General features: G+C 36.2%; 2 protein-coding genes across 2 annotated transcripts; one reads left to right on the top strand and one right to left on the bottom strand.

The window, feature by feature from the left end:
* The first annotated feature begins 13,933 nt into the window (after positions 1-13,933).
* Positions 13,934-40,738, top strand: LOC104590087 (receptor homology region, transmembrane domain- and RING domain-containing protein 2-like). Its single transcript, XM_019196440.2, has 5 exons — positions 13,934-14,229; positions 14,340-14,602; positions 14,850-15,080; positions 38,614-39,018; positions 39,801-40,738. Exons 2-5 carry the CDS (start codon positions 14,437-14,439, stop codon positions 40,259-40,261), a joined length of 1,263 nt encoding a protein of 420 aa, XP_019051985.1. The 5' UTR covers positions 13,934-14,229; positions 14,340-14,436; the 3' UTR covers positions 40,262-40,738.
* Positions 40,739-51,942: 11,204 nt separating this feature from the next.
* On the bottom strand, positions 51,943-70,826 carry LOC104590088 (transmembrane 9 superfamily member 1). Its single transcript, XM_010248617.3, has 12 exons — positions 70,534-70,826; positions 55,931-56,123; positions 55,738-55,842; positions 55,534-55,551; positions 55,349-55,446; positions 55,111-55,263; positions 54,725-54,859; positions 54,421-54,587; positions 54,132-54,226; positions 53,594-53,967; positions 52,516-52,789; positions 51,943-52,333 (listed from the first exon to the last, which is right to left on the bottom strand). The coding sequence occupies exons 1-12, from the start codon at positions 70,627-70,629 to the stop codon at positions 52,266-52,268; spliced, it is 1,776 nt and encodes a 591-aa protein (XP_010246919.1). The 5' UTR covers positions 70,630-70,826; the 3' UTR covers positions 51,943-52,265.
* Between the last annotated feature and the right edge of the window lie 1,263 nt (positions 70,827-72,089).

Here is a 72,089-nt window from a genome sequence, read left to right as displayed (position 1 = left end):
TTGTTGTTTTCTCTTCATGGGTCACTTCCCATGATACGTAATGGCAAATCGTTGCTCAATTATGGTTTGGAGACTTGTTTTTCTTCTTTTTTAATTTCGCAACTATAAACTATTATTGTTTATAAATAAATGAAGATAATGAAATGGCGTTTACATGTTAAGCCTGGAAGACAGTGTTACACTGTTATTTAGTAAATGGTCATTTACTAAAATATTCCTTATATTTCATAAATTTACTAAAACCTACCTTATTGTTTATGTTTTACTAAACCATAGTATATAATTTGTAATCAATTTACTTAATTGACATTCTATTTGATGAAAGTGGAAAAACACAGTTTTAACCTAGCATCCATTCAAATAAATTTGATTAAAGGAAATTAAAAACAAAATTGCCATTTTTACCCCTAGTAAAATATGGACAACCACTATTTTTTTTCTATTTGGTCAATTTTGTTTTCTATATAAAAGAAGTGTTAGGAGTACTTTTGGAATAAACAACCATTGATCCATACCCTTAAACATTTCCCACTTATCAGTTTAAGGGTACTTTTGGAATAAACAATTATGAGTCCATGCCCTTAAACATTTTCCACTTAGTTTAAGTGATCATGTTACTATTTTCAAATGGCAAAACAAATAATTTTCAATGAAAGGTCGATTAAGTAAATAAGTTACAAACTATAAGGAGTGTTTTAATAAAATAAAAACTATAGGGTAGGTTTAAGTAAATCTGTGAAATTATAGGGGGTGTTCTAGTAAATGACCATTTAGCAAATAAATAGCATTATTTGACCAAACAAGGCCTTGGAGAAACTAGTCTTGAGAAACTCGGGCTTACCTGAGTGAGAAAACACTTTATATGCTGCATATATGGGAAGCACATCTCTTGATCCTAACATGGTGAGACCCCATCATCTGTTATAGAGTAATGATTCTCATTGTAAGATGATTCATGTCTTGATCTATTCAATTAATGGGCTCCACAAATACAAATATATAGAATGCAAAACCCTGCATTTTCTATTATTTTGTATGTATTTGTACCTACGTATTTGCATTTGTATTCTTTCTAAGGCTCAATTTGAAAGGAATACTAATACAAATATATAGAGCTGCATTATTTCGTATTGTACACATTTGAATTTGTCCTCTTTCCAAATTGAGCCTAAATTTTGGCCAATTTGCTACTGTTCCCCGTTGTATCACTTTTGTATTTATCAATAAAAATTCAGATTCTTCACAAAAAAAATTAAATAAATAATTCAGATTCCTTGCATCCGTACAATGGTATAAAGAAAAAAGTAAGGTTCTAAATGACTAATAATACCCTGTATAATTAATTATCTATTACTATGTTACCTACAATTATTGAGAGTGCTTTGGTCATTTGACCTTGAAGTATGTCCAAGATGAGCATTGGACAAAGAATCTTGTTAAATTAAGCAGAGAATAAAATACAAAAATGACAGCCATGCTTAGACAAAACTGGCTTTAGATCTTGTTCTTACATGGTTTCGTCGCATCTCTCTCTTGCTAGTGCATGTAAAAACTAGTCTTGTTTATATACCATGGAATGGATCTTGCTTGATGCATGGTTGATTGGTTAGGTGAGCTTTAACTCGCCAAAGGTCCTTAGAAGCCATAAGGCATAAGGCAGTGTTATTCTTTTCTTAACTCATTTCCATAGAATTTAAATGACAAATATTCCCCCTAAGAATTTTGAATCTACGAAAATTACAGATTTAAATGTCTAGCTAGAAAGTTAAAACTAACACAGTGGCTTCTAAGATTGTAATCAATGAATCCACATGGTGGAATTGGCAAAATTGTGGGCTCCAACCATCTTGCTATGGTCCAAATACAACCCTTCACATGAATAATCAATTTTCTTTCTTAGGTTATTTACTTAGGAGGCTTTTGGCAAGTCTTTTTAGGAAGGCTTCCAACGATTTTGCTATGTTCTCAACAAGTTTGAATGCATACCAAGAATGGAAGTAGCTGTTACGCCATCTAATGGTCGATCGATTTCTTGATGTAGTTGATTAGATAGAATGAGTTAGTAGATGACTATAACTTGGAAGGGAAGAATTTTTTTCTCCTCTGGTTGACTGCTTCCTCTTGGTAGTCATCAACTGGCTCATGTCCAATGTCTCGGCCAAAAAGAGTAGTGAATTATAGCAAAATAGGTACTTAACTACTGAATAATGTTTGGGCATTTATATGCCTCGGCTATTAAGGGTAGTCGACTATAGGTTTATACTACCCTTCGCTGCCAACCGTAGCTCACTATAGGAAAATTAGTAGTACTACTAACAGTTCCAACACTTTGAAACTTTAGAAATTTTAGTCCAACGGTTTGGAAAACTTTCCCTTCACTTTCAAATGTGATTTTTAACATTAATTTTAGTTAAAATCTATGAAAAGCATGGGAACCAAACATAATCTAAACATTGGTCTCTAAGGTAAGCTTAACCGAAATCCCAACCATTCTCCCATCTTTTCTTCTTCTTCTTTGTGATGAACAGTGGGTCAACAAACTAGGATCGCCGATTGTCTAACAGAAATGAAGAAGAAAAAAATATAATAAAATAAAAGGAGGGAAGTGACAGTCAAGTATACACTTCACTGTTGCACATCCACAACCTCCACTGTTCTAGCAAACCTATCTTGTCCGACACCACCAAGTGATAGTCCAGCGAACGACGAATTTGCAACTCAAGTATATAGGTTGTAAAGGTAATTTTTTTCTTTCTTTTCCTTTTTTCCCTTTTTATTCTTCAATTCTTCCCTTGTATTTTTTTCTTACCCACCAGATTATCCGAGTGAGAATGTGAGATAGTAAAAGTGTGAAACCGAACGGTGATTACCACTTGTAATTTTTTTTCTTCCCCTCTATGTTTTCCGTACCTACCGGATTATCTAAGTAAGAATGTTGTCTCATGTCTGATGATGTTTGTACAATGTTCTGATTTCAGTTTTAACTGAAACAACCGAAATAACCAAGAAAAATTTTGGTTCGGTTCCCCAAATTGAAAAATCGGTTTTGAAAAATTTGGTTTAATCAGTTTGGTTTTAAACCGAATAAACCCAATACTCACACCTAGTTAGTATTCTCATTGGTACTCCAAACATGTATATGATGTTCTGCCTTATGAAGTTGGTCACTTGCTTATTCTTATTTTCTTGAGTAGTATTACTTTTACCCATTTGGTGAAATAATCTATGGCTACTAAGATCCAACAATATCCTTTGGAGGGTGATATTATTTTTCCAATTAAATCCATTTCCCAATTATGAAAGGACCATGTGTTGTTTCTGAGTTCAGTGGTTGGCTGGTTGATATATGAGAGGTGCATGGATTTGGCATTTGTGGCAGGTTCTTGCATGTTTGGTTGTATCTTTTAAGCATTGTTGGCCAATAGAATTCTAGGTGAAGAAGGTGTTGGTAGAGTTCATATCTTCCTTGGTGGGCTGCAGGTTCTTGGTCATGTATTTGCTGTAATAAGCTTGGATTTCATTACCTGTGAGGCATCTCAAGGGTCTCCCACCAAATGACTTTCTAAAAAGTAATCCTTTTATCATCATAAATCTCCTTGTTTTCTTTTTGATCTTTTCATCTACTTATGTGTCATAAGGTAGTGTTCCATCTACGAGGTAGGCTATGTAAGGTTGTCTCTAGTCTTCTTCAAAGATTATTAGACACTCGTGTATCTGTTTATGGTAGGAAATTGGTGCAACTTTCTTATATCTCTCTAGCATATTTTTTATCTGTGGCCAGTAATATCCTAACCTCTATAATTTTCTATATAGGATTGTCATTTGGTTTCCACAACACTTTTTGTGGTCTTTTGTTAGGGCATTTCATGCTTCTTTTTCTCCTAGGCATTGTGCTCTCACTCCTTCCGGTGATTGGTAATACAAGATTTCACCAACTAGTTGATATTTTTTATACAATAGTTTCCCTTTCTCTATAAAACTATTAGGCTATGTTTGGTTTGAAGGAAAAGGTAGGGAAACATATACAAAGTTTGTAAAGGTTTTCCTACCTTTCCTTTCCTTTCCCTACTTTTTACCTCAAACCAAACGTAGCTTTAGTTTCTTTCAGCTTTTCTATTATTTTTGCTCTCCAGTCTCTTTCTGCAATTGTTTCTGAATTTTCTACCAACTTTGCTAGCTCCTCAACAATTGGTGCTTATTTTTTGTGGATAACTACTGCGACCTCGTCGCCTTTAAAAGTTGTACGCAAACCTTATGTGGCTAGTGAGCCTGAAAACTTGTTCTTTTCTCTACTCAAGTAGTTTAAAGTGGCATTGATGTCTTGGCACAACTTTTGGATTAATGTTCTATAAGGTAGGAAGACTAGTTCTTTAATAGCCATGTCTCCTTTCATTTGTTGTATCACTAGTTGAAAATCTCCATTTGCCACCAAATTTTTAACTCCTAGTTCCTTTGTAAGGTAGAGTCCTATGGTCAAGGCCTCATATTCAGCTACATTATGGGATCTTGGGAACTGAAGTTTATATGATTGTGATATCTTATACCCATGAAGGGGTTGTGGGACTGTGCCTATGCCACCTCCATATTTTGATGTGAATGCTCCGTTGAAGTATAGTTGCCATGCTGCCTTATTAACTACTTTAACCATGGGGATTTCTCTTGGGATTTCTTCGGTGATTATGAGATTGTCTTTGGATGGGAAAACTGCTAGTAGGTCTGCTACTACTTGGCATTTGATTACTTTGAGGTACTGGCACGTTATAGAGTATTCATTAATTGTATCAACCCTTGGTTAATCTTCTTGAGAGGGGAGGTTTGTCTATGAAATACTTGATAGGGTCATTTTTTATCATCAAGATTCTATGAGAAAGAATGAAAGTGGAAACTTTAAATATGACTTAATGAGAGAAAATTGAATGAGGTAAAAAATAGTGGTTCAAATTATATTCTTGCCCTTACAATTAGGGAGAGACTAAATTTAAAAGATAAGGATATTTTAGTCAAAAGAAGATTAAATGAAAGATAATAAGAGTTAATACCTCGAATATAAGATTTAAGATTTAACCAATGGGAATTAAATGAGATTAATAGAAATAATTCAAATTACATTTCTTGCATTCACAACTAAAGAATAGTCAAATTAAATAAATAAAGGTATTTTTCGTGAAATGGTATAGGATATAAATAATTAAAATTATGCACTCATAATTAAAGAATGGTTAAATTAAAAATGTAGAGGTATTTTTTGTGAACTAATCTATATCGTTCTATATATATAAAGCAAGGTTTTCCATGTCACCATGCCTCTCCTTGCTCCAAAGCCCCTTCCTAATTTCTTTGTTTTTTGAACTTTATTTTTAATTCCACATACCCATTAAACCAATAAGGAAACAACGTATGCTAAATTATTTTTAACAACCAATAGATATAAAAAGAGGGATTTGCTTTTCTAATGTCTAGCCAAGTGGTACCACTATCCCCCACTTTCTCCTAAATTGTCTCTAATTTCTATTAATCTCCTAAATTATCTCCAATTCCTATTCATCTCCTAAATTATCTCTAATTTAGCAGACAGTTATTCTCCTAAATTATCTCTAATTCCTATTTATTGTCTTCCCCACTTTTTGACAATTAACTAATTAAATAGAATTTGAATATGAGACAAATAGATGGAATTTGGATGAGTAAAATTCTATCTAATGGAAGATGCCTATAGAAATATAGTAAAGCAGGTTAATAATGGAAGGGTGGGACCTATGTTTTAGAACTCTCTAAGAAAATTGCTTCTAGTTTACTAGATTAACGAGGAGAGGAGAGAGAATAAAATAAAAAAGGAAAAAAAAAAAGAAAAATCTATATATACAACTATTAAAAGTGTGAATGAGATCTAGATTCTAAATTTTTTTTACTAAGATACCCTTATTCTTTAAACTTGGTCTTCCTATATTTATAATAGCCAAAAACATAATTTGAACTACTACTTTTATTAAATTCATTATATTCCTCATCATTCAATTTAGTCATATATTTAAGGTACTAGCGGGGACCCGTGCGATGCACGGGTATGGGCTCCGAGAAGCTCATGACTAGCTCAAAAAGATGGAGTCACCACCCATTTTTTAAAGGAAATGAGCCCTCATTTTTAGATTCAAAAAATTTGATTTAAGTCTTTGATAGTAACTTCATTCTCCATAGAAAATGCACACAACTGAGAGATTTCAGATCTCAAGGATTGAGAGAGGGAAGGTATTAGGCATCTCTCTCTCCAAACTACTGTAGCAGCCCACTATGGGAGTTATTCGGGCAATTTCTTTTGGAGAAAAACAGAAATGATTATAGGAATTTCTTAAATCTTGAGGAACATGCTTTCAACTTATCCTAAGACCAATTTTTAGGTGATGTTATTGTGTCTTAGGTACTGATTTCCCGAGGCCAGCTCAACCATCACCCAAACAACCCTGGTGACCGGATCAACGTATTTGGGCGCACCTCAGGGGGCCTTCCCAATGGGGATGAAGGAAGAACAAATTTGATCTGTTCTGTTTTATTTTGAAATTTTGAGGAATAATAGAGGGTAAAGTTGACATTTCATTTATTTTCGTAAGCACTTAGATGTTAATTTTCAGAAACATTAGGGATACTTTAAGACAATATGTAAGCAATAAGGGTAGAGTTAGTCAATTAGCTAAACCATAAGGGTAGTTTAAGAAATTTGCCCAAAAATAAAAAATTTCAAAAAAACAGAAAATTAAGAAGGGGACTTTGGAGCAATGAGAGGCATGGTGATGTGGACAACCTTGCTAATGGCCCCCCATCGATGCATGGAATTGGACTTAAAACTTATTGTTCTATGGAGCTACACAACCTGGGGGTAGGGATGGCAATTTCTCCATCCCTGCCAAGTATCCTGCCTCCCTAATCAAGCAGGGATGAGATGGAGGTTGCTTTAGCGTGGATAGGGTGGGGATGGAATTAATAGGAAAACCTGATTGGGGACGGGAAGTGAAGTCCACACCCTGCCCCAACCCTGATTATATATTAAATATGTGTGTGTGTGTGTGTGTGTGTGTATATATATGTATATATATATATATATATATATATATTCAATATATAAATATTATTTATGTTATTTATAATATTATATAAATATTATACTAATGGTAGGCTTGCGATGGTTTTGTGTTCATCGCATATCCCTAGTGACTTTGGGAATGTCGTTGTTATCACAACTTCAAGCCTATTCTTGAGATCATCGCAAGCTCATATAGGCTTTAAGCTCATCGCAATTCTATGCAGGCTCGAAGCTCATCGCAGATTTGTGCCAAGTTGTGAACTCATCATGGGTGTCTCTGTAGTATCGATTTAGCACCTTCTATGCTATTACGGTTGTGGTGATCAACATGTACCTACAATTAGCCCCCCGCTTATTGGTAAGTGGGAGTTTACCGATAAGCATTTGTGTCATTGGGTTTGCTTTGGAGCTCTATAACAGGGTGAAGGATTTGTTTTTGTTAATTGGTGTGGGGAACCGTGGGTACTGTGGCATCTTGTTTTTGTGATTCCTCGTGGTTTCTAGTAACTGGGTTTCCTGGCTTGGGGTGTATGGTCGCTTAGTTGGGCCTAGTAATTGTTCATGTTCGTAGGTAAGGTGCATGGTGGATTGTATGCATGGAAAATTTTTAATTTGGGTAGGTTATTAGCCCCCCATTCTTATTGGTAAGTGTGAGCTTATCAATAAGCATTTTTGTTTTTGATATATCTTGGTGCTATTTGTGTGACATGTAGGGGCGTTTGCTTTGAGTTCGTCTTCCGCCTGGCTATTGATTTTTCTTAGAAATTTGGCATTGATTATGGTCATCAGGGTTAATTGTTTCGATGTATTCATCCCCCCTATCTTTTGACGGTGCACTTTCTATCAAGAAGCATTTCAGCATTCTAACTGTTTGGGGAAGTTCTCAACCCCCAGCTTCTCGATAGCAAGTGGTTTGTCAAAAGACAATTCCTCTCTGATGATTTGTTTTCCAGCCCCCTTGTTCTCGACGGGAGGTCCTTTGTCAGGAGAGATTGTGGTTGTAATTTGATTTTTGGCCCCCTTGTTTTTCGATAGGAAATGCTTTGCTAAAGATAATTGTGGTTGTGGTTTGATTTCTAGCTTCTTGTCTTTGATAGAGTATTTTCTATGAAATACGTTGGTAGGTTTGATTGTTTGGGCGAGGCATTCAGCCCCTCTTTGTGTTGCTGAGCATGCCCATTACCATCTCTGGTGTCTATAGGGCTTCGTTATTGAGTGGCATGTCTCTTCTTCTCCTTATGTTATGTGATGGCGATGCGGTCGACCATTATATGTGTGACATGATCTTCATCATGCCTCACGTATAACTTTCGATTCGCATTTATGGGCTAAGGGTCGCATGTGGTTTGGGATTGGAGGTTATGTGATTGAATTGGCGGCCTGACGATGTGGCAGTGATTTAAATTGGCCTGTCGAGTGTCCCACCCTTTTTAAGGGTAATAACGTAATAGTGACAGTCCAATTTTTTCGGTTGAGCGATGGCAGGTGACTATTAATCATTTTGTTCAGTCTTCCACGATGTCGTTTGGACTACCAAGCTCGTGTGAAGCTTTTATAAAAGAACATCGTTCGGTCCTTTGTTACGCTTTACCCTATTTTCTTCTTCAAGTTCTACTAGTGCTTTTGTGTGTGTTCCACGATGGCAAGTGACTATTAATCATTCTTTTTCGCAAGTCTGCTAGTATGGTTGACGACGGGAAAGGTTTTTGGCCTCCCATGCTGGTGTCAAGGGGCAAAAATGGCAAGTATGATGATGTGGAGGGGAAGGAGTTGATGTGTCTATATGGTCATGTGGAGCATTTTGTATCCTTCCGGTGCCATGAACTAAAGACGGACGATTCCAAGTCACCGGTGAACTGTTCAGCCTGGGCGCATTATATTATTGGAGAACCTAATGTTCTGTTAGTTGCTCCGCAGTGCTGGACTTCTCCATTTCGTGGAGAGTGTTAAAGGTCATGTTAGCAGCCCTCCATTCTCCCATTCCCCTTCTCTCATCTCTCTCATCTCTCTCCTTTCTCCCTTACCCCTTCCCAGCTCTCTCATTCACTCTCTCTCATTCCTCCTTTTCCCCTTCTTAGCCCTCTCATATAACCACGTCAGCATCCCTTTCTTTCCACCTAACTAATCACTCTCCTTAGATTATAGGTGCCAATCACTCTCTTCTACTTTTACAAGCTTCTTCACATGTATTGTTCCTTGCCACCCAATCCAAAACCACCATATATTTTTTTTACAATGGAACTCAATATAATTGTTGGAAGAGAGAATTTGTTGAAACCAGAGAAGTTTGGGCAGCCAGGAAAGCTATATTACAGTTTTGGGAAGACCAAGTCCTCTCATCGGGGATAGAAGTTTGACAACAACCAAGGTTCAAAATATCGATACGTATTGGCCAATACGTATCGTATCGGGGGCTTCCTAATACGCCCCTATAGGGGGTGTTTCGGGGTCCCGACTGGTTCAAAGGGTGGACAGACCTTAAATCGGCCCCTCTGGACCAGGTCCAAAAAAAATAAAAAAAGGCTACTGATACTACTCGATATGCCACTACCGACGTATCGGGCATATCGATATTTTGAACCTTGACAACAACTGAAGCCAAAACAGGAAGAAGAGGAAGAAAGAGATGACACCAGGCAACAAGCCTGGTGGTGGGGCAAAGAAAGACACATCCAATATCACAATCGATGGCAATGAACTTATTGAGAGTGGCAGAGAAGGTAAAAAGGCATATAGCTAGTTTCTACAACCAGGTTTCACCTCCACCATGGTTGTTGCATCTTCTCACCCAAATAAGATGACAATGTGTGGTTGATTTGGCTGAACAAACAACATAACGAGAATAGTCATGATGGTGTACTTGCAACGGCAAGTAAGGGTGTCAGTGGAAAAATGAATTTGGATAGATTGGATGGACCAATAAGGCATATTGGATTGGATCAATCCAGTCCAAAATATTAATTATATTTATATTGGATTAAGTTGGATCGAGCCAATATGTGGTCCATTTATATAAGATAAGAATATAGGTATCAATGGATCGGGTTTGGGTTGAAATCAATCTAAACTAAAAGCAATTTGAACATATTGGACAGTCAATAGATTGAATTGGACCAATTCAAAATATTCATTGGATTGGATCGGACCTGGTCCATTTGTAATGGACTCAGATTTGACTGGATTGGATTGGACGAAATCCAATCTAATTAACACCACAAACGATCTTATATTAAACCAAAAATTAGACTTTTTTAAAGCATATCAAAGCATCCATTAATTAATTAAGAAGGAAGGTCACATGTACATGAATAAATGCTTTGAATGGAGAACTTTCGTCTTGGCAACCTTATTAAAGGGGGTATCCAACGAGTGACAGTTTCTTGACTTTGAGGATGAGCAGGGGGATTCAACCAAATGTATGAGAATTCACTGTGAGAATGACATCCCAGGGGGATTTAACTTCAAATATCTGAGGGATGCAACCATTTTAGACTTTTATTCTTAAGAAGGGAAGTCAAGTTGCATTTTATTTTTGTTTTTAGGGTAAAAGACTTAAACCTCCCTTAACATTTGTGGTAAATACTAAATTTCCCCTATCCTCCCTAGTAATATGATATCATGAGACAAAGACCTCCCCTCTGGTCAACAATCTCTTAGACCATGTTTGGTTTGAAGGAAAGAGGTAGGGAAAAGAAAGGAAAGACAGAGAAATCAATACAAGTTTGTAAATATTTCCTTACCTTTTCCTTCAAACCAAATATAGCATTAATATCCGTTTAATTGTAACATTATGTGCAAATGAAATTTTCCAAAAACCCAATTTTACCCTTTTATACAGAAAATCAGAGGTTCCAATCATTGATGCATCTCTAATCCACTGAGTGTTGGGCCCACTCAAGGGGACGCCCACCATGCTAAAACGAAGGATTGCTCTGTTCATCACGGCTGGAGAAGTTTGGCTTAGACTGGTGGAAGGTGGTGGTGCGCCATTCATTGAAAAGATAAATGCTTTCAGCTGCACAAACCAATACAGCCTAGCAGTAATGGTCAGTAATATTTCCATAGAGAATGGAAACATTGGTGCAGATAGATGCAACATTAATAGCGATTCTAGTTTCTTTGGTATTGCCAATCTTACAAATAGAAGCCACCAAAACCCACTGTGTCTGGAATACAATCTTGCAAATATATGCAACACTCATAATTTACCTCTCTCACAATAGATGACCTTATTCCACTCCCGGTATGCTTTCTCCATAAAAACAGCAATGCTTTAGACAATGCCAATCCATAGAAAATATTGATATCAGATTTTTGGTTCTAACATTAGGATCATTATTTAAGTCCCCATAATAATCCTCTGAACAAGCCTTGCAAGGGATAGTATCACATATGCAGTCACTGATAAAATCCGAAGCCAATGGAATAACTTCCCATGTTTGGTGACAGAAAAACTTTTCTATTGAAGCTGATGTTTGATGAATCTTGACATATCAACACTCTCTTTCACATGTTAATCATGGCTGCATTGTGGCGAATTTTAGTTACTAGTTAGAAAATTGTTTTTATGATTTGAAAATTGGAACAATGAAGTGGAAGTTGGATTCTCGGCACCGTGAGGTCCTAGGGGTGTCAACTGGACTGGATTTGGTCCAATTGGATCCAATCCAATGGGAGTCCTGTAAATGGATCAGGTTCAATCCAATCTAATGAATGTTTTGGATCAATTTGGACCGGTCCAATTTAATGTCTGGGCCATCCAATCTGTTCAAACTCATTTTCATTTAAATTGGTTTCAACCTAAACCCGGTCCATTGACACATATATTCTTATCTTATATCAATAGGCCAGATCGATATTGGTTTAATCCAACTAATTCAATATAAATTTGTTATAGACAGACCAGGTTCAATCCAATCTAATAAATATTTTAGATCAGATTGATCCAATCCAATATATCTTATTGGTCCGTCCAATCCGTCCAAATTGATTTTAGACTGGACGGGGTCCAATCCAAAACCGGTCCATTGACACTCTTACCATGAACCTATACATATTAGCTTATTCAATCTGCCACGTAGAGTACCGGAGTTGCCATTTGAGCTCAGGCTCCGATTCAAACCTCCAGTTTCTTCAACCAAGAGTAATGGCAACGAACTAGAAATTGGTGGTATCTGATTTGATGGCAAAGCCGCTCAGAAGAACAATAGACACAAATTCAATAGTTTTCCTTGAAATTTTGAATGAAAATTAAGGATAAAATAGTCTTTATCACTTTTTTCAAAATCGGACCGGAAAAACCGGGAACCGATTCCATTTTCCTCCAAAACTATTGATTTTTGTCAGCAAATCGCTGAACCAGCCGGTTAACCATTCGAACGGTTTTGACCGTTTTCCAATTTTTAAAATTTCTTAATTTTTTTGTCAAAACGGGCCGACCATTCGGATCAAACGATTGGACCATTCGAACCGGTAACCGAACCCCTAACCGGTTTGTTTTTAAAAACCATGGTCTTTTTCATAAATTCTATCAATTATAACAACATGACGAAAAGGTACAAGTCCTGTTAAAAAAAAAGAGGGGAGGTTTAAGTATTTATGAGAAAAATTAGGGGAGGTTTAAGTATTTATGAGAAAATTTAGGGGAGGTTTAAGTCTTTTACCCTTGTTTTTATTATGCTTTTAAAATCTTAATTCCTACACTTGGATTAATGTTCCTATTATAATACTGGCTTGGCGTGAGGGGAAAAAACTAATCTAATCTATACTCTATCTATACTTAATTTAAGTAAAATTTATTTACCAAAAATTAACAATTTGTTTTGGTAATTTTGCAATTTTAATTTTCGTAATATTTGATTATTAATTTTGGTAATTTTGTTAATTAAGTATGGTACATTATTTTTTTTTGTAAAATTTTTCATTAATTTTGAAATTGTTGTAATTTATTTTTATTTAATTAATTATTGATAATTACTAGAATTTATCGATAAATTATCTTAAAAATTAACAAAAATTACTCTAATGTACTATTATTAGAAATTAGTGCAATTTATGGTTATTTAATTAATATATATTGCTAATTTGCTATCTACTTTGGTTTTTTCAATTAACATAAATTATTGTTATTTGCATTTACTGTAATTATTAATTTAATTTTGTTAAATTATCTATTTATCAAAAGTTAATAATTTACCAAAAATTAGTTCAAGTAATTTGTTTGCCAAAAAATAATAATTTGTTTCAATATTTTTTTTTTCAAAAGTATTGTTGGTATTATTGGTAATTAATTTCGGTAGTTTGATCATCAATTGTGGTAAGCTCTTTTTGGTAAATTTCACGAACTTTTAATTTAAAAATTAGTTAAAATGTCAGAAATTATCACTAAATTATTATTATTTGATTTTCAAAATTAATTAAAACATATATTTGGGGTTTGGAAAATTATAAATTTAATAGAAATTATTAATTCAATAGAAATGATAATTAACCATTTTTTGTAATTTATTTATTCAAAAATATTAATTTAGTGAAAATTAAACCAATAAATAAATATGTAAATTAAATTGTTTGCCAAAAATTAATAATTTGTTTTGATAATTTTGCAAAATTAATTTTGATAACTTATTTTTGCTAAATTTTGTAATTAATTTTGAAGCTATTGTAATTTATTATCATTTAATTAAATATTGAAAAATATCAAAAACTATCAATAAATTATTTTTATTTAAGTTTTGAAGATTAAGAAAAATTACTATATTTATTATTATTCTTTATCGCATAACAAAACCCGTGCATTGCACGGGACCCACCAGTAGTAAATAAATACATATATGTATGGATATGCCCATCCATACGTTTTAAAAGTGGCTTTTACATGTGCTTTGTGTTTTTCGTTACTTCTAGCTGCGGATATCGATATAGCTCCGGAGTCCGGACTATTCGTGCCGACCCACGAAGCTCCTCTTCCTCCCCTCCTAGAATCATACCTTTTTCGCCCGCTGAAAATTGAAGAAATATTGATCAGAAGGAGAAGAAGCAACATGGAAGCTGATGTTTTGATTGACAAAGGAATACATAACAGAAGCTCTTTTTGGTATTAGTAATCTTAATAATCTCATACCTCCAAGGTTTCAACTCGTGGGCTTGATCAGGTAGGTTTCCATTTATTTCTGATTCCATAATTGGTTTTAGATTTATGTGGAATTTAATTTGGTGGTGTTTTGAGATTTGTTCTGATTCAATTGTCTGGAATTCTGTGCAGGGATTGGAGAGTTTTGAGAGTTGAATTGAGTTGATTGTGAAGTTTTACTATTTTGGGTGTTTTTTGGTCTTTGTTTGCGTCTGATATTTTGGTCGAGATGGGTCTGGTAGGTTTTACGAAGGGAGATTCTATAGGGGAACTGGGATTTTCCCTTGTGGTGTCATACATTTCTCTTTGTTTAATGGTGTCGACGGTGACGGCGAATGTGGTGTTGATTGCGAACAATGTAACTATGTCGTTTGCTGACACTGAAGCTAACTTTGGTAAGTTTAATTGTCTTTGTCTGTGCAAGTTGATGTTGTTTTTCGATTGGGAATCCTTGAATTTGCTTTTAAATTGACTGTTAATTTTATATGTTTGGTTATGAGAAATGAGTATGAAGTTCTGAGATCGTTTGTTTAGGAGGGTGGATTGTTACAGCTTTATTGTTTTCGATGCGATTGAGATTCAAACACACTTCTTCTCCTCATTATTATTATCATTATTTATTTTTAATTTTTAACATTTCAGCTCCGACGGTCAAGGGATCAGGTGAGTGTGGGAACATACATGTGGCGGAACCTATTGATGCATGTCTACCGTTGACGAATGAGGTTGATACAGAAGAAGCTACAAGGTCTCCATTCGTACTTATCATAAGAGGTGGATGTACCTTCGAGGAGAAAGTCAGAAGAGCGCAAAGTGCAGGGTTTAAGGCAGCCATTGTTTATGACAATGAAGATACTGGAGTCTTGGTTGCAAGTAATGTTCTCCTTGAGCAACTTTACATGAGCATTGTTTTGAGATGTTCAAGTAAATTTGGGTCGACATAAACTTTTGTTCTCTGTTAAAAAGCATCAGTATGATAAATATGGTTGAATTTGGTTTGGAATATGAGTTGCACCAAGTCTGATTAATTTTTGTTGCTATCACCTCTATTTTATTTTCTGCTTAAATTATTTAACTAAACATTTGTTTGATTTTATTTGCGAATCAATTTACTGGTGAAGTTGGCTAGGGTGTTTATTTTTATTGTATTCTTTTAACATCATTATTTTGGAAAAGGTGCTAAGAACTGATTTCATCTGCATAGAGGCTATCGCGTATGGACCTAATATTGGAATCCTTTTGCTGAGAAACATGCTTTTCTTATGAAATGATTGTCACCACTTTTTGTATGGAGAAGAAAGTCTATTGCTAAGTTAGGTCTAGAGTGTGATATTGGTCGATGTCTTTTTTTTTTTTTTTTTTTGATAAATGGTTGATGTAGGCCAGCTCAGTTCTAGTCCTTAGAGAATGTTGAATTTTCTTTGATCAGAATTTTATGGCTATTGATGGCTGTAATGGCTTCTTGAAGGAGTAAGAGAGAAAATAGGGAGAGAAAGAAGAGAGAAAATGCCTGGAATCACTCACAGGGTGCCTAGAATCACTCTGGGCATGGGAATCACTCACCATAGTTAGCATAAGCTGAAGAAAACTCAATATACTTCATTGCCCTTTTTGTAAAACGTCCATACATATGTATCGATACGCCCTACCGGCATATTGGTACTTTTTTTTATTCAAATCCGATTCAGGGGGGCTGGTTTAAGGTTCCTCCACCCCCTAAACCGGTCAAAACCCCGGTACAAAATGCATAAAATCTCATAAAATTCCAATTTTGACTCTTTAGTCCTACATCATTATCCCCTGGTGCAAAAAACTTCGTCCTCGAGTTTTGAAGAACTTGAGGATGAAAAGTTGATATGTCCCAATTACAAAAGGAGTAGGACTTCCCACAGCTACATGCTTGGACTGTAGAGTAGAGGCCACACATAAAACTAGAAAAGGATCTTGAAAAAATGTGTTTTTGAAACACTGGCCTCCATAACCATCTTTGTTAAATCATCAATAACATTAGTTTCTTGAAAACTTAATTCATTAACCAGCCATTGCGATGAATCTTCCCATCGCTTATCCAAACTCTCAACTACAACATTTGGAACTTTTCCTTCAACCTCTAGCTTAGAAATCACCATCTCTATGTGTTCTGCTATCCTTGGTTCTTCAACAAACTCTAGGACTCCTTCTGTTGTTGATGTTGTTGGAACTGTGCTATGTCAAATTGTAATTCTTGAATTGGTTCTAGTTGAACTTGAAAGGGAAAGTCACTTACTTCCTTACTAGGATCTACTGCAATCAGCACATTTGTATCTTGCACATGAATTTCTTTAACTTGCTCCACTTCTATTTCTTCTTGATCATTAACCTCAAGCTATCATGGGTGTTAGAAACTCCAGCGATTTCTATTTTTTCTTGGCCTGCACCCTCTTGATTTTTAATATCTACAACTTCTATAGCTTCATCCTCAACATCATCTCTAGGATAGACATCAACATGAAAGGAATCATCTGCTTTCTTTTCAACTTTGTACCTTCTTCCCATTGACTTCAAGTTTTTTGTTGTAACCTGGTGCTTCTTCTTTTGCTTGAAATTAATCAACTCCATATATAAATCACCATGGAAGTTTAGTGGGATATACTTTTCTCGCAAACACCTCTTCATCTCTGACCATGTACTAATTGCATCATCACCTCTATTTTCTAGTCATTGCTCAAGAGTTCTCCACCATACTTTAGCATGACCCATCGGCTTCATACACACAAATCTAATCCTTCGTTTGTCAGACATATCATGTCAATCTAAATATTCTTCTAGTTCAGCAACCCAATCAAAGAATGCTTGTGGATCATCATCTCCTTTGAAATCTGGTATTTCCCTTTCTCTTCTAGCATGTTTGAAAACCTTACTCTCGTAGTTAACATTATTAGATCTGTTTTCTTGCGTCTTCTTCTCAAATAAGTCAACCAAAGACCCTTCATATGGTTCAACAACCTAGTCATTATTGATTCTAGACCTGTAAGATTATTTAGAAGGTACCCTAGGCCTATAGAATCAACCCCTTTGTGAGAACATAGTGTGAATAAACCATTAGCTCTGATACCACACTGATGTAAGACCAACTCAGTTCTAGTCCTTAGAGAATGTTGAATTGTCTTCTTTGATCAGAATTTTATGGCTGTTGATGGCTGTAATGGCTGTAATGGCTTCTTGAAGGAGTAAGAGAGAAAATAGGGAGAGAATGAAGAGAGAAAAATACCTAGAATCACTCACAAGGTGCCTAAAATCACTCTGGGCATGGGAATCACTCACCATAGTTAGCATAAGCTGAAGAAAACTCAATATACTTCATTGCCCTTTGTGTAAAACATCCATACATATTTATAGACTCTAAACTCATAATAATCATAGGAGTCAAACTGTTAGACTCATAATAATCATAGGAGTCAAACTGTTAGACTCATAATAGTCCTAGGAGCCAAACTGATAGACTCAATAATCCTAGTAGGACTCAAACTAAGTTGCCATATCCTATTTCAATTCAAAGAATACTCAATAACTTTAATCCTACTTATGCAATGACTTTGAAATTTAAAACATAAACAAACTATAACTAAACAAATTAACCCCCACCGTTAGACCCCACAGAAAAATGCAAAATGACAAAAATACCCCTACTGTCCAAAAATACAGAAATACAAAAAGAAATTCCAATTTTGACTCTTTAGCTCCTGCACTAATGGTGTATATATTAATTTGTATTACAAAAAGATATAGTATGCAATTGTGCAGCCTCACGAAAACAGAAAGCACAAATAAGATATCATTCAACATCAAAACTATCATAAAAAATATTTCTCCCACTAATTCCTGAAATGCTTCTACAAAAATCTAATGAATTCTTTCAAGATACAGGTCCAGCTGATCACAAGCCTCTCCACCTCAGCTATAGTAGATTCTTTGGGTTTGGCGATCACATTATACTGTTTGGACCAAATAGACCAACAGATGGCAAAAGGAATCAATTTCCACAGAATCCTTCCTCTAAACTCCAAGGACTGACTAGATGCAATTACTTCTGATAGATTTTTGGAAATTGCCCCTCTTCTCCTGAATAATTAGAAATGAGTCCAAATGCCATATGCATAGTTGCAATGCAGCATGAAATGATTAGATGATTCCACCTCTTTATAGCATAAGCTGTAGCTGTTCTCAAGATTCATCCCTTTCTGTAATTACCTGTTGATTGTGAGAATTCTATCCTGGATAGCTGTCTACATTTGATGGAACATGGGCTCTCACTTCCATGGAACCATCTCCCCCCTTTGCTCTGTTATCACCTCATAAAAGGAATTGATCATAAAGCTCCCTGACTTTGTAGCACTCCATAGTTTACTGTTAGGATTTCCTGGCCCCTTTGCTCCATTATCACCTCATAAAAGGAATTGATCATAAAGCACCCTGACTTTGTAGCACTCCACAGTTTACTGTTAGGATTTCCTGGGATGGTCTGAACCTAATTGATTTCTTCAAGCACAGCCATCATATTTTCTGCTTCTGAATTGAAGATATTCCATCCAGTGATTTAAAAGGCGTGCCTAGGCACACAGGCAAGGTGCCTCGTCTAGGTCCTAGGTGCAACCCTTTCAAAAGCCTTTTTAAAATTTTACACGCCTCAGCCCAAGCGTGCGCCTGAAGCTCTGAGAACCCCCTATTTGCTAATGTTGTTCATTCATTCATTTATTCTAATAAAATATTTTCTTAGAAGGCAATTAAAATTATAAAATCATTATTTTTTTATGTGAGAAATAAGAATTTAAGACCCTAACATGGACTTGTTTGGGCTTGCCTCAAGGGGCTTGGTACAAAGGCGGCTCATAGAATCAGGAGCGCAATATGTTTTACATCACATTAACTACTTGAGGTAATGCAATTGAGAAAAAAAAAGAGATTGTGGGTTTTATATGCTTGAATATGCTTTATATGTTTGATTTTATTTTTAAATTTTCATTTGAATACACTTTACCTTGTTATGTTTATGTGTTTTAATTTTAGATAATAGGTTTTTTAAAACATTTATTTTAAAATTTAAGTTTATATTTTTTATTAATATTGTGTTTAATATATATATTTTTTTATTTTTTTTGAATTCTCTGACATTTTTTTTTTGTATTTTTGCGCCTTGCTTCAAAAAAGCACGCGCCTCACCTTGTGCCTTGTGCTTTGGGCCCAAATTGCCCCTTGCGCTTTTAAAACACTGATTCCATCTCAAGATAGGCATCTATGCCACCTATCTTGAGCTATAATTTCATAACAGTCCTTATTAGTAGCATCTTTATTAGATGCCAAGTTAAACAAAGATGGGTAAGTTTCACACAATGGATTTGACCAACACCACATGGGTTTCCAGAAATATGGATAGGCATCCATGCCTTTCCATATGCTAGTTATGTATGAACTTCTAACTTGGGCTGTTTCCTAGTGAAGATCTACATTTCCATACTTTTCGTGGTTAACTTTCTTCCCAGCCTGTCTCTATCATCGATTTTTATCTGTTTTTTTCCCAGTAAATTGTTTGATCAAACTATATAGTATATACCCTCCAAAAAAGAGAACAACTTGGTGCCTATCCCCAAATTGGTGTGTTCTTTGTAAGGCTAATGGTGAAAATTTCTACCACTTGCTAATATCTTGTCCCTTTGTTATCTATATTTGGGTATGGTTTCTCTTTTTGTTTGGGTGCAGGTGCCTACGACTAATGTGTCTAGCCTCTTTTCTACAACAACCTTTTCTTGGCCAAAGAAAAGGGTAGGCTCGTTTTGATGTGTGTAGGGGCAGCAATTCCTTGGACAATTTGGGAACAAAGGAACTCAAGAATCTTCTTAGGAAAGGAGAGAAGTAGGAGGCTTTAATGGAGACTATTTTGATTAGAGTGGCTCATTGGCTGAAATCCTTGAAAACATTCTCATCCATCACAATAGAAGATATAATAGTTTTTTAACATTTATTTTAAAATTTAAGTTTATATTTTTTATTAATATTATGTTTAATAATTTTTTTTGCACTTTTGAATTTTTTGGCAATTATTTTTTTTTGTATTTTTGCACCTTGCTTCAAAAAAGGCGTGCGCCTCGGGTGCAAATTGCCCCTTGCGCTTTTTTCTTGCCTTGCACTTTTAAAACACTAGATCAATTTCACTAGAATCTAGTCATTATGTCATGATATGTCATTTATGTTTTGGTCATGTGTCTTTTCTTTTATTTTTGAATTATTTTAAGGAATAAGTTTGTCTAGTCTACATTGTGAGTTGTGAGGCTTGCAAATTCTCTAAACATTGTAGAAATATGTATCCATTGAGTAATAAAAGATCAACTTTTCTTTTCAATATTATTCACTCTAATGTGTGGAGGCCCTATCATTTACCTTCAATAGGTGGCTATTGATATTTTGTCTTAGTCATTGATGATTGTTCTTGATATACTAGAATATGTTTGATGTGTTCTCATGATGAAGTTCCAAAATCGTGAAATAATTCCATGAATTGATTCTTACCCAATTTGATATTTGTTTCAAAATATTTCGATCTGATAATGCTAAGGAATATTTTGTGAAGGGTCTCTCCTCTTATTTAGAAGTTTTGTGGTTGCATATCAGAGTTCTTACACAAAATTGTCATATTGTTGAAGTGGTCAGGAGTTTCTTGTTTGCTTTCCATGTTCCTGTAAAGTTCCGGGGGGATGCTATTGTTATAGATACTTATCTCAGTAATCGTATGGCATCCAATGTCTTGGGTTTTAAATCTCCTTTTAGTCTTCTCTTTCCTAACACTGATGTGTTTACACTTCCTCTTTGTGTCTTTGGTCGTACTTGCTATGTTCGTATTCTTGGTTCGCAATGACACAAGTTTGAACCTAAGACCAAGAAATGTGTCTTTGCTGGTTATGCCACCACAAAAAAGAGCTATTGTTGCTATGATCGAGTTAGTAGCACCTGCTTTATTTCTATGGATGTCACCTTTACAGAGTCTATTCCCTTCTATAGTCTTTTGTTGTTGAAGTGTTTAACGTTCCTTTTCCTGTCCCTACCCTTGGTGAGTCCAATGAGGCTTCTACTATTCTTGTTGGCTTACCTTCACCCAATTTCTCTATCCCTATTCCTTCGCCTCCTCTTGCTTACCCTCTTACTTTTATTACTCTTGCAATCATTCAAAGGTGATACCAATGGCAAAAGTGTAGGGTGAGCATGTTGTTCCGACTCCTATAATTGAGCCTCATATACTTCTAACTCTTTAAGAGACGGTAGGCTTATTATTCCATTTAGCCTCTTTTTCTTTCCAGCCTATCCCAAAATCTGTTTCAGAAGCATTAGCCAAACCAAAGTAGAGGGATGCTATGAAAACTAAAATAGAAGCATTACATAAAAAAGAAAAACTAACCAACAATTAATTCTTCTCTTTAATTGTAAAATACAACAACGAAAAAGGTATGAGAGCAAGCGAGTAAGAGAAGAGAAGAGAAGAAAGGAGAAAAAAAGAAGGAGAAGAGTCAATCATACTCTCTCTAGCCCCCAAAAACTTTTATTTAAGTTCAAATCAATGTAATTACATAAACACCCTTAATGGGTGGCTGCTCCTGAATTAAAGAAAGAGAGTTAACAAGCCCATGAAACTAAAGGCCCATTAACAAAAAAATCAGTAAACATAAGCTGAACTAACTATTGCTCCATCTAACCAGTGACCACTCCCCCTCGAGATGAGCATAGATGTCAATCACACCTAGTTTGCTTACATATTGCTACAATTTAGCTTTAGGAACTCCCTTGGTAAGTACATTGGCCAGTTGCTCTTCAAATGCAATGAAAGGTAGGCAAACTTCTCCATATGCACTCTCTCTCTAATGAAGTGTCTGCCCATGTCAATATGCTTCATCTGATCATGTTGGATAGGATTATGTGCTATGTTAATAGTTGCCTAATTGTCAGAATACATCATCAGGGGCTTGTCATATTCAACACCCATCTCCACCATCAGAGACCATAACCATAAAATCTCAGATACACCATGTGCCATGGCTCTATATTCTACCTCAGTTGAAGACCTAGCCAATACTAATTGTTTCTTTCTCCTCCAAGAAACCAAATTTCTAGCAATCATGGTACAATACCCAGGTGTAGACCTATCATCAATACATCCTGCCCCAGTCTGCATCAATATATGCTTCTAGTTTCTTGTGACCATGCTTTCCAAAGAGGATACCTTTCCTTGGCGTACCCTTCACTATGTGCATCTCTAGGGGCATACATAAACTAGCTAATAACACTAACAACATAAAAAACGTTAGGGTGAGTCATGCATAGGTACAATAACTTCACAAGCAACCTTTGGAACACTCCCCTGTCCTCAAGTAACTCTCCATTAGAAGCAAAGAGCTTATGATTCAAATCAATAGGTGTGGCAATAGGTTTGACCTCAAGTTTGCTTGGTCCAATGAGCAAGACAAGCACATACTTACGTTGGGAGATGAATATGTCATCTTTGGACTTATCAACTTCGACCCCCAAGAAGTATCTTAATTCTCCAAATCTTTAATTTCAAATTCAGCATTAAGAAAGTGTTTGAGGCTATCAATTTCTTGCATATCGTCACCAGTAACTACAATGTCATCCACATAGACAATTATGAAGGTAACCAGAGAACCAGAGCACTTCTCTTCACAAAGGGTATGGTCTGACTATGTCTGTGGATCTAAAGTGAACAAGGGCTGCCCTAAACCTCTCAAACTAAGCCCTTAATGTTTTCTTAGAGTGGCTTCTTCAATTTACAAACCTTACCCTGCATTTCTTTCCCATATATCCCGGGAGGAAGAGACATATACACTTCTTCATGCAACTCCCCATTCAAAAAGGCATTCTTTACTTTAAATTGATAGAGTGGCCAATCAAAATTAGTTACCAAAGATAACAAGACTCTTATAGATGTCATCTTAGCAACAGGGGCAAATGTTTCCAAGTAGTCTATCCTATATGTCTGTGTATACCCCTTAGCAACCAAACGAACCTTGTACCGTTTAGTAGATCTATGTACATGGTATTTTATAGTATAAACCCATTTGCACCCAACAGTCTCCTTGCCCTCAGGTAAATCAACCACATCCCAAGTATCATTCTTATGCAATGCCTCTATCTCAATTTTTAGTATCCCTCCATTATGGAAACAGGTAAATCAACCACATCCCAAGTATCATTCTTATGCAATGCCTCTATCTCAATTTTTAGTATCCCTCCATTATGGTTTTGAAAGTTTTTTTGATACAAATTTAGGATAGGCTAAGAAGGAACAATATGATGGGGAGAGCAAACCATAAGAGAGATCCTTCGAGATACAATGTGCAATGCACTTTCTCTTACGCTTTCTTATGGCAATGGGGATATCAAGGTCAGGGAAAGGGGGCTGCAAATGTATGGGCTCAACACTTGTCCCTTCAACAACTTGCAAAAGTGGAAACAACCTGTTCATTCATGAACCTTTTTTTTTATAAGTAAAAGATCATGAAATTTCATTGAAAACCATAATGATTGGCATCGTTACAAGCATCCCATAGGGAGGCGCAGGATGCAACCTCATTGTTAGAAAAAAGCTAGTAAATTGCAATTGTGCCCAATACAACCGATCCCTAATTACCCCTTGCTTAGCTAATGAATCAGCCAATGCATTAGCCTCCCTCCCCACCCACTATATACTTAGATTCACCTGCTGTGTTAACCACCGGAACTTCTTCATTTCATTTCTATAACACCAAATCACTGAGTCCGGATCTCTTAGCCAACCTACCACCACCTTGAAGTCCCTTTCAATTACCAGGTTCTCCAAGTTCAAGTCTTTTGAAATCTGAACACCTTGTAATACTGCAAACTGTTCAGCCTTTAAAGTCTCCAATCCCCACTGGTCCTGAATAAAGTGCTAGTATGATTTCTTCTTTATTTCTTATGACTCCAATTCCTGAAGGACTTAAATTGCCTTGGCTGCTCCCATCAAAGTTTAATTTTAGAAAACCTTCAAAAGGAGGTGTCCACACGATGGTTTGATCTTCTGCACTGAACTAGATGCCACTAAAAACCAATTCCTCCAAATATCATCAAAGGAGAACTGTCTAAATAAATCTAGAGTTAGTAGCCAATGTATAACCCTAGACATTACACAGTCCAAAATCTGTTGTTTGCTTCTCTCCTTCTCTTGAAAGATTTTAATCTCCCTTGGTATGTTCCACATGCACCCAAACAGAGAGGAAAACCAATCCCAATTGTTTGCATCAAAGGAAAAGGAAATTAGTAAATGATAGCAAGATTCACCATCAAATTTGCAAAGAGTGCACCAGTTGGGGGAAATACACAAGAAAGGCCTTTTCTTTCGTAGGTAGCCCAGAGTGTTAATCTTCCCATAAGCCACTTCCCAACAAAAGCCTTAATTTTGGGGGGGACCGGCTGACACCAAACTTTCTTAACGGGAAAAGAAAGAGGAGTAGGGGACTGACAAAGAGCAAGAAAAAAAGAGGCACAAGAAAATAAACCTTTAGAACTTGGACACCAAACTCCACTATCTGGTTTAGAAGGCTCTAGCTGGTAGACTTTAGCAAGAATAAGTAAAAGCTCTGACAAGCAAGTGATCTCTTCATCCCTCAAACCCCTTCAAAACCCAAAATCCCATTTATGAACCAAACGCAAAATAGGAGGTATTAAAAACTTCAAGATTATCTCATTTTTATACAAGGAAAGGGAATACGAAGAAGGAAATAAGTCCCTTAAAGGCCAGTCACCGACCTACAAGTCTTCCCAAAACCAGATTTGAGTCCTTGAACAAGCATCATACCTGACAAACCTGAGGAACTGATGGCGAAAGCTATGGAATATGGATTGCTTTCCAAGGTGCTGCCAAAGTATTCTGACGTGATACACCCGTATCCCATCCATTCTCCAACCTTCCATGAATGCTGCCACCACCTTGTGCCACAAACTCTCCCTCTCTAAAGGCCATCTCCGTAACCACTTCCCTAAAAGAGCCATATTCTTCTTTCTCACATTCCCAATACTTAAACCACCTTCTTTCTTCTACATACAATCTCCCATTTGATTAGGTGGTCTCTTCTAGCCTCACCCAGTTCCCAAAGGAAGTCCCTCATGCTTTTCTCTAATTTCTTTTCTTCCCTTGGTGGAATTCTAAAGATAGAGAGGAAGTAAATTAGTAGGTTAGCCAAGACTAATCTTATTAGAGTAATCCTACCTCCTAAGGAAATATAGTTTCTCTTCCAAGCAACCAGTCTCCTTTCACACCTCTCTAAAATTGGGTTCCACAACTGCTCTCCTTAGGGTTGGCTCCTAAATGAAGGCCCAAGTAGGTCAAAGGCTAAGGGGTGATAGGGCACTCTAAGCACTCCGCTACTGCACTTAAGTCATTCCCCTCCAAATGAATCCTTGCTAGGCAACTCTTGTCTAAATTTATTTTCAAATTTGAGATCCTTTCAAACTTCTTGATTAGTCCTTTTAAATTCCTCAGTTACTAGTATCTCCCCCCTTCACAAAAAATTATGATATCATCTGCAAACTGAAAGTGAGTAATTGGAATATTGTTTCTCCCCACTCTCCAACCCCTAATCTCATCTTCCCTATCATCTTTAGAGAGGTCTACTAAAACCATCCACCACTAAGGCAAAAAGAAAAGGTGAGAGAGGATCACCTTGCCTTAACCACTCCATTAACAAGAATAGAATAGTGACAAGACCGAATACAACCAAACACCCTTTTTTTTTTGAAAAAAATGAACCAAACACCCAATTGCACAATCTCTCCCCAAATCGACGCTTTTGCATCACCTCTATTAAGAAGTTCCAATTCACCAGATCATAAGCCTTTTCCAAGTCCAATTTGCAAACAAATCCTTCTCTCCTAGGTCTCTTCATTTCCTCTACATATTCATTGACTATTAGGATTTGATCAATTATTTGTCTCCTTTGAACAAAAGCTCCTTGAAACTAGCTGATGAGGGACGGAAGTATTGCTTTAATGCTCAATGACAAAACTTTAGCAATTATTTCTAGATACTAGTCACCAAATTAATGAGTCGGAAATCCTTGGGTTGTCTAGCATCAGATTTTTTTTTGGAATTAGAGCCAAGAAAGTTGCATTAACTCCAAGGCTAACAATGTGTGTGTTTGAGAATTCCTTAAAGACTTCCAATTGCTCATCTTTCACTACTTCCCAATGATCCTGATAGAAAGCCATTGTAAATCCATCCGAACCCAATGCTTTAGATCTATCCATTGAAAAGACTGCCTTTTTTATCTCCTCTTCCTCAAAATCCCTTTCTAGCCATCTTGTTGCCTCCTCTTCTAATAAGGGCCACTCTAACCCTTCTACATTCAACCTTTCACCCAAAGGTCTTTTGTAAAATGATTTGAAGTGATTTACAAATATCCTGGATATCTCATCCTGATTAGAAGTCACTTCCCCATTTATCTCCAACCTGGCCACAAAGTTCTTACGCCTTCTACCATTGGCAATTACATGAAAGAGTTTTGTATTCCCATCTTCTTCCTTGATCCATTTGTGTCTTGATTTTTGTCTCCAACAAATTTCATCCCTATTAATAACTTCCTCCAATTCCCTTTTCAACTTCCATCTCAAATCCCTTTCTTCCACATTAAGGTTTCTTTCGATCTCTACCTCATCTAGTTCTTCATTCTAAGAGATTAAGGTTATCTTCATTTCTTCTATCCTTCCAAAATGTTCCCTATTCCACTCCTTTATATTATCTCTCAAATGTTGCAATTTCTTATGGAACTTGATTCCCTCCCACCTTACCCCCCCCCACCCCCCCCCCCACCCCCTAACATCCTCCTGCCACCATTCCTCTACTTTACGAACAAAATTTGGATGTGTCAACCACATTTTCAAATCTAAAGTGTATGGGGCCCTGCAAAAATGATTCTGATCCTAATCTAGTAAGGTGATGATCCGAAGTGACTCTAGGCAACGCTCTAGACACCAAACCTTCCCAATGATTCTCCCATCCTATATTAAGCAGAAACCTATCCAGCTTCGAACACAATGGGTTTTCTCAAAAGTTGGACCAAGTGAATCTAGTTTGCAAGAGAGGAATCTCCTTCAAATTACACATGTCTATGAACTCATTAAATTTCCTCATGTTAGTTGTGATTAGCTGATGGGGGCTAGAAGTTTCATTGGAAAACCTTATTACATTAAAATCCCCACACAGGCACCATGCACCCTCCCACAAACCCCAAATTGCATATAGCTCCTCCCACATTTCATTCCTCTCTCTATAATTATTTGGTCCATAAACATTACTTAACACCCAAGCGAATCCATCCTCTGCATTCTTAAATTTTACTGGTAACGAATATCTAGCAATCAGCTACTCCATAGACTCCAAGACTTCATCCTTCATTCCTTCCACAGTGTCACTATACCCCTTGAAGCCCCCCAAGATGGAGCCTCAATCCATCTTATTCCCCTTGATCTCCACAAGCTCCTCACCCATCTTCTATCCAATTCTGTTAATTTAATCTCTTGCAGAAACACCACATCAGTATTTCTCTTTTTGATGAATCTTTAATTACCCTCCTATTCTGTGCACTCCCCAGTCCTCAAACATTCCAGATAATTATTCTCATTCTTTCACCTTTGAATCAAGACCCTTCTCCTTTTCACAAAACCCTACTTGGGTTGTCTTCTATCCCCCCCCCCCACTAAACTCAATATCATCCTTCACATATGAAATTATCCTCTCTACTTCTGACTTTTTCTTCTTCCTCTTTCTTTTTTTCCTCACTCTTCCTCATGTACATTTTCACCTTTTGGTTCCCTTCACTTTTGTGATCCTTCTGATTTTGTGTGCCCTTCCCTGCAGCTGAGTTGACCTTACCTTTATCCTTCTCCTTCTTTTCTAACTCTCCTTCCCTCTTTTCTTCCCTACCAAACACCTGAAACTCTTCTCCTTTTCTTCATTTCCCTTAACATCTTCTCCTTCCATCCCCTTTCTTTCTTCTATTTCCTTCTCACCTAATCTTACTACTGCATGTTCATCCTCCCCTCTCAGTCCTCCGGGCTAGGTGGCAGGTGTACCTGTCTCAGGCAATGCACACACATCAGTAGCCAAAACTAAATGGACACACGTACCTGTACCTGGAGACGATGATGGTAACAAGTTCAAAGGGATTAGAAGGCTCCTATATGGAAGCTACCTGCCCCCCGAACTACGCATCTGTAATGTGGGAATGGGAATGCTAATGACTTTGTCTGCATAGAGGCGTTTTCCAGTACACCCTTCCCTGTTATCTTAATGCAAATCTTCCTAGCAACCTCTTGTCCAACTTCCTTAGCTCCCTGTACTCGTTGAGAGTTTGGAGGTAGATTCCCCATGATAGGTGAGGATGCAACCTGATCAATTTCGACTAAGCACATTGCTTGCCCAACTTCCTTTTCTACATTTTCTTATGCCAGATCCCCTCCTCCTAGAAACAACTCCCTCATGTTAAAGCTCTCTGCTTCATTCAAATCTAACCTTATAGTTTGGTCGATACTACCCAAACTTGAATAATCAGAGAAGTCTAAATCATTGTCGCTGCTACTTCCATCGATTTCTGAGTCGTCAATCTGAGATCGCTTGTCTCCTTTGCTACGACATCTGTTGAATCTCAGGTTACATTTTTCAAGGAAAATCGTTGCCTTCCCGTTACTGGGTACCCACCGTAACAATGCTTGCTGCCCTTTTTTTTTCAATTCGCTCCCCAAGGATTCCTGGCTTGCTCGAGGAAGACAATGGTAGACAAACCATTTTGTCTGAGGTCGGGCCTTCTTTAGTAGTCACGTGCCCTTTTAAGAGGTCATGTGTTGGGCTCTCTTGAGGCCCAAAAGTTGGGCTCAACTTCAAAACCGATTGTCAGATGCCAATGGGCCTTAATTAGATAAACCCCAACCCATTCTTGAGTCTCACGTGGTCACTTAAAGTGCCACGTGATTTGGCTTAAGTACTTGACCCAACCACTTCAGTCCGATTCAAGGTCGAACCTCGCAGAGGCTCTTCCAGGTTTTTCTTTAAAATTTGAGCTTGTATTGTGCAAGTCGAGATCCACTAGTCAGTGCCTTAGCTTAAGTCCCGCCACGCACCAAATCCCCTCCTTTCCTTGGACCATACGTTTTCTCTTCTAATCCCTTGCCTTTTTCTCTTCCCAGAGTTGGTTCAGCCAAATTAGTGTAACTTTCTATCTCTTTTGTTGCATCCATTTGATTTTTTCCACGTAGGTAGTCTTCTTCAAACCTTTTGTTTTCTTCCCTTCTAGAAACTCTCCACATTGCAGCTTCAATGGTGGTTGTCAACCAAACTGAGTACACCATTTGGTTGTCTACAACTAAAGTTTTCCTTGGGATTTCTTTAGGTCTCACCCCACTCAAGCAGATGGCTACCTAATGAAGCTTTGCTCACCCCATTCATGAATCTTTGCTATTGGTACCACCTTTGAAGGACAAGAGGAGGTGTAAATGAAGGAGGACATGGATCCAATGCTGGAGGAATTGGAATGGAAGAACTAGGAGATGACTCAATAGGTAGAGCAGACACAACCCAACAAGAAGCTCACCATTGAACTCAATAGGAGTAGGGAGAGGAACATCAAAAAACTTAGATGAACTCTCTCCCTTAGGAAAATGACCATAAAAGGGAATGGACTCTGCAAAAGTGACATCCATGGAGACAAAGTGAGTGACACTAGCTGGATCAAAACAATTGTAACCCTTCTGCGTGGAGGCATAACCAAGGAATATACATTTGCGGCCTTTGGTTGAAATTTGTGTTTTTGTGAATTAGAAATATGAACATAGCAAATGCAACCAATGACACAAAGGGGAAGAGAAAAAATTTATTTGTTTGGAAACAATAGGCTAAAGGGAGACTTGAAACCCCAAGACTCTAGATGGCATGTGATTGATAAGTTATTGTAATAACAACATCTCCCCAAATAAAATGCTTGTGGCTACTTCAACAATATGACTTTTTTTCTATTCAACAACTCCATTTTGTTGTGGAGTGCATACACAAAACCATTAGTGAATAACTGCAGAAGTATCAAGACAAGAAACAAGACTCTTCTCAAAATACTCCTTTGCATTATCTAATTGGAATATCTTGATATGAGTATCAAATTTGGTTAGAATAAATTCATGAAATTGTTTCACAATCTTTGGGACTTTATCACATGAATGCAAATTTGACAAACCATCAGAATGCACAATACGAAAAGGAAAAGTAGATATTTTATTACTTGAAGGATAAGTGTTTCTACAATGCTTTGAAAACTAACATGACTCGCAATGCAAATTTGATAAACCTACTCCTTTAAACAATTTTGGAAATAATTGACTCAAAGCAGAAAAAGACAAATGAACTATTTGAACATGGCATAACATAACATGACTGATGGACTCTGAATAGGAAGATCCAAAAGCAACTTTCAGGGGTTGTCTTTGGCTCAGGAACATTAAGTAGGTATTCCGTTCGCCTCATGGCCACTCCCAATCACCTTTCGAAACTACAAATCCTAAAAATGCAATAAGAAGGGCAAATGGTTATACAATAGTTTAATGATTTCGTCAGGCTACTTATAGAGAAGGTTGATGTGGAGTTTAGGGACATGAAGGTCAGAGGTGAGGGTGATAATAGTCTTGATGTCTCCCTTGCTAAAAATATGACCAAGAGAGCCATTGACTTGGGTTATTTTGTCACAACTAGAAAGCAAGTTATAGGATTTAAATAAGGTAAAAACACTAGTCATATGATTAAAAGCTCCAGTATCTATAATCCAATGGATTCTATGATTATCTAAGGTTGTTGCATGGTTAGCAGTAGCATGTATACCTGAATATGCAAAAGCAGTGGAAGTTGAATTTCCTGAAGTATTAGAAGCGTTGCAACTATGCTCTCAAGGTGATTAATCGTCCTCCCACTAGACCTGTTCATGGGCCGGGCCGGGCTCGAGCCGGGCTTTTACTCTTCATTAACGGAAAAATGTTGGGCCCGAGCCCGGCCCTGATAAAAAGCCCGAAGCCCGAGCCCGAGCCCGAAGCCCAACCTAATAAAAGAAATTAGAATTTTTCCCTACATTATCTATTTTAATTCAGATGTTTTTTTTCCTATTTAAATGAACAATGGGCCTACAAGATGGTTTTTTCCCTTTCTTTTACATTTTAAAACACAGTTTTACATTCTTAAATCAAAAAAATTATTCAAATGGACATCACATAACCCATTTTAATTTCATTCTTTTTTTCTTACAATCAAGTGAATCAACAACCTTCTTTAAGGTTATTTAATATATTCCCTGTTGTTTGGTTGTTTCTATACAACCAAGGCAAATCTGAAATAAAACACATAAGAGCAAATCATATAGGTTCATATTCCTACAAATAGCATCACACACTAAAACTAAATTCATATAACTTCAAGTTCATGTTCCTCCAAAGTCATAAAAAAAATAATCTGAATAAGACAAACAAAATCCGTAAAACATGTTCTCCATCCATTCTTGAATTCACCAACAAGATGGAATATTCCAACTCAAGTTCCAAGCCATTCTAAAAAATAAAATAAAAGACTTCATTGCTCATATGACCATATCAAACAAAACATGTTCTAGACTTCTAGCCATTTCCATTCATTCTTGAATTCACCAACAAGATTGAACATTCAACTTCTAAGTTCCAAGCCATCTTACAAAAGAAAATAAGAGATAAATTCAGTACCCATGTCACATATGTAATTTGTTATCATGTCAAATGGCAAATAAATAATGGAAATATATGTTATATAATACCTAAAACATATCATCAAGTTCAACATTTTCATCATCATCATCATCACTACTATTTGATTCTCCATCCTCTTCTAACAAATCCTGAAGAAGCCCCTAACAAGCTTGATCCCCTTGCATACAATTGGAAAATCTATTAGAAAAAATTCAATGAATCATATATTTTAATAAACAATAAATAAAAAAATTACCTAATACAAGGCCTTGTGCACGAAGCCAATCTTCAAGACAAACCAAAGCTTGAATTATCTTGGACTTAAGTGAACTTCTCCAAGGATTGATCACCTTCTTTCCAATGCTAAATGCAGATTCGGATGCAACTGTGAAAATAGGAATAGCCAAAATATCTCGAGTCATTGATGCCAATTCAGGATACCTAAGTGAACTCTTATTTCAATACTCCAAAACATCAATATCTGCTTTGATATCAAGGTTTTGTTCCTCCAAGTAAAGGTTTAACCGAGTTTTTTCATTTTGAATCTTTCTTTTTGAATTCAAAAATTGTTCATAATCCTCAAACCCATCACCATCATCATTTCTCTCACTTATGTCAAATTGACTAGAAGATCCAACAAAGGAGGTGGAGGAAAAATTTTCTTTGTATTCATTAAACAAATCATGGAGAGTTTTAGTTATAGCATTAACATCCTCCTCAGCTTCATTCCCATAAAGTTTATCAAAACAATACTCCATTAACCTAATCTTGCAACGAGGATCCAACACAACAGCACAAGACAAAATCATACTATATTCAGCCCAATATTTATCAAATTTCTCTTTCATTTTTCTAACCATGTCAGTCATAAAATTCTGAGGTTCCACTCACTAACATCAAATGTCTATGAATCATCCACACTCCCTTGAAGTAAATGTTTGAAGTAGGGTACTTAGTGGCAGAAAACATGCAAGTAACATCATAAAAAACCTTTAAGAACTTGTGAAGCTTATCCACCTTTTCCCATTCTTCTTCCGAAAGCATAAACATTTTAAAAATATTATCCCTTTTCCCCCAATGTTGTAAGACTTGCTTATAATAAATGACATGTTCAAGCATCAAATAAGTTGAATTCCATCTCACACATATCTAACCTCAATCTTCTAGTTGTGTTTAAGTGAACTTTTTTCAGCAAGTTCATAAAATCTATGCTTCCAGGCAGCTGATTTCTTTATATTTTTCACACCATCCCGAGTCTTAGAAACATCATCAACAATATTCAAACCAGCTTACACAATAAGACTCAAAATATGGCTACAACAACGAACTTTGAAAAAATCACCACCACACACCAAAGATTTATGTATTGAAGATCTCAATTTCAAAGAGTTGGCCATCACATCATTGTAACTAGCATTATCTAATGTGATGCTAAAAATTTTCTGATCAATATTCCATTCGCTTAAGCACATGGCCACCTCATCTGCTAAAGATAGTCCATCAAAAGGAGGTGCCAAAGCTTTAAAATGAATAATTCTTTTCTGTAACTTCCAATTGTTGTCAATCCAATGAGCAGTTATACATATGAATTCATTATCGGTGTGCTCAGATCTCTAATTATCGGAAGTTAAACAAATCCGACCAAGTGTATTAGACAAATCACTTTTCACACCCTCTCTCTTTCACATAACTAGACATGATATCTCTTTTAGCAGTATGCTTATTCACATTTTTAAATTCAGGATTTATAGATTGAATAAAGAATCTAAACCAGGTTCTTCAACAGTAGTAAAAGGGTAAATTCAATAATCAATATAAATCAGAATTTATTTACATTAAAAAAGAATATAAATTCAGTATAAATTCTAAATTCAATAATCAATATAAATCAAAATTTATTTACATTAAAAAAAGAATATAAATTCTGAATTCAATAATCAATATAAATCAGAATTTATTTACATTAAAAAAGAATATAAATTCAATATAAAAGAGCTGAGTTCAACCTTAATGCTTGGGGGAAATATGATCTCGGTTACAACATGTACCAAGGACCCAACCCATATCACTACCCGCTTGCTCCAAATGGCATCAGAACCATGTATGTGCCATTTAATGACATGTACAAATCAAGCCATAATCCCATCATGCACCCAAACATGACCAATTTTCAGAGAGGGAGTTTCCACCCTCTAGAAAATTTATCTTCTCCTACCACTCAAGATCTAGACCCAAAAGATGATGGGAAAGATGAAATTATGAATGGATCCAAAACTGGCTGTAAACTGTTTGGGTTCTCCTTGACTGGAGAAACCCGAGTTCCCAACTCTCAGAATTCTAATAGAAGTTGTGACAACATAAGCTGCAATAGTAGCATAGTTGGATATTAATTGTGTTGCTGAAGTTCTTCTCGTTCGTCCTAAATAAATAAAGTGAAGGTTTACAAGAAAAGAAAGTTGGTGGGAGGAGGCGTTGATTCATCAAGACCGAATGGCTATTGATGATCTGCTGAAAGAACTGGAGTGGCAATTCAACATTGAAATAGAATAAAATGGTAAAAAGGACTCACTGCCACCGCCGGTGATTGTATTCGCCGAAGAGTTCACGGTGAGTCGGTGATTGTGGTCTGTGAGCTGCGAGCCTGACCTGCGATTTTGACAATGATCAGTTCGCGTCTGAGAAAGAGAGAGAGAGAGAGAGCCTGACCGGTGATCGTTCGCCGCCTCGCCGGTTGTGGTTGCCTGAGAGTGTAAGGATGAGAACTGTGGAGTGTGGAGGATGTGGAGATTGGAGTAGGGTTCGGCTGGAAAAAAGAAAGGGAAAGAGGCAAAGAGGTGAAAAAAAGAGGGGTACTCGACTAGGGTTTTTACTTAGGTTTAATTATAGGTCGGGCCGGGCCGGGCTCGCGCCGGGCTATTTTGGCAAATCTCATGCCCGACTCGAATTTATTGCGGGCCGGGCTTTTTGGCCCGAGGTTAAGCCCGTGGGCCCATATACCTGTTCAAGCCTGTCCGGGGGCCAGGCCGGCCGTCAGGCCACCCGGCCCATGAACAGGTCTACCTCCCGCACTTCTCAAATCCCGTCTTCACTACTGCCAACTGCTCAATAGTAATCTTTTCATCAGAACCCTTTGTTACTGTCTAGAACAATGATTGCATTAGCATTCCTAGTCTTTCTATTTCCATCTTTCTTATTGTTATTAGCATTCTTGAACCGAGCTGGCAAAAAGTTTTAGGTGTAACCTCCAACAACTATCCTTTGTATACTTTGGTCTTTAGCAATACTCACATATAACATCTTTCCTTTCCTGAGCTGCCTTAGGTTTCACCCCTACATTAGCAAAGTGATCAACTGGAACTGCTCCCTAGACTTGTACTTGCCTTTTGCTTTCCTCACTACTCACCATAGAATAAGCCTGAGAGAGGGTTGCATCATCTTTTGCCAATATATTCTTTCTAGTAATGTCATATTCTGAATTCAACCCTGTAAGAAATTCAAACACCTTGTTTCTTTCTACAAGTTTTCTATATGTTTCAACATCTTTTTTACTCTCCCAAACAATTATCTCCATCAAATCAATCTCTTACCGTAGATATTTCAGCATTGAAGAATAAACTACAAATGGTTTCTCCCCCTTGTCATAAATTATTCACATCATTTTTCAACTTATATGCTCTAAACACATTCAATTTCTGGGAATATGTCTCTACGACACTATCCAAAATCTCCTTTACAGAGTTTACCCACAATTAATGTTGGGTGATATGAGGCTACATTGAATTCACCAACCAACCAATAACAATATAGTTTTCTTGCATCTACTTCTTGTGGGAGGGATCATCTTCCTTAGGTTCCTTCTTACTACTGGAGATATATCCCCAATTTCCTCTACTACAAACATATATTCTCATTGACTGTGACCAAGCCAAATAATTTGTTCCATCAAATTTCACTATGGTCACAACTAACAAAAAATCAACAGAAGCTCTTGGAGCCTATCCAGACTTTGAGCTATGTTTGATTTCTACTTCAGAGTGCTCCATTATTTCTTTAAATTCAAGAAACAATTTTCAAACAACAAGTAAGAATGACTGAAAAAGATAACAATTGACACTGACCTCAATAGGATCCCCAAACTGTGATTTCACAGTACCCGACAACTCAGGAGAAAATAGGAAAGGCCCAACAGCTCCTTGTGGGACTTCCAGAATTTGGTTCAACTTGAATTGATCTCTATGTGAATCAAAAGGAATCCTTCAAGCCTTGAGTGCCAGGTTGGACCCTTAATTCAAAAATCTCTAGTTGTTAGGGTTTCGAGCAAGAACTCCAAGAAATGTCTTGGGCACCTTTCTGATCACCTCTTTTCTCTTGAAATTCTTTACCACCTAGGCTGATTATCTTCTTTAATCAATTATCCATTTAGTTCTCCATACACAACGTGTGTGGGATTAAAAAGAAATGAAAAAAAAGGTAGTTGTATGCCTTGATACCAAGAAGAAAAGGAGGAGAAGAGTCAATCGTACTCTTTCTCTAGCCCCCAAAAACTTTTATTTAAGTTTAAACCAATGTAATTACATCAACACCCTTAATGGGAAGCTGCTCCTAACACTTAAAGAAAAAGAGTTGACAGGCCCATGAAACTAAAGGCCCATTAATAAAAAAGAAAACAATAAACATAAGCTGAATTAATCATGGCCCATCTAGCCCAATATTTCTACATATAATAATAATAATTCTTGGGGAGGTTGGGATATTGTTGATTTTCCCAAGGGGAAGGAATCCGTTGGGTATAAATGGGTCTATACTATCAAATAATATGCCAATGGTTCTATTGAGTGGTTCAAGGCTCGTTTGGTTGCTAAGGTCTGTGCACAGATGTATGGCGTAGATTATCTGGAGACTTTTGCTCTTGTAGCTAAGATGACTTCATTTCAGGTTCTTTTATTCTTAGTAGCATGCTTTGTTTGGTCTCTATTAATTTGATGTGAAGAATGCCTTCTTGGATGGACATCTCCATGAAGTGTATATGTCCCTTTCTCGTGGGATATATGGGAAGGAGACAAAAGGGAAGGTATGCAAACTAAAGAAGTCTCTATGTTCTAAAGCAGTCTCCTCGAGCATGGTTTGAGAGATTTGGGGCTGCACTGGTCATTTTATGTTATTATACCTAGAATCAGCTTGATCATGCCCTCTTTGTTAAGAGGAGAGATACCTTGATGACATTCCTTATTGTGTATGTTGATGACATTATAGTCACTGGCAATGATGTGTACAAGAAGTAGTTTGAAAGGCTTTCTCAACATTGAGTTTGAAGTCAAGGACTTGGATGAACTAAGATATTTCTTGGGAATTGAAGTTGCTCAATTTAAGAAAGGCATCTTAATCTTCCCAATGCAAATATATAATTGACCTCCTCACTAAAACGGGGAAGCTTGGGGTTAAACCTACATCTAACCCTATTGACTTGAATCATAAATTGTCAACCACAAATGGTGAGTTGCCTGTTGATAGGGAAGTGTTTCAGAGGTTACTTGAGAAGTTCTTGTATCTTTACATGACTCACCATGATATATCTTATGTTGTCAATGTAATCAATCAGCTCATGTATGCTCCCAGAGGCATACATATGGCTACAACAGAATGGGTTTTGTGCTACTTGAAAGATATCCCAAGAATAGGCATTCTCTTTGCCCAACATGGTCACGAGAAGTTAAGCCTACATAAACACTGATTAAGCTGGTTGCATTGATGATAGGAGGTCTACATCTGGTTAATATGCTATGGTTGCAAGGAACATTGTTTCTTGGAGTAGAAACAATCTTTAGTGGCTAGATCATTAGCTGAGACAGAATACAGAGCGATGGACCATGGACTCTCCTACAAGAGCTAGACATTGTCTATGATAAGCCCATGGTGTTATATTATGACAATCAAGCAAATATCATCATTGCTCACAATCCAGTTTAGCATGACAGGACAAAGAACATTGAGGTGAATAGACATTCATATGGGAAAGAGTAACTTCAGGAGAAGTATGTCTTTCATTTATTGCCTTTGAGGAATAATTAGCATATGTTTTGACCAAGGGAGTTCCAAGGCCTGTCTTACAGCATGATATAAGCAAGCTGGGCATGATTGATATCTATGCTTAGCTTGAGGGGGAGAGTCGAGATATCGGGCTGAATGAACCTTAATCTTCTTTTATTATTTTTTCTGTTATTAGCCGTCTTTTATTGTTAGTCAGCCTTAAGTATATGGACCTCCTATTCTTTCTTATTTATGTTTAATGAGTCAACTGCCCTATAAAGTGTATCCATGTAATTACAATAGTTGTTAGTTACAAAATTAATAAAAGAGATTAAGGGGGGCTGGAGAGACAATTTTCCTCTCTTCTTATTGCTGTGTTCTTCCTTCTTACTTTTCTTATTACATTCTTGTGAGGAATCAACACTTCTAATGCCATTTTTATTTTTTTCTTGTATTATATTATACTTTGTTAGTTTTCATGAAGTAGCTAGTTATTTTCTTTCCTTTTAAATGATTGATGCCTGCATATATGTGACATGGAATCTTAGCTCCTAATCCATTATTGTTGAAATCACAGTGGCAGGAAATGCATCAGGTATTGAAATACATGCTGTGTTCATCTCCAAGGTTGCAGGTGAAGCACTAAAGAAGTATGCTGGTTCTTCCAACATGGAGCTTTGGATCATTCCAACATTTGAAAACTCAGCATGGTCTATCAAGGTCATCTGTTTTGTTTCCTTACTGGCCATGTCTATTGTGCTTGCCACTTGTTTCTTCATTCGTAGACACCATGTAAGACGAGAAAGACCTCATGCTCCTCGTGTTCGGGAATTCCATGGCATGAGTAGTCATTTAGTGCAAGCAATGCCGAGCTTGATATTCACAACAGTGTCAGAAGATAACTGCACTTCAAGAACTTGTGCCATATGCCTTGAAGATTACAGTGTTGGCGAGAAACTTAGAGTGCTACCATGTCATCATAGTATGTACCCTCTGACTATTCCATGCATACTATTTTTTATTTTGATAATAAAAGAAATTATTAAAGAAGAAAAAAAGTGAACAAGAGAGAGGTGACAAGCAGTCACCAACAAAGAAGAGGAAACCTCAACAAAAGCATGACTCAAAAACAAACAACCTACAAAGAGACCCTTCAAAACATAACACCCAACACCCCCTTCCACCTAGACCCCAAAACAACAAACACAACAAAAACAAAAGGCAAGAAATGGGCCAGCCATCATTACTCCATATACCCATCATCACTCCCATATTCTGCTTCATTCCAAGCCTCTCCTCCCCCTACAATAACCTTCCTCAGATTCTCCTCCCTCCTACTCTCAAACTCTTCAATATCTCTTCTGGCAAACGCCTCTCCTCCCAAAAAGAAATGACCAAGTTTTTTCCCAACCTCTTAGGATGATGGTCCACTCTTACAACAGACCAAGTTTTTTTTCCAGCCAAGGGCACCTAGTCACCTAGTCAATGCCTAGGTGATGCCTTGACAACTATGGTAGAACCTTTCGGTTTCATGGACACATGAGCTACTTTGGCTCATATATAGTTGTGGCTGATGTGTGGCTGCATAGAATTAATACTTAAAATTGTTCAATGAAATATGTTACTGAAAACAGATTTTCTGCTTGAAGATGTACCTTATTCTAATTGTCAATACCTGCTATACTGGAGAATTCAAAGCCTTTACTATATATTTTTCATTATTATTTATATCTAACAAACTCCGTACTCTTGGAATTTCAACAGAGTTCCATGCCTTTTGCATTGATTCTTGGCTCACTACGTGGCGGACATTTTGCCCAGTCTGCAAGCGTGATGCTAGGACAAGCTCAGGCGATCCTCCAGCCTCTGAGTGCACTCCATTGCTTTCATCAAGTGCAGCTTCTGTCACATCCTCTGCTAGATTTTCATCTGCCAGATCGTCATTTGTATCATCTTTAGCTATGGCTTCAACACCATCACAGTCTCCATCTGTTTCACGCTTTTACTCCCTCTCTGCTATTCCTCATATAGATGAGTCTTTCATGTCTTGTGGCAACTCTCCTTCCATCAGTTTAAGCAGAAGCTCTGTAGACCTCAGGAATGTATCTTCCCAAAGATCTTATGCCTCTCGTCTAGTTTCATTTCACTCCTTGGGCTACCGTTCTTTATTACCTCTCAACTCAAGATACACATCACCATATGTTCCAAGTTCGAGCAATGCCTAGCAAGTTTTGTTGAGCCATCCAGCCACCATCACTATCTGGAACATTGCAATGAGTCAGCAGCAAGCCTTTCTCCTTTTGCTTCTGCTTAATCTTTTCCGGGATTTTGATGCCTGGTTCCACCATGTTATGGAAATATGAAGACTAGCAGATAATCATTTCCTTTTGTAGAATTCTCAGTTGCAGATTCTGCTCAAATCTCCCATCAACTTCTAGTAGAGCCCCTCTAGGTGCAACTTCCATGCATGTTCTCTGGTTTGACTGCCTGTATGTTTTTATTCCCATATCATGAAACACCATTACTGAAATGATTTTGTAGTGAGATTCCAAAGGGTTTTTTTTTTTTTTCGTTTGCTGTTGAAAATTAATATTTAGAGTGCTGACGTATTGGGATAAAATGTTGAAACTGTAGTTAAATGTTAGACTGAAAACTTTTATAGAGGGAGCATTGAAATCAGCTAGAAGCTGATTTGGTTAAAATATGTTTCACGTGGAAATGCCATAAAGTTGCTTCATTAAAAAAAGCTGCTATTTGCTTAAAATATGTTCACCTGAAAAGTATTCTGGGAGAGAGGATAAATGTGTGATAAAATATCGAACTATTTGTTGTGGCACTGGAATGTAACAAAAACGAATAATTTTAGACTGAAATAGCATTTGAAACTAAAATTAACATGTAGGGGTAGAGCTAGCATATTTTTGCAGAAACTAAATGGACTTGGAGTTATTTATTTTGGAAATAGATATGAAATGGAATGGATTTTTGTAAGTCGCTTTGAAATTTTATTTGCAAAGTTGTTTGCTGGAAAGGGAGATGATATAATATAACTGGTTAAGTGAAGTGAGATGATTTCTGAAAATGAGCTATAATGGGTGAGGGCATGTAATCATGTATGACTAATCATAAAATGAGCAGCACAATTCTCATAAATGCTATTGTATAAACTGATTGATTTTCAGGTTTCTATGTGGGGTGATAAATGTTCAGAAAGGAACTATTAAATCACGATACGTATTTTGTTGGAAAAAGTTTCTGACTATGGTGACCAAGGCTGCATTGCTTTATGTCAGCTGTGTATGTTTCAGTGCGAATTTGAAGCGAAAAAAATCAACTCAATTGAAACCAAGAATTAATTTTGAAACAACGGGCTCATTTTCGAAATAAAGGTGTAAATTTGAAATGAAGAAATGAACTGAATTGTTTTACCAAGTGTGCGATTCTGCATATAATTTGAACTAAGAAGTATATAAATGCATCTTAATTGTTTTCTAAAGGGTTGAATTAAATTATTGGTAATAAATAGTTAACTAGAATACGTAGGTCAAGCTACGGGAAAGGGTTTCGGATGCATGGGGCCAGAGCCACATGATGATCTGTTCCTCAACAAAGTGCATCTCACATTGACCTCACAGGCACATCCGACCATGCACTGAAAACATCTCCTATGAATAAAAACACACAAGTACAGAAGATGTTCCTGATACATGGTGGGGCCAGGGCATAGCTCAACACAATTCAGGTTGAATCAAGTCAGGTTAGTGGGGTTCAGGCAGGTTGATTGGACAGTTCATGATGTCTCTCTTTTTAGAGAAGTTATTTATTTATGTTTTTCATTTTGTCTATTTTCTTTTGTTTTAAGAATATAAGAAAGTTATCATTGTTCATTTTGACTAGATTAATAAAACTACACACTATTAAAGCGAGAGACATTTGGATTTTCCAAGGTCCCTTATTTTAATGCATGTTATTATTACATTTAAAAAATACATTTAAAAGAGAGAGAGAGTAGTAATAATAATTACTGTATTTTAAAATTTACAGTATTAATAATAATTACAATATTTTTAATAATTAATGGTATTTTATTAGTTAACAATATTAACCATATTTATTAAAAATAATGTATTTATTAATTAATAGTATTTTTAATAATCATAGTATCTTTAAATAATTATCCGTATTTATTAAAAACAGTATTAACAATTATAGTATTTTATTAATTAATAGCATTAACTATGATTTTAATTAATACAGTATTTTTAATAATTACAGTAATATTAATTAATTAAAAGTATTTATTAAAATACTAATTTATTAATTAATATAGTACTTTTAATAATTACAGTAATATTAATTAATTAAAAGTATTTATTAAAATACTAACTTATTAATTAATATAGTACTTTTTAATAATTACAATATTAATAATTAACCATATTTTGTAGTGTTTTCAGTAATTGTAGTATTATTAATTACAGTATTTATTAATTAATCATTTTTAATAATTGTTATTATTTTTAAATGAAATTTTGATTAACTATAAATAAATAAAAATAATTACAAAATCTAATATTTTTATTAATTTCACTAATAATTAACAATTATATAGGAATGACAACAAAGTGGGTTCAGGGCAGGGCACCCCATCTCTATCCTTACCTCATAGTTAAGACACTCTACTCCATCCCTGCCCCGTCCTCAATGTTAGGTGGGTTCAAGGCAAGGCAACCACTCCCCAATGTCAGGCGAGTTTAGGGGCAAGGCACCCCATTCCTTATCAAGGATAGGGAATCCTCGAATTTTTTCGCCCCATCCCTAGTATTGGGTGGGTTCAAGTAGAGGTGTAAATCGGGTCATGCTGGGCCGGCATGGCACAACCCTTATGTGGCCTACACAAAGTGTGGGCCATGCCGTGCTGGCCCATGGGGTGCCTTGGGTCGTGCCTCCCTCCCCTGAGATAATTTGGGGGGTTTGTTTAGCACGGGCCCGTGTCGTGTCATGGGCCGAGCCTTGGGCCAGACCGGGCCAAGCTATGAGAGTTCCATCTTTAAAAAAATTGAAAAAGATGTTTAAATTTTTATTTCATATGATTTTTGATATATACAATTAAACCTATTCATGGGGCAAGTAGCCCGATGGCCCGACCCGGCCTGACCCGTTATTTTTCAGGCTTGGACAAAATTTCAGGCCTGTGGGCTCGAGCTCGAATTTTCTCAATTAAACTCGGCCTAATACTATTACATATATAAAAAGTACTTATGTAATATATAATAAATAATATATATATATATATGCTTCTTAAATTAGTAATAAATATCAGTTTACTATTAGGAAATATAAATTAGTTTATTAATTTATTAAATTATTACTAAATTAATATAATATTAGTTTATAAAAGTATACTGAAAATAAGACATTTTTTTGTACAGATTGAGCTTCGGGCTTTAAATAAGGGTTGGGTTTGGGCTCGTGATTGCACATTTTCTATTGATAAAGAGGTTCGTATTAATTATGAAACTATGATTTTTTACAAATTAGAATTTTTATTTAATTCTAGTCTAGTATAAAGAATGTTTTAACATTTCTATATATATTAATATAAAATTTGTTATTTAAATATTATATAATAATATTAACCATATATGCATATAACTTCCAAGTTGAGCTTATTAGGGGTTATTTAGCTTGGTTTCTATCCGCTAAAGCCATCATTGGACTCCAAAAGTTTGATACCCAATTAGACTTCGAATCTGATTATCCCTGATAATGTGTGGGCATGGTGCATATCTCAACTAGACCTAACTCAAAAGAAAATAGTTGCTTGAACCTGCAAATTTATAGATTTTATAGTTGCTTAAGTTATAAATGATTTGTTACTTTTTATTAACTATTAAAATATTGTTATCTATTAAAATATTATAATTATTAAATTATTGTGTTTATTTAAAATACAATAATTTCTGGAAATTATCATATTTTCAGAAATATTGGTAATTTCTTGGCTAAAACTAATTAAATGTAATTTTTTGGTAATTAAATATAACTTTTTGGTAATTAAATGTAATTTTCTACTATTTATAGGTTAAATTATAATTACTATTAATTACTATTCAAAAATAGTTATTGTTAATTATATTACTATTAATAATTAAAATGCATTATTTTTTCATTATTATTCAGTATTTTTTGCAGTAAAATACAATTAATTTAATTTTTTTTAATTATTTTTATTATTTTAGTTAAGCTTTAGGTTTTTCAGAATTTTTGGATTCTTAATTCATTTTTGGTGCTTTTTCATTATTTTCAGTAATTTTTGCATATGAGTATTTTTCAATAATGTTAATATTTTCAGCATTTATTTTTGCATATTAGTCACTACAAAATTAATTTGCATTTTCTTTCAGTAAAAATAAATTAAATAACTAAATAAATACCATAGTTAATAAAAAATACAACTAATTTTCAATATTTTTCAATAATTTTTGGCTTGAGTAGTTTTTTAATATTTTTTGGTGTTTTTTAATAATAAAATACAATTAATTGTACTTTTTAATTATTTTTAGTAAATACCCTTATCTATATAAAACATTGTTAATTTTTCAATATTTTTTAATTACTTTTAGTATTTTAATTATGTTTAGATTTTTCAGAATTTTGCAGATTTTTAATTAATTGTTGGTATTTTTTCATTATTATTCAGTAATTTTTGCATATGAGTAATTTTGTAGTAAAATAATGCTAATAAAACATGTTCTAAATTTTTAAATATTCATTAATTTTTATCATTTTTGATGAGTTCATTATGCACAATAAAGGTCTCAACTCATAAAAATTATTAATTAATTAAAAATGCATTAATACAAAGTTATCTAATAATATTATTAAAACTATCAATTGATATTTTTATATTTAAGTTTCTTATTTTTAATTAATTTCTGTTATTTTTTCATTATTATTCAGTAACTTTTGCAATAAAATATTGTTAATAAAATGGGTTTTGTATTTTAAATTTTTATTAATTCTTATCATTTTTAATGAGTTCATTATGCACAATAAATGTCTCTACTCATAAGTTATCTAATAATATTATTAAAAGTTTAAAACTATCAATTAATATTTTTATACTTAAATTTCTTATAAATTAGTTTTTATTAAGTTTGATTTTTAAGTAAAATTAAAACCCATTTTTAATATTTACTAAGTTTTGTTAATATTTATTTTTAGTGAAAGTTTAGTAGATTTTTAAATTAATAATTTTTTGATTGTTTAACCTCAACCTATTTATATTATTACTATTCTCTCTCTTTTAAATGTAATAATAACATGCATTAAAATAAGAGGCCTTGAAAAATCCAAAGGTCTCTCTCTCTCTCTCTCTCTCTCTCTTTCTCTCTCTCTCTCTCTCTTTCTCTCTTAAATATCTTTTTTAAATGTAATAATAACATGCATTAAAATAAGAGACTTCATTAATCTAATCAAGATAAACAATGATTACTATTTTATATTTTAAAACAAAAAAAAATAAGAAAAAATGGAAAAAATAGATAAACAACTTATCTCAAAAGAGACATGCTGACATGGACAGACCAATTGTAAGACTAGAATATCTTGACTTCGCAAAGTAATATCTTGAGCTAAGTCATGACTTTACGAGACTGAATCAACTCGGTTTCATTTCTGTGATGTTCTATTATGTTGCGAGGCCTTCATTTCATCGTTTACTTTGAACTTCATCATGCGTAGCAACAAGATTTTATTTCTTCACCTTTAAATGTATACTCACGTCTTACACGTACAACATAGTTGATTGAGCTTGAATCAATTGTTCAGCAGCTCCTCTCTACACAATCTATATCCTTGCAATGGTGATCATGGGCCGATCTTTGCACCTATGATAAGGGCAATAGCCTAGGCCCAAGCGTGGGTCCGGCCAGGTTTGATTCTAGGCTTACATATTTTATATAAAATATTACAATTATATAATATATTATATTGAATAGCATATAATAGCATATATAAAATATTATTTATAATATATATTATAAGTATCATATTATAATATTTATACATAATTTATATAATATATATATATATATATATATATATATATATCAACACCTGATTTTTGCTCAACTTTTTATCAAAAACTTAATAAACACTCCAAACACCTAACCCCCCTCCCCCCGAAACCAAATTTTTGTAGAGAATCTGACATATCTGATGTTGATTCAACAGCTTGTTCATGTCCAAACTGCACATTAGATCCAAGCATCTGGCTTGAAATTCAAAATATCATTTCTGACTAAATCTGAACTCTAAACTCCAAGATTTCACTATTCATCAACTAAGGAGTCCATTTTACTGTTCCCGATTGACTGATTCCTTTAAAGCTTAATTAAAATTGCTCAACTGCACTCCAATCCACTCAAACCTTTCAACCCAAAAACTCACCCTTTACCATCTTGCCAAATTTCAGAGAAAAACTCCCACGTTTAACCCTTAACCTTTAATTGGCCAACCCAACCTTAACTTAGAATACTTTGAACCATTGGGATCTACCATTCCACCCATCCAATTGGAAATTTGTCTTTTTTGTCAATCTCAAACACCTACAAATACATATCCACAACATTTCACTCCAAATCTCCACCATCTTGCCTTACATCAGATCAAGACTCCATTTTAGTCCACTTCATTTGTTGAAACCACTAAGTCCTAGATTTACCCCTATGGTCCAACTCTAGACCTATCAGGCACTATTAGTAACCTCCAGATATCTTCAAACACCTAACCTTTTATTTTTTGTGCAATTTTATTTACCCCTCCACTAAGATAAGATTCCATTTCGAGCCCTATCATTGGTCAAAACAAACACCCTTCAAATTCCCTTGATTCTAACATGCCCAAACTAATCAAATGTCAAAGATTATAAATTGTCCTAAAGGCTTAGTTTGAAAGGAGTACAAATGCAAATATATAGAGTGCAAAACCTTATATTTGTATTATTTTCTATATATTTGCACTATACATATTTGTATTTGTACTCTTTCCAAACTGAGCCAAAAGGGCAAACCTTGCTAGGGTGAAATTCTCATTAGAGAATTGAAATTCTCATTAGAGAAACCAATTTCTCCTAAGACTAATCTAGCTATAGATGACCCAATTCGGTTTCCAATTTTAAATAGGTCCATACCTGATATGGAGGTCAGAAATTGCCAAACCCGAAGTTGTTCACACTCAAATTAAAGCCCGAATCAAACTCCAAGTCTATACTTTGTGTGCAGCAGCTATTAACCACTAGAGAAATCTAGGCTTTTGCTAGACAAATACAAAGAAAATAAGAGAGAAAAGTCTCCTTCAAAGGCCTAATTAAACAGGCATCTCTCTTAAGCCCTGATTTCCCCAGGCACTTCTCAAATCCTTGGCCTCCCAGGCACTCCAAGTAAAGCCCTAGTCTCCCAGGCATCAATAAAATTGTACTTCATACATTCATGTTCATATATGTTTACATGCATAATATGCTTACTCAACTTACATGAAATACTAACATGCTAACATTGTTTTCTAGCACGGCTATGGGGAGCTGAATTTAGAGAGGTGCACGTTAGCATTATTTTCTAGCTTTTCTCATACTAGTCGCCCTATAATGATAATTCTTCCACATGACTAACCCCTGACTTAAATATAAAAAAAAAAAAGAAAAAATTCAGGCTACTGGTTTATAGTATTCAGGCTGCAACGGACTGAAGGAGTTCAATAAGTTTGATGTTGATACTTTCGTCCTACAGTGAATGATTTCAATTGATAACAAATGTTCAGTATTATTTTGATGTATAAGGTGAACATCATAAAAAAGATTTTAGGACATCATAACAAAGACTAGTTACAAACGAATCTGTCATATATATATATATATATATATATATATATATATATATATAGGCGGTGAAGAAATTTTCTCATTTTTTTTAATTTTTAATTTTTTTATTCCATATCATTTTTGAAATAACCAATGAGATGCACTTCTCCAATAACCTAAATAACCTCTTCTCCTAAAATATCTCCTAAACTACCTTCCCCACTATCCCCTACTTTCTCCTAAACTATCTCTAATTCTTATTAATCTTCTAAATTATCTCTAATTCCTATTTATCCTCTCCCCCACTTTTTATTTATATCTATCTAAAGAAAGTTTGAATTAAAAATTTTAAGAATTATTTAAATATTCTAACAAATTTATATAATAACTTTAAAATATTTATTAAAAACATAAAAAAAATAATTTATATTTTTACAAAATATATCACGAAATTATGTACTAACAATTTAAATTTTGTTTTTCTGGATTATCAATTTAAATGTTATTCAAATAATAAAAATTTAACATTAAAAAACAAAATCTTATTTAAATATTTCAATAAATAAATATCTTAAATAACAAAATATTATAAATAATTAATATAACAAAATATTTAGTAATATGTAATAGCTTTAAATAAATAAATAAAATTCAAATAACAAAAAATTTAAAATATTTTACATATTATTTAAATATTTAAATAACTAATTATTTAACATAACTAGATTTTAAATAGTTAAAATAACGAAAATATTTAAATAATATGTAAAATATTATTTAACTAATTGAGAAATGACAGAACTGTGTAAAATTACATCTCCTTGGGGGGAAGGATTTCTCTTATCAGAGCCACCTTAGCAAATCTTCCAGTTTACTATCTCTCGGTGTTTAGTATGCCTCAAGCTATTGGGAAGAAATTAGAGAAGATAATGAGGGACTTTTAGTTAGATGGGAAGTAGTGACTAGAAGGAAGGATTTGGGAAGGCTGGGCATCGAAAAACTTAAGGAGAGGAATGAAGCTCTCTTGGGCAAGTGGTTATGGAGATTGCCAGGTGAGACAGATAGGTTGTGGCACAAAGTGGTAACCAATATTCATGGGTTCTTAGAGAATGGATGGGATGCTGGAGTTTCCAGTAGGGCTTCAAGCTTGTCACCTTGGAAGGCAACTCACAAAGTTCTCCCCTCGTTTCTTAGTCACACCGGATTTGGTTTTAATTTAGGTAATAAAATCAAATTCTGGGAAGATATTTGGGTGGGGGATTCTTAAAAACCCTCTTCCCTCCATTTTTGCTCTTTTGTCCCTCAAAGGTAGACCCATTGCCGATTTTCTTGCCCCCACCCCACCCTTGTCTGGTCCAACTTGGAACCTGGGACTTCACAGAAATGTCCAGGACTCAGAACTGGAGTCTTTGTCTTCTCTAATTCAAGTGCTTGATGGGGTGTGGCTTGACACTTCTAAACAAGACACCAAACTCTGGTCTCCCCATCCGTTAGGTGCTTTCAGTTGTGCCTCTTTTTTCAAGTCTTTGTCTTCTCCTGCTCAACCCAAGGAACCCTTCCCTTTATAGGAAGTTTGGTGTTGACCTATCCCTCATTAGGTGGGTGCTTTCTGTTGGGAAGTATATCATAGTGCAATTAACACTAGTGGTCTATTGTAGAAGAAAATACCTGGCTGGTGCCTTTCACCAAATTGGTGTTGTTTATGTAAGTCAAATGGTGAGAATGCTTTTCATATTCTTGTTTCCTGTCCTCTTGCTAGCAGCATTTGGGATTGGTTTCTCAACCTATTTGGATGCAGATGGGACACCCCGATGAGCTTGGAAAGATTATTTGTGCCATCCACATTTAGATGGCCAAAGCGAAGAGGGAGAATATTATGGAGATGCACAAGGGCAGCAATACTATGGGTAATATGGAAGGAAAGAAATCGGAGATTATTTGAAGATAAGGAAAGGGGCAAGGCGGAAATGATGAAGGTGATCTCATGGGTGAAAACACTGAACTTATTTTCAAATGTTACAGTGGATGATATGATCAGAAATTGGAGGATAGCTGCTTCTTCTTCCATGGCAAAAAGGAAGATCCTGAAGGAATGGGTGCCCCCTGAACCAGGATTTGTCAAATTAAATTTTGATGGCAGCAGTTCGGAAACCCAGGAAGATCTGGAATCGAAAGGGGTTATAAGAAATGAAAGAGGAGATGTGTTGGGGATGTACTCGGGTCCTATTGGAATGGGTAATTCTAGCTGAACTGAAGGCAATGGTATTTGGGATACAAAATGCTAAGGAGATAGGTGGAAAGAATGGTTGTGGAAGGGGACTCCAAAGTATTATCAGTTAGCTAAAATAGCATGACAACACACCCTGGATATTTAGAAATGACATCAAGAAGATTACAAGTTTATCCAAGGATATGCAGCTTTCAATTCAGTGGACTCATAGAGCTGCACATGGATTTGTAGACCAGCTAGCCAAACAAGGGGTGAACAGGGATTACTGCTTCTGGGCCCAATTGTAAATGTGAAAAATAAATTTATTAGTGGATGCACTATAGTGGGGTAGTTGAGGCTACTCATAAACTATAACCCCTGTAATTGCTATACATGAATAAAACTTCTTTCTACTAATCAAAAAAAATATGTAACTTAAAAATTTTCTTAAAAGTAAAAAAATAATTATGATATAATATTGAAATTAATAATAATTTAATGTCTTACAAAATTAATAATGAAATTATGTATTAATAGTATAAATTGTGATTTTATGGATTATTAAATTCAGTAAATAACAAAAAAATTAAATATTTTACATATTATTTAAATATTTAAATAACTAAATATTTAACACAACTATATCTTAAATAGTTAAAATAACAATATTATGTAATAAATTTAAAAAATTTCTTAAAGTATAAAATTAATTATAAAATAATATTGAAATTAATAATAATAATTTAGTATCATATAAAATTAATAATGAAATTACGAAATAATAGTATAAATTATAATTTTATGGATTATTAAATTCAATAAATAAATAATATTTTAAATTTTAAATATTTTACATATTATTTAAGTATTTAAAAAACAAAATATTTAACATAACTAGATTTTAAATTAGTTAAAATAAAGAAGTTATGTAATAAATTAAAAAATAAATCTGAAAAGTAGAAAAATAATTATAACATAATATTGAAATTAAAAATAATTTAATATTTTACAAAATTAGTAATGAAATAAATTTAATAATAATTTAATATTTTTACATAATATTGTAAATAACTAATTTCACTTATATCAATTAATAATTCAAGAAAATAACGTTCATAAAAATTAATATTTATTAATAATAATTTTAAACTCTTAATATATATTTATTGTATACTCATATATAATAATATTAATATTTATTGTATGTTAGTTATTCTTTATTGTCTTTTGTAATAAATGTATTTTCAATAATTATGTATGAATTTATTTTTATTTTACCATTAGGCTCATGATTTTTATTCCAAAAATACCCTTAACACTTTTTTGTATAGAAAACAAAATTGACTAAATATAACCAGTAGAGTGGTTGCCTATATCTTATTAAGGGTAAAAATGGTATTTTATTTTTTTATTAAATTTATTTAAATAAATATTAGAATCAATATTGTCATTTTCCATTGTCATCTAATGGAAAATTGATTAAATCCATTGTAAATTATAAGTGATGTTTTAGTAAAATACAAACTATATAATAGATTTTAGTAAATCCATGAAACTATGAGGTGTTTTAGTAAATGAACATTTCTATTATTTATTTAGTAAATGAACATTTCTATTATTTAACTTTCACTTAACAAATCCCATGCATCACACAGGTCCCCGCTAGTGAACTAGTAAAAAATTGAGAGGAACACCGGATACTCCATGTGTTATGTATAAAGCCATTGTATGTATGCACCAAAAGATTTTCATCTTGGTCAACATAGAATTAAAAAAAAAAAAATTGTGAAGAAATTGTTACATAGCAGTATCTCTATCAATGGAGAAGCACGATATAAAAATAAACTGTTGCAGCCTTTAGGCCAAGTGTAATTACGTAACACAAAAGCTAAATGGCAAATGAGTCGTCCATGTTAACTTTCTAGGTTATAACACAATCTCTGCACTTCTAATTTAATTAAAGAAGGCTTTCACTTACAGCCAGGAAAAAAATGCAAAGCCTCCCCCAAGCCAGAGACCAAAAAAACAAAACACCCTTGTAACCCCATGATTTCCATTTTTAAACATTGCTAGGAGCCCATTGGGTGGCCATGCTTCCTTTATGATACTTGAGTCTCGACGAGCAAGCAGTACCAGGGTACTGTCTTCTGGATCTTCACTAGTCACATTTTATGTTTCTGTAAATCCTCCGCACAAACAATGTAGAGCCAAGATAACCTACAGCTCCTGAGCATTCCAAAAGAGACAATCACCAATGTTAGCTCAAACGTAGAGAACATGATAAATAAAAAAACAACTGTATGTAAAAGAGAGGCACATCCAGCGCATCAAGGGATGTCCCATTAAGGGGTTTAAAAGGAATCCAACAATATAAAAGCACAAACAGTGTAACCGCTGTAAAAGCTTACCACAGAGAATTCCTAGCCCAAGGCAAAACATCAATGTGTATCCAAAATAGAAGCTGGTCTGAAAGAAGCCTGACATTTTTGTCTTGACATAGTAGTAGTATATGGAATAGAGATAAACATAGATAGCTGTTGATGCAGCAGAGAAGAATGAAGTCCATTGCCAGTGATAGTTCTCGGCATTTAGCAAGAAATATGTTCCCACAATTGTGACACAAACGGTAACAACAATGAGAATTAGGAATACCAGCAACATAAATCCATAAACATAGTACACCTGCAAAACAAGAAAAGCACGTAGAAAGCATAATTAGGTATAGTTTTTTGAACATCCCCCATTTGTCAACACATAAAGGGGAACTGGCAACTGGTCAACAGTTCAACCTCAGGGCCAAACTGTTGACTCATAAAATCAAACTTAAATCATTTTAAAGAGGCCAACAAATCATAAGAAAATTAAAGTATTGCAACATAGGGAAAAAAATTCCTGATTATATCAACTAAAGAAGCTCAACCAGGTACGTTCCCTAGACCATATTTCTATCATGTGGAGGAAAACATGTAGAGGATCCAGACCTTAGACAGTGGACTCACTAGATTCACCATGAGCATAGCCTTGCACTCCACATTAACTCTTTACCAAACTTCGTATTGGAGTTTTTCCCTATCTATAACAGTCATGCAAACTTTTATATATTTATTTGTTATACTTTTTTTTTGTTTGTTTTAAAAGCTTCTCATAAAATAAGGTTTATTCTGAACAGGTAGCAAGGACCCTCAGGCAGAATGTTTTCACTGAACCAAGAATGGGGAAAGAAACACAGAGATTCATTTTGAGCCTACTGTTTTAAAAGTAAGAAATACAACTAAAGTACCAGGGGTTCCTAAAAACACAAGGCTCAAGGCAAGAAAAAAGTAAGGTGCCACTTTTATTGAAGGTGACCCCAAGGTAGGATATAGAGATCCATGATGAAGAAGTTCATTATTCTTTGATTTTTTAGATATGCTTAAGTGCTGGTACTTTTCATGAAAATGATACCCAATATTCATATTCATAAAGAAGGGTAAATATAACGTTTACCTTGTAATTCCAGAAGGATGTGAATACAAAATACATCTCAATGAAGATGCTACCAAATGGAAGAAGGCCTCCCATTAGAGAGACAACAGAAGGTGTGAGATACCATTTCTTCTCAGGGATAGGGCGTGGAATAGTCTTCACACGGCAGGGATTGTTTGGAGCACCACTCCAGTTCCTTCCAACAACAGTACCAAGAAGTGCAAGAGGGAAAGAGATGAAAGCCCAAATTACAAACACAACAACCATTGTGCCAAAAGGAATAGCTGCTAGGGATCCATAGAATATGGCAATTGTGTTTAGTATGAAACCAATGCCAAAGCACATAAACGGGAAAAGGGATGCTGTGAGAATCATCGATTTTATCCAGTTTTTACCTGACATTATGGCATAAGAATTGAATTAATTATGTTGAAAGCATAAGCTGAAGATGAAAGAGAAAAGTAACTGCAGAAAAAATACTTAAATGGAACTGAAAAAATCAGTGGCCTTCAAAACGAAAGTAAAAGAGGATATTGAATGATCAGAAAAAAGAACATACCACCATTGCGTGAGTAGAGTCCACCACTCACATAGCCCGAAATGAACGACGTAAGAGCATAACATACTATGAAAGTTGTCACAATTGCTCCACGACTGAGCAACAAATTTAGCATCACAATTAATTATTAAAACCAAACTAATGAAATAAAGTAAACATGTGAAAAATAAAGAAGACAAACAAGGGAAACATAAAAGATAGCTTGCACAAAGGAACCAACTCTATTCCATCAAAGCAACTAGGCAAAAGAACTGACTGGCACAAAATGAAGGAATAAATCTCTACGTACCCAACATACAACATTCCGATGATCGCCAATAAGATGACAAGGAGAACAAGCATTGTAAGTTGAGCACCTGTGCCAACAACTGCTGATAGTAAAACCAAGTTGCGCGGAGGACGAAAAACATCCCCATGGACAAGTTTCCAACCTGATTCCTCACTTACATCTCTTTCCTGATGGCAGGGAGAAAAGTAACCAACCACTGAGCTATTATCACTACCTAAAGCATTCAAAGATGTGGAAAAAAGATAATTCAACAAAACCAAATAAATAGTATTTAAAAAACAGAGATAGAAAGTAATATGGTCACCAGAGTCTCCAGATCATCATCTTCTCGTGCATATTTTGCATAATCATTTCTAAGAGTTCTCATCAATATCATTGAGACCAAACCAGTAAGGAAGATAACCATCATGAAAGAATTGAAAATGGAGAACCAATGAATCTGCAGATAGGAGAACCATTTAGTGGTTTCAATAATCAAAGTTCTTGAGGAAGGTATAAAAATGCCATAAAAACATTGAACTAAAAATTCATCTTAAGTAGCTTCTCAAATCCTGAAAGTAACAGTTATCAACATATTGTGAAAAACGGAAACAACTACTGATAAATAGTTCAGATTGCTGAAAATGAAAGCACAACCTATCACTGAGAGAAAATGAGCCCACTAAACACGCACTAATGACCATTATTCACCTGGTGCTCAAAGAAAGGGTAGTCTAGGTAAATGTCAAAACGTCGTGCAAAAGTGACATTTGTTGGAATCCATTTGACAGAGTAGGTCATGTCCAATTTCTTTCCCACTTCCAAGGGTTTAGGGGTTTCTTGAGTGAGATTAACATGAATAATCTGCAAAACAAGAAGCAAATTTAATACAAAGGATATGCCTAAAAATTGAAACATGTGATCCACAAGGAATATCAGAATCCATGACCTGATCTCTATTGTATTTGACAACAATGTTCTTGTGTGTGAAAAGAACATGCTTGCCACTATCACTGTTTTTATCAGGATGCAGATCACCAACAAAGCCTGGGCATCAATAGCATAATTTAATGAATCATGTCAAATCATCTTAAGACTCAAAAATTAGTCAATAGAGTCGATAAATATGCATACCCCATAAAGGCAGATCATCTGGATGAGTCACATCATAAAACGGTTGCCATGTTGGAGAGGGAATGGCAAATGAGTAAGAGTTCCAAAAAAGAACATAATGAGAACAGAAGAAACACATTATAGACAAATAAACATGCAAGACTAAAAAAGCATATTCATTGAGCAATCCAGGCAGTAAAGGAACAAAAGCAATGAACAATATACCCATGAAGAATTCAAACCAATATGTATTTTCAATTGCATCCTTGAATTGCTTAACCTTTGCTGCATCCAGTGCAAGTTCACAAATGGTAGCTCTGTCCACATTTTCTGCAAGGAAAAGACAGATAATTGGTGTGGTCAAATAATTCATTTAGTGCTTCTTAAACATAAACAAGATACTGAAAGGTCTACATACTCTGGAACTTTATGTCAATCTGGCTGTCAATGAGTTCATTTCCACCGAGAACCTCACCAAGGCCACCCCACTTATGAGCAGAATTGCCAGGTGGTTGGCAGAATGGAAGGCTGTAATAGTTATATGTTTCTTGTGGATTATTATAAGGGCCAACTTTATTTACCCAAAGTGTAACCAGATCATCTTGTTGATACTGCAGGCAGTCACCTTACACTTTTAGCAAAATCCAACCAGATAATATGTTTTACTCATCAAATTAACACCAAGATTCAAAGTACCAGATATACAAAGAGTATCAAAACGGCAATTTTAATATACAAAATAGATATGATGGAAAAATTAAGATACACATGGATACACTAGAGAAACTCAAATAATCCTAAAAATATATATATACGAATTACAAGAAATCTGCTTTTCTGGCTATAAATAAGGTACAAATGCACAAGAAACATATACTATAATACCCTATGAATAAAATGGTCACAACTCATTGAAAACATGCCACATTTACAAGATGTAGGTATCATTGGATAAATAACCAAATAATCTATCTCTTAACCATCATAATCATACAAAATGTAGGCTGAAAGGATAGTTACATGACTGCATCTTCAACTCTCTTAAATGCTAAAAGCTCTCTAACAAGACTAAAAACTAATTTGACCATTCAATATGATTAACCCTCTTCTAAGACAAAATAAACCAGTAAAAAAACTCAAAATACTAAAACTCTAATGACCAAGAAAATAACATGAAATTTCCATTGGTTCAAGAATGAAGAAACTCGATACTTTTCCTCATGGAAAATTCTTGGGTCATTTAGGAACTCACTAACCACCTAAATGGCAAACTCTCTGTACAGAAAACATGTATTGCAAATTTAGTAAAAATTCTAGCAAAACTTGTGGTGCAATTTAAGATTTATGATCAGGAGATAGCCCAAATTAATAATTTCTGGTACTTTGGATTAATCATCTACAATGAAATTAAAGAGGATGTTTCCCATAGATTAGAGAAAGGTGATTAAAATGGACATGTGCATCTAGTGTGCCATATGATTGACACAAACCAATTACCAAAAAAATAAGTGATTGACATAAACTAATATGACTAAAAGGAATATTCGTTTAGACAGTTGCAAGTCTATCATTGCTATATCAGTCGATGTCCTGGTAATGCAGGATCCAAAGAGTCAAACTTTTTATGTACTGGTAATACAGGAATTTTCTGGACTGTTTATGTATGACAGAAGTGATATTTTGGTCATTTGATTATTATTGTGGTACTTTGATCATTTACAAATATGTAGATACAACCTATTAGTTTCAGTTGTCTTGTGATATTTCAATTGTTTAGAGTCACTGGTCAAGTAGTTTAAGAGCTATTTAGTTTTTTTTAACGTTTTTTATAAGTCACAGAATTTTTCTAGGTATATAGTTGCAAAAATGAAAAATGAATTTTTGAGCTTATTTTCTACTTGTGTGACTTTTGGCATATGATTCCAAAGACCCTAGAGTTATTCTAGAAACCCTACAAATGATTCCTAGGTTTGAGTGATCCAAGATGCTACACTTGTCTCAATCATTCTGCTGAATGCCATATTTGCTCTTGATGACAGAATGTTATAGGCTGATAACATGTAGATATCAGTGGGTGGGTAGGTAGGGAGGCAAATGCCTTGGCAGATTATCTTGCTAAACTGGGGTCTACTAGGGATCATTTATTTTGGGCAGCATTGTAATCCTTATTTCTGATCTCTTGTAATGTTTAGGGAATTAGGGGAGGGTGCATCCCGTGCCTCTCCAAGGGATTCTTGTAAATTTTTACTTCTCTTGATTACTGAAATCATTTTCAATTATCAAAAAAAAAAAAAATGTTATAGGCTCTGAGGTTCCAACTGGAAGTGTCACAACCATTTAGAAAATAAAGAGGCACTCTTATCTCTAAGCCCTCTAACCCCATCCCCACATCTTCTATCCTCTTGAAGGCTTCAAGCCACCTTAACAAGTGATTAATATCTTCTGAAATTCATTAAGCTTCTAATATACATAAATCCTTTGTAGAATGATTTCTTAAGATACACCAAGGCATTTCTTGGACAAATTCTGCCATTTCTCATGCTGTACAACTTTTTGTACTTAGCACACTTTAGATGTTCTGTGAATGTGATATAGGACCATTTCCATTCTAATCCTTTGATCAAAAACTTATGGCTGTTGATGACTGCAATGGCTTCTTGAAGGAATAAGAAAAAAAATAGCAAGAGAAAGAAGAGAGAGAGAGAGAGAAGAGTACCAAGAATCACTCATGGGGTACCTAGAATCACTCTAGGGGATGGGAATCACTCACCATATTTAACATAAGCTCAAAAAAGCACAATAAACTTCAGTGATTTTTGTGTAAAACATCCAGATGTCTTTATAGACACTAATCTCATAATAATACCTCAACTCAAACTGTTAGACTTATAAGAATCTTAGGAGTCAAACTGTTAGACTCATGAGTCCTAGGAGTCAAACTGTTAGACTCAAGCTGAACTGCCATGTCCTATTTCAATTCAAAGAAGACTCAATAACTCTAATCCTACTTATCTAGTAAACCAACCGACAACTACTTTTGAGTAACTCTCTTCAACCAGTTTATTGAGACTCAATGATGTCAATAAGTACAAAGGCTGTTCAAGTTGACATTAGAGAGGTAGAGAGGATGGACAAGAGAAAGGTGTTGCAGGCCAGCTTGGTCAGTAGGTTCATGGTAGTCATTTCTGAGACTGAAAAGGTAGAAACATGGGCAAGGTTTGAATGGGGAAAAGAGAAGGTGACGGGTGAGAGAACTTAACAAATGTTTGTTATTGTTTATGTTCTTCAATAGGAAGGATGTTAAATGAGTATTGAAGAAGGAAAAGTTAAGCGAAGAAGTGTGATCTTAGACTAAGCTGGCGGTTTCCCATAGCAGGAGAGATAACTGGAGATATAAGCAGGCATGTTCTAATGGAGTAGGGTGGTAATATGTTGGACAATGTATTCCCTCAGCTCCAACCAAATTGATGTATTTTGGCATTTATTAGTGAATAAAATCATATCATTATTATTTCATGTATGTTTTAGTATGTTTTTGTGTATTACCCCCAGTGATTTAAAAGGCACTCCTAAGGCGTGCCTAGGCACACAGGCAAGGCGCATTTTAGGGTATGCGCCTCGCCTAAGTCCTAGGCACACACCTGGTGCGCCTGATGCGCCTCAGCCCAGGCATGCGCATTTTGAAAATTTGGTGCTTTTTTGCTTTTCTTTTAACATAACGGCTGGGCCGAGGGCTTCGTGCCCGGACCCCCGTGCCACGCCCCTCAAGGCAAGCCCAAACAAGTCCACGTTAGGCAAGAACCCCCAATTTGGTAATGTTGTTCATTCATCCATCCTAATAAAATGTCTTCTTAAAAAGCAACTAAAACTATAAAATCATTATTTTTTGTGTGAAAACTAAGAATTTAAGACCTAACGTGGACTTGTTTGGGCTTGCCTCGAGGGGCGTGGCACAAAGGCGGCTCGTAGAATCAGGAATGTAACATGTTTTGCATTACATTAGCTATGTGAAGAACTACAATTGAGTGAAAAAAGAGATTAGAGGTTTTACATGCTTGAAAATGTTTTATATGTTTGATTTTATTTTTAAATTCTCATTTGAATATGCTTTACATATTGTGTTTATGTATTTTAATTTTAGATAATAGGTTTTTTAAAACATTACTTTAAAATTTTAGTTTATATTTTTTATTAATATTATGTTTTTTTTTTAATTTTCTGATATTTTTTTATTTTTTAGCTTTTTTTTTTGTATTTTTGCGCCTTGCTTCAAAAAGGCGCACGCCTCTCCTTGCGCTTTTAAAACACTGATTACCCCTTAAAGTGGACATTTATGAGAATTATGTTAGTTTAGATGTACTTAGTCAGTCGTTCGATAAACTTGAAGAGTTTATCATGCCAAGGCTGATATTATCTATCAAATGTGTAGAGTAGCCTATCTCAACTGCTAGGGTTAGACCTAAGGTACAATTAGTAGGTGTTTACTGAAACACTAAAGTGGGACCAATTTCTAGTTATGCCCTAGACCTTAGAGATAGATGGGCAAAACTAGAAAGTGGCACTTAAACACAAACTTGATAATCATACCACACTAAGTGATGGACTAGGTTGCTTTTGATGTACCAACCAATGAAGATCATCTAAGGGTCAAATATGAAATACCTAGGTATGTTGGAGCAATTTAGAATATCACTTGAGTGGGTGATCATTGTGATAGGATCAGCAACTTTTTCAGACAAAGAGAATATCATGGTTTACACTATCTTTGATGGAAATCTCAAATTGTCAACAGTGGACTTCAATATGTTTTGAAGTCAATCTACAAAAGGTATTTATATTTATAAATAGTTTATTTTAAGAAAAGGATTTGCAAAAGGTTTTAATCCTAAGATCCATCTAAGCAAAGAGTTTGCCCTACATTTCACAGTCATGGAAGAAGTCCTTCCCTGTGAGCAATGTAAAGAGATTCACTAGGCCACTTATGTTTAAGTGTTGGGCCTATTCTAAGCCTAATTGGATTGGGTAAGAGGTTCACTAGGTGAATCTAGTGAATTCAGCCCATGTAGAGAACTACATGGCCCGAACCCATATGCATTAGTGTGAGGACTCAGTGGGTCCTATTCCATACAATATCCATGTCTAATGGGCTAGTTAAACATGTGGCTTAAATGACTTGAGTGTGATGGTCCAATTCCAATTAAAAACTAGTATGGCTAATCACATGACTAGTTTGACTAGGAAATTGGATAATTAGACTATATGGGTCGAATTAAGTATGGGCTTGGATCTTCCCTATTCCAAAGGAGTGTTTCCCACCCATAAATCTTTCCAAAACCAAATTTTATTACCAAAACAAAGATCACACTTTATGCAAATAAGAAAAGCAAGAACAATATCATGGATTGCCTACCAAGAATAAGCTCATAATGCTCTAACAGATACTTTAGCATCCTAGCATTTGTTCCCCAAACCATGTATACTAGCCACCACTTTATGCTGCCAATAGCCTAGCAAATGGTCTAGCTAAGCAAGGAGTTCAAAAGACAAACTATTCTTTGGGCTCAGCTTTAATATTTTGGGGGGTTTTAGACACTTAGTGTCTTCTTGTATCTTTCACAACGTCTTCTTATTCTACTTTCTCTTAATATTAATAGAACCCTTTTATGAGTTACTGATAAAAAAAAAAGGATATGGTTGTAATAAATAAACCAAATATTCTATTACAAATAAAAATTAATATTTAACTTCATGTTTAAAATGAATTTTTTTATGAAATGAATATTGAACTATATCAAAATGCTAATCATGTAAGTTAGGTGGGCAATAACATTGTTACACCCACACATCTACAATATTATCACGAACTTATGTTATAATACTATCTCTTGTATTGCACATAGTGTTGGTAGTATTCATTGGGGAATATGTCACTTCCAGTAAAATTTCATGTTGCTACCCATGGAAGTGGAAATGGAAATATGTCATGGAAACTATCTCTTGTACCCCACATAATGCTAGAAGTGTTTTTTCTTTTGATCAATAACACCAGCTTCATTAAATTAAAAGAAAAGAGGGAATATGGATACAAGAGGGGAGATAAAATATCTTAGCTCCCCGAAAACAGAATACAAAGGGAGTACAAAGAGAAAAAATTAAAAACTAGCCCAAAATACAGACTCCCTATTCACTCCTTGCTTGGCCAACCCATCCGCAAATGAGTTGGCACTCCTCTTCACCCAGCTGTACTGAATCTCAATGTCCCTACCCAACCATAAGAACTGTTTTTTTCAAGGTTAAAGTTCCACAAACCACTGTCCTCTTTCTTCAACCAACTAACCACCACTTTGAATCACCTTCTAAGATCAAACGGCTGATATTTAATTCCTTTGCTCTTTGAATTCCTTCAAGCGCTGCAAGGACCTCAGCCCTAAGAGAGTCACATTCTCCAATAGGGCCAGAGAATAGAGCAATAACAATCCCTTCCTCATTCCTGAAAACTCCTCCAATCCCAAAGGGCCCTAGACTCCTTACACTGTTGCCATCAAAATTCAGCTTTATAAAGCCCAAGGGGGGAGAAGACCAAGACGGACAAAGAGTCTTCTTGCATCTAGCAACGGAAGCAATCTCTTTCCAATTTCTTAGCAAGTCATCCACAGGAAAATCTGAAAACAACTCCAAAGATTTTAGCCAGTGGACAGCCCTTAAAAGGATTCGATCTAACAATTCTTCCAATGTTCTTGTCGGAAAAAATACGTGAGTTTCTTTCTTCCCACAATGACCAGCATACCGCTGCCCTAATACACCTCCACATAGTCTTTCCTCACTTCTTAGGCCAACTGAAAAAAAAAAAAAGGAGAAAACAAACCTTCGACAGTCTCCAGAGGATACCAAGAACATCCAAAGCGGGAGAAAACCCACTCCCATACAGTTTTAGCAGCCTTACAAAAGACATGAGGTGGTAGCCAGATTCCCCATCAGCTTTACAAAGAGCACATCTATTAGGAAGTAGACAATAGTTGAGTCTCTGAAGTAAGTCTAAAGTGTTGATTCTTTCCAAGAAAATTCCCCAACAAAAAAAGCCAACCCAAAGAGGAATAGGCCTGCTCCAAATTTTCTTAACCGGAAAGGACAACCCAAAGGAGACAGGAGACTGAGTTAAGGTTTCAAAGAATAAAGCAAAAGAAAATGTACCAGAGTTGGAAGGGGTCCAAAATCTAGTGTCTTCCTTAGCAGGATTTAGGAAGACAATCTCAAGGGAGGCTAGCAAAGTTACCAAGCTGTCCATGTCTGTATCCCTAATTGCCCTACGTAGGCCTAGGTTCCACCCAAAGCTAGAAGTGGAGGCTGAAGGGACCAAGAAAGAAAATATGGGTTCATTTTTCAAGTCCAATAGAGCATACAATTAAGGAAACTGGTCCTTCAAAGGAGAATCCCCGACCCAAAGTTGTTCGTAGAATATTATTCGGTTACCAGAGTTTAGACCATACCTGATCCAAGGGGAGAAAACTGGAAGCAGATTATGAATGGATTTCCAAGGAGAAGCAGCTAAGGCCCTTGCCAAGATTCCAGGATCCCAACCATTGTCTTCCAACCCATGTATGCTAGCCACAATCTTAGTCCACAAATTATCGCTTTCCAATGAAAACCTCCACAACCATTTCCCCAACAGAACCATATTCCTTTTCTTGAAATTACCAATCCTAAGACCTCCTAGTTTTTTACACCTAGTGACCACCTCCCAACTCACCCTATAATCTTTCTTCTCCTCTCCGGGCTCCCACAGAAAGTTCCTTACTAATTTTTCCAAAATATTGGAAACCTTTGAAGGGGATCTTAAACACTGACAAATAGTAGACAGGTAGGTTAGCTAGGGTAGACCTAATGAGAGTGACTCTCCCACTTGAAGAAAGATAATTTCTCTTCCAGGCCGCCAGCCTCTTCTCAAACCTCTCCACTACCGGAGTCCAAAAACTAACACTGTTATGATTATCTCATAAAGGGAGGCCCAAGTATGTTAGGGGCCAGCCCGAAAGTGCACAACCTAGCTCACCTGCAAATTCCCTTAGGTCCCTTTCATTCACATTCACTCCCGCCACACAACTCTTATCAAAGTTCACCTTGAGTTTAGATATCTGCTCAAAGAGTTGTATTGTCAACTTTAGATTCCGGATCCAATTAAAGTTCCCTCCTTCACAGAACAGGATAGTATCATCTGCAAACTGTAGAAGTGTTAAGGAAACCTCCTCCCTTCCTACTCTCCACCCTCTTATCAAATCCCTCAAGTCTGGTCTATGGACCAATCTCCCAAGCACATCAGCAATCAGGGTGAAAAGAAAAGGGGAAAGAGGATCTCCTTGTCTTACACCTCTCAACGCAGGAAAGAAGTCAACCACAGTCCCCGTTCACCAGGATAGGATAATGACAAGTCCTGACACAACCCCAAATCAACTTACACCACTTGTCTCCAAAACCAAAACTCCTCTCCATCAAGAAAGACCAATCAACCAAGTCATAAGCCTTCTTCAAGTCCAATTTGCAAACCACTCCCTTCTTCTTTGACTTCCTAAAGCTCTCCAAGCTCTAATTTGCAATGAGAATTTGATCGGTGATCTATCTTCCCTCCACAAAAGCACCTTGGTTGGGTGCAATAATAGAGGGAAGCACCTTCTATATCCTAAGAGAGCACCTTTGCAATGATTTTGTACAAGCTAGTCACCAGATTGATAGGTCTAAAATCCTTTGGTTGTGATGCATCTTTCTTCTTTGGGATCAAAGCAATGAAAGTTGAGTTCAAGTCCAGATTTATTACTCCCCTTCTGCGGAACTCCTCAAAAACTGATCTAAGATCATTCTCCAAAATATCCCAACAATCCTAGTAGAAGGCCATTGTGAAACCATCTGGACCCGGAGCTTTTGTCCTATCCATTGAGAATACTGCTTCCTTTATCTCCTCCATATCAAAACTTTTTTCTAACCACTCTCTCTTCTCTGCACTTAGAGTCGGCCAATCCAATCCCTCCAACCACACTCTCCCATTCATAGGCCTTCTAAAAATAGATTTGAAGTGGTTTACTAGAGCCTCTGCAATTTCTGCCAGGTGGGACAACATTGCTCCATCAACTTCCAAATTAGAGATGAAATTCATGTGTTTCTGTCTCCCTCCTTTAGCCACTTACACTTGGATTTTTGCCTCCAACTGATTTCCTCCTTAACCAAGATGTCCTCCATCTGCCTCCTCAAAACCCATCTCAACTTCCTTTCTTCCTCTCCAAAGGAACCTCTCTCTTCCTTCAAGTCCAAATCCTCAATTTTCTCCACCAGAACTTGTTTTCTCTCTTCTAATCTTCCAAACTCCAGCCTATTCCGCTCCTTTAATTGTGATTTTAAGTATTGGAGTTTCTTGTGGAACCTCATTCCCTCCCAATCAACTACTGGATTAGCTTGCTCCCACCACTCTCTGATCTTCTCAATGAAACCCGGATGAGTCAACCACATGTTTTCAAACTTGAAAGGGGTAGGACCAACTCCCCTTATTTCCTCCTTAACCAACACTATAGGCCAGTGGTCTGAAGTAAGTCTTGGGAGAGCCCTAGAAGTAAGATTGCCCCAATGTTCCTCCCAATCTGTTGAGAACAAAAATCTGTCCAACTTAGAACAAATTGGCCTTGACTGAAGGTTGGACCAAGTGAAGTTATTGGGGTTGTTGGTTTCCTCTATAAATCTCACTAGATTAAAATCCCCTCCTACACACCAAGGTCCATCCTAGAGGCCTCTAATGTCACTCAATTCTTCCCATAATTTCTCCCTCTACCTATAGTCATTGGGGCCATACACATTTGTTAGTACCCATTCATACCCATCGTCCACTTGTCTGAACTTTAGGGAGACAGAATGATCTCCAATTAGCTCCTCCACACCTATAAGTAAATCTTTTTTCCACAAGGTCACAATCCCTCCTGAAGAACCCCACGAGGGAGCAGCCACCCACTTTATAACCTTGGAACTCCACACACTCCTTGCCCATTTGCAATCAAAATCCATTCTTTTGGACTCCTGAAGCATTACCACATCCGGATTAAACTTCTTAATTACCTCTTTAATTGTCGCTCTCTTCCTAATGCTGCCCAAACCCTCACATTCCAACTTAGGATTCTCATTGAAAACTCTTAGCCTCAACCCTAACTCCTCCAAGATCTATTTAGACCCTTTTCTTCTATCCCCTTTCACCTCAAACTTCTTGTCCCCCAGAATATCTCTTTTCAATCTCTCCGCTTCACTCAGCTTTCTCCTCTTCATCTTGTTGTCCTCCTTTTTTTGCATGTAGCCTTTTAGGTCATTCGGGTTCTTCAGCTTACACCCCAACTTTTTCACAAACTCTGCAACTGACTCTTCCCCACTAGTTTCCTCTTTTTCTAAAGTTGCACTCTCCTCACTCCTAGGAAACTTCTCGTTCCTTCTCACATTACCTCCATCAACAGCCCTTTTTGTCCCCTTCATGCTCCCTCTCCGCATTTCCTTCCTCTCCACTTCACTCAAAAGGCTCTCTATGATTTCCCATATTTTTGACTCTCTGCAAGTTTTCTCACCCAGTTCCCCCCTTGTAAACGCACTATGGCTTTCAGACCAAGGGCTTCCGACTCTTGGTTGGGAGGAGAATTTGGAACAAGGGACACTAAGCGCTCATTAGTAGCCAAAACTGAATTGACAGAGTTAAGGGATTTACCTGAGGCAGAGATGTGAGGAGAGAAAGTAGGCGAAAGAGTGGTAGTCACTTCTTTTTTGAGAAATTGGAGCACTCTGTCTCCCCGAGTTGGGGGAAGAAAATCCCTGTTGTTGTATCAACACAAAGACCCCTTTCTGTACCCAAGTATGTTCCTCTCTGTGAGGTACCCTTGTTCAGCTCTAAGATGACCCAAGCTACCTCCTTTTCGGCCTCTTGCAAAGCGCTAGAACTAGGGAAGGGCTTAGCTGAATTTGGGTTAAGATCATTCACCCACTCCTCCCCCTCCTCCTTTTCCTCCCCCACCGAATCCCCTATGAACAAACAATCCAGGCTGAAAGAATCCTTGTTCTGTTCTTTAGATAGAGCTCTGTCTTCCACACTGCCTAAACTCCCATAAGCTTCCGATCTTTCATCATAGTCAGAATCTGAGCCGCAGCTTATCCAACCTTGGTCAGCCTCTTCCTTCTCTTATGTTCTAACTCTCAAATAGCGCGGGTTCGGGCGATGAGAAACGTGGTGTTTTTGCGCGTCACCGGCCAGCCGTTGGATCCAACTCAGAGAACTGTGTCCTTTTGCCTTGCTCGCCATCTTAGCCCCTCCACAATCGAGAGGGAAAGACCTAGACGATGATAGATGAACGTTACCATCTATCATCGCTCCATGCCTGCCCCGCCCCACGTGATGACTTAAGTTGTCACGTGGGCTTTTAATAAAACCACCCAAAACAAAGGGCTCACCCACTGACCCATCTGGCCCAGACTTCCTTAAAGTCGGTTCAGACAATGACTTTGAGCTCACCCGAACCTTACCCCTTTTAGCCACATCAGCATAGGACGGGCCACCCTCTTTAAACACCCAAACATCAAAAAAAAATTGAATTAGAAGCCTTAATAGGAAAGCTTCGAGACTTGGGGCACCCCTGCGACTGTTCCCCTTCCTCTGTAGCTCGCCCACACGCACCAGGCTTTCCCGCCAGCCCCTGAAGGCCACGTGTACACCAACCTGCAGACTCGTCAGCTCCTTCAACCTCTGTTCGTCTTCCCCAGAGCGACGCTTCATCTTCTGAGGCTAACAGACCTTGTACCAGGCATCTTTTGAGAGAACTTCGAAGGCGCTCCGGCTTGATCCTAGCAACCTTAAGTTCCACAGCTCTCAACTTTCTTAAGTTAGTAGTGTTCATTGCACAATATGTTGATTCTGGTAAAATTTCATGTCACTACCCATGGAAATAGAAATATGTTGTGGAAATATTAGGGAAATTAGGGACATTTTAAGCCATACTTGTAACACACTATTTCCCATTTTACCAAATGATCATTTTTCCCAACCCCTAGGTCCCATAAGAAGTCCCTAATTATCATCTCCATTTTTCTTGCCACTACTTGCAAATCTCACACTATAGGTGGTACACAGGAAGATTGGCCAATGGGTACTTGATAAGGGTAATCCTACCTCCCAAAGAGACATAATTTCTCTTCCATACATCCAGCTTCTTTGAAAATTTTCCTAAAAATATCTTCCAAATATTATCTTTTGGATTAGAACCTAAAGGAATATCTAAATAACTAATGGGCCAAGGCATGAAAAAACATCCCAAAACTTCAGCATAGAAGGTAAGTAAGAACCATATCAATCCTCAAATTAGAGAGCTTTTCAAAAAGTTACACCAACAACCTTAGATTCCTAATCCATTGTGATCCTCCTACCTCACAAAAGAGAATCATATCATAAAAAATTTAATGTCTGTGACCACCATCCTATTAACAGCCTTAGATTCCTAATACATTGTGATACTTCTACCTCACAAAAGAGAATGATATCATTAAAAAATTTAAGGTGTGTGACCACCATCGTATCTCTACCAACTAAGTAACAAAGGCAACATTTTAGACCCTTCTTTTGTAAGTATACTATGTCAATGTAAACACCATGGACAAGGTCACTCTAATCGAGTCTCCAGAGGTCCTAGGATTTGGCAACAGGATGAAAACGCTAGGAAGAAGAGAAATGGCCGGACCCTACAGGGGCTGCACTGTGTACCCACCAACAAGGATTAGGCCCTCATAGTTCTAGCAACGTTGGTGACAGAGTATATCAGTGAAGGTGTGAAAGGAGAGAAAAGTAGGTAAAAGGTTTGGATCAGAAAGAGGTGGAGAGAGAAATCTGGGTCCCTCTTTCAGATATGGGTAGCCCTTTTATATTTTTCTTTTTCCTTTCCAATTAGTGAAACTTTCTAGAATTTCTAGGAACTATACTATGTAAATGTAAGTGGCTAGCTGTTGACAGCCGGCCATTAATCCTTAGGCCTAATAATTATCAAAAAAAATTCTTAGGCCTAATTCAAGGATTGGCTTGGCTTGTTATTTTGTGGCCCAAGCTGGACCAGGCCCTATTTTGGCTTAAAACAGATCCAACCAGGTCTATCCCCTTTTATATGTCTGAACATACAGTTAGAAATAACAAACTATTTTAATGGTATCACTTTCCTATAAACATGTTCTCAGATCCATGTTTTCTTGTCTGTCTTGCCACGTCATCCTCTATGGCATGCACTAAATTCCAACTCCCATGTCCATTCCATGCAACACTCTGTAGCAATCATTAAGATAGTACTAGGAAATGTGGTAGGGCCACAGAAGTCTATGAGATCTACATAATGAGTTCATAAACCTCTTATTTATCTAATAATGAATGATGAGATGGTCAAAAGTTCCCCTCCTTTTCAAACACAAAGATGAAAAGCATGAGGAAAGAACTTCTTGGTGTATGGTCTCTTGGTTCAATCATAGAAATTTCTATTGAATGATAAGAGAGAAGAAAGAGGGAACAAGACACAAACAAGAGCTGTTATGAAGGCCCTACTAGAGGAAAATACAAAAAACATATGATATAAATTACCCACCAACCCCACCAATAAAATGAAAAAAGCATATATCACAACTCTTATACTGTCAACCCCCAGTAAAGCTCATTCCTATTCATGCCTCCTCTAGATAGGAGTAAGCTCTATTTCAATTTAAATGCCGATCAAAAAATAAAAATAAAAATTGCTGAGTGCAGCTGGGGTACAACTTGGGTATGGAACCTTGTAAGTATTAAAACATGTATGTGACTCCTATTTTTAGGCATACTATAGTTCACATATGCTAAACTATCTAGGGGAATATTTTATGCCTTGAAAAGGACAAGTCTTTATCATGCTGTCTTGCATGAGCAAAAAACCTGAAGAGAATAACATAAGAAAAACTTTTCTGAAGATACAACAGAGAAACAGACATCAATGACCATGCTTCCAATTCACCACCAGTTGTTGACTTTTGAGAAGTTTGACTATAGAGGTGGATTAACGTATTGCAGGTAACAGATTCTAATATAATGACAAAAAGAAACACTTGCACACATAAATTCTTTGATATCATGGAACCCAAATAACTCAGCTCCGACTCAAATTCAAAAGAAAAAGAGTACAATACAGTGTCACAAGGAAAACCAGCAAAATCAAGAAGAAAGGTTGCACTTGTCAATTGAATGATAATTTAAGCATTAAAAAACAGGGACAAAATCCTTATCACAACCCCACCCCCAACATAGCAGTGAAACTTACAGAGAAAGAGCTTTCTAGTGCAAAGAAACAAGGATGCATCACAAAAGGGATCCTAATAGCTAGGAGAACCCATTAACAAGTGATCACCAAAAGAATGAGGAAAGGAACGATGAAATAACGCGGATGTCAAATCTTCAAAAGGTATAGGTTTACTTTCCACGACAAGGAACCAAGAAAGTGACGGAATCTAAAAGGGATCCCAAACAATGCGGCCAAACCAATGACGAAAAAAGAAAAAAAAAATTCTCTGCAACCATAGATCACACACAACAAAAATTAACCTAGATCTAGTCCCCAAATAAACAGTATTAACTTGTTAATCAAATATCACTACTAGTCCCTATTTACCAAGTGAACACTGCAACAGACGAACAGTTAATAATGAAGTCGAAACACAAAAACCCATTTCGATCCACTGTCCACGAAGCTGACTGCTTCAACTAAACCAAACAAATAATGCTAGATCATCCGAATATATAGCCACAGGAATTATTATTCCACACAAATCACCAAAACATTCACAAGTTGGCCCGTCTCGAACAAACAAATGCCCAGATCTGAGGAAGATAGCACCAAATCGAAGAAAGACGATAAACCCAACAAAAGATGTACGAGTTCCAATACCAAATTCGTCGCCGAGTAAGCTAATTAGGGTTGGAGATCAAAAGAAATAGAGACAGACAGTGTACTTCACCTTGTGATCCGACTCGGAAGCGAAGGCCGGAGAAGCGAAGAGAAGGAAGAGGAAGAAGACGAAGAGGGAGAAGGATCGGACTGCGAAAAGCATCATGGTTGCGGACCAATGTGTCAGTCAGAATAAAACGGGTTTCTTTTTTGGATGAAACCTCTTTCGTTTCTTTTCTTCCTCCGACGCGCGCGAGCGAGCGAGAGAGAGACCCTGATTTTACTCGCGATTTCAACGGTTGTGCGCATTAGAAATTCTTCCTGGAAGACTTGTCCTAGTTAGTGTATAAATTGCCTTATTATGTTTTCATCTCGATGGGGAGCCATTCTATGAATTAGGATCTCCTCCCAACAATACACGTTCCAACCAACACTTGATCTAACACCACACATTTCACCATGAAATTAGGACCCACCACAAAAGTGGGACCTACCATGCATAACATATAACATGTGCAGTGCTCGATGATGTTGGTAGGGTGTTGAAACGCAGTTGATCTGGACTCCCATTCCATAGAATGGGCGTAGCCCATCCCCAAGGCCCAAGTCAGGTGTAGGTACATGTTGATTCACCACAACTACAATAGCACAGAATGGGCTAAACCGATGTCACAGAGACACCTGTGACAAGTTCATGACTCGACACACATTTGTGAGCTCAAAGCCTAAAACAAGCTTGCAATGAGCTCAGGGTCACCATGGACCTACAAAAGACCCAAAGCTAGGGCATCGAAAAGGAATTTGAAGTCGCCAGAGATCTGCAATGAGCACAAGGCCATCACGAGCTTGTGTTGAGCTCAGAACCATCGCAAACTTGTGATGAACTCACAGCCATCGCAGGTCAAAGACAAACAAAAGAAATACATGATTTATCGAAGCCACTTGTGACAGAACGCCCAGTAAGATTAGAAAAGACACGTAAGATTAGTATTGACGTCATCTGTGCCACGTCAATTTAAGAGACTCGCAAAAAGAAGTAGCATACGTGTATTATGAGAATCCTCAAACAAAAGGAAACCTCGTACTGTAAACATCACATAAGACACATGACGAAACCCTAGCAGTGTCCCCCTAGCAACTGACATCGAATCAAAGATTCCCTTTCCATACGGGAATCAAACTCTTTTGGCTCTTTCCTTTCAAGACGTCGGGATCTCTCCCCCTATAAAAGGAGGCCCGACTCATAACAAGAATGGCATTCTGTCAGTCATAGCCTTTAGCCTATCCTTTGTCTTTAGCCTTCCTTCGTCTTTCAAGGAGACCCCCGTACATAGCCTTACCACTACACTTACATTAGAATCTCTGGTTGTTCCTTGATTACGAAGGATGGCCCCCCGTAGAATCCACTTCTCCCCTATTCCAAAAGAATAGCCCAATGAACATGACAACGTTAACTCGGAGGCTGGAGACTAGATCGGCCAAGAATCAGCCAAGCAAGTTGACATCAAAATCCTCTACAACAAGGTGAACGGTTTCGAGACTCACTTCGACCACATAGAGTAGATGCAAGCCGAGATGAGAAGCACCTTGTAGTTACTTCTTCAAAAGTCGTCTGCAACCGAACAT

This window comes from Nelumbo nucifera, chromosome 1 (assembly GCF_055504915.1).
Source record: "Nelumbo nucifera cultivar China Antique chromosome 1, China Antique-T2T, whole genome shotgun sequence".
In the NCBI taxonomy this organism is placed as follows: domain Eukaryota; kingdom Viridiplantae; phylum Streptophyta; class Magnoliopsida; order Proteales; family Nelumbonaceae; genus Nelumbo; species Nelumbo nucifera.
Note: the sequence above shows the minus strand (reverse complement) of the source record. Positions and strands in the feature narration are given on the sequence as shown.

Bases quoted from the DNA above. Each gene is read 5' to 3' on its own strand.
- LOC104590087 (XM_019196440.2), top strand. From the start codon at position 14,437: ATGGGTCTGGTAGGTTTTACGAAGGGAGATTCTATAGGGGAACTGGGA. The intron at 15,081-38,613 runs GTAATGTTCTCC...TTGAAATCACAG, and splicing joins TACTGGAGTCTTGGTTGCAA to TGGCAGGAAATGCATCAGGT. The intron at 39,019-39,800 runs GTATGTACCCTC...GAATTTCAACAG, and splicing joins AGTGCTACCATGTCATCATA to AGTTCCATGCCTTTTGCATT.
- LOC104590088 (XM_010248617.3), bottom strand. From the start codon at position 70,629: ATGATGCTTTTCGCAGTCCGATCCTTCTCCCTCTTCGTCTTCTTCCTC. The intron at 53,968-54,131 runs GTATGTTCTTTT...CCATAATGTCAG, and splicing joins ACTCTACTCACGCAATGGTG to GTAAAAACTGGATAAAATCG. The intron at 52,334-52,515 runs GTAAGCTTTTAC...TGGAATGCTCAG, and splicing joins TGGGCTAGGAATTCTCTGTG to GAGCTGTAGGTTATCTTGGC.